General features: G+C 39.2%; 4 protein-coding genes across 10 annotated transcripts; 1 reads left to right on the top strand and 3 right to left on the bottom strand.

The window, feature by feature from the left end:
- Positions 1-36258: 36258 nt before the first annotated feature.
- Positions 36259-37782, bottom strand: LOC103843876 (uncharacterized protein At5g50100, chloroplastic). Its single transcript, XM_009120652.3, has 8 exons — positions 37592-37782; positions 37376-37521; positions 37167-37274; positions 37024-37080; positions 36873-36938; positions 36716-36776; positions 36588-36634; positions 36259-36480 (listed from the first exon to the last, which is right to left on the bottom strand). The coding sequence occupies exons 1-8, from the start codon at positions 37710-37712 to the stop codon at positions 36442-36444; spliced, it is 645 nt and encodes a 214-aa protein (XP_009118900.1). The 5' UTR covers positions 37713-37782; the 3' UTR covers positions 36259-36441.
- A 14303-nt stretch (positions 37783-52085) lies between these two features.
- Positions 52086-53052, bottom strand: LOC103843877. Its single transcript, XM_009120653.3, has 2 exons — positions 52774-53052; positions 52086-52642 (listed from the first exon to the last, which is right to left on the bottom strand). Exons 1-2 carry the CDS (start codon positions 52960-52962, stop codon positions 52265-52267), a joined length of 567 nt encoding a protein of 188 aa, XP_009118901.1. The 5' UTR covers positions 52963-53052; the 3' UTR covers positions 52086-52264.
- A 2211-nt stretch (positions 53053-55263) lies between these two features.
- LOC108870151 lies at positions 55264-65838 on the bottom strand. 7 transcript variants are annotated; one of them, XM_033282222.1, is made up of 7 exons: positions 64152-65347; positions 63959-64082; positions 63800-63881; positions 63600-63711; positions 63356-63519; positions 63167-63287; positions 55264-63036 (listed from the first exon to the last, which is right to left on the bottom strand). In XM_033282222.1, exons 3-7 carry the CDS (start codon positions 63859-63861, stop codon positions 62722-62724), a joined length of 774 nt encoding a protein of 257 aa, XP_033138113.1. In that variant the 5' UTR covers positions 63862-63881; positions 63959-64082; positions 64152-65347; the 3' UTR covers positions 55264-62721. The 7 variants fall into 7 exon arrangements, 4 of the variants coding, with proteins under 4 accessions (XP_033138113.1, XP_033138114.1, XP_033138112.1 ...); XM_033282223.1 differs by having other exon boundaries at positions 63959-64266; positions 64418-65347; XR_001956596.2 differs by having other exon boundaries at positions 62792-63519; positions 64152-64266; positions 64418-64685; positions 65111-65838.
- A 1403-nt stretch (positions 65839-67241) lies between these two features.
- LOC103843878 (nucleobase-ascorbate transporter 5) lies at positions 67242-70572 on the top strand. Its single transcript, XM_009120654.3, has 13 exons — positions 67242-67668; positions 68056-68153; positions 68230-68406; positions 68511-68611; positions 68697-68772; positions 68850-68909; positions 68994-69178; positions 69272-69368; positions 69489-69575; positions 69674-69732; positions 69822-69913; positions 70003-70080; positions 70193-70572. Exons 1-13 carry the CDS (start codon positions 67569-67571, stop codon positions 70570-70572), a joined length of 1590 nt encoding a protein of 529 aa, XP_009118902.1. The 5' UTR covers positions 67242-67568.
- The last annotated feature ends 1228 nt before the right edge of the window (positions 70573-71800 follow it).

Here is a 71800-nt window from a genome sequence, read left to right as displayed (position 1 = left end):
ATCAACATATGCTGAAAATAGATTTATGTTGGTTTATATATATACCATAAATTTTATTTACAATCTAAAAATAGTGCATTAAATTATTATTTTAACATCATATCAAATTATTTAATAAGATTATCATTTGGTTTAGTAATATAATTTCACTTAAGTAATATATTAAAATATACATAGACTTCTATTTTCGTTAAAAATAAATTAACTTAAAATTAATTTATAATCATATTTTATATTATATGAATTTATTAATTACCTAAAAATAGAGAGCCAAAATATTATCTTAAGATTTTGTTTTTCTTAAAAAGAGAAGTATTTACTTATGATTATCTATTAAAAGATATTGAAATTTATTTATTTTTTTATGAATTAATGAATGAATTAATTACCTTCAAACTCTATTCACATATTATTGTTCAGATCTAATATATCAACTTGTTATAGAATATAAGTGTAGACTCAAAATATAAATGTCTGTCTAGTATAAATTCCCCAATTCGGTCTAAAAATAATCTAATTCTAGAACAACTTACTTATTTTATCAACCTACTCTTTTAATGTTTAGTTACTTAAGAGTATACCGATAAAAAAATATATAATATTTTCCCATTCTAATATATGTAAACTATGTATAAACTAAGAAATGTTTGATTTGTCAAATGACAAACCAGAAAAATTATAATAAATAGTTAAAATCTCTCATTCCTACAATTATAATAGCTAGATAGGGCATTAGGGAAAACAAATATTAGACGAATGATCAAATCACTCTTTCTTCGAACAAACTCAAAAGGAAGTGATTTGAACCTTTTCATGATATTTCATTAAAAGCTTTTTAAGAATAAAAATTAAGACTACATTATTTAATCTGAACGAAATAATATATATAGTGCTTTCAATATTAAAAATCACTTCGATTTGACAAAGTGTATTTCTAGGATTGCCAGAATAAAATAACATATTAGAAAACACCTATTTAAAAAAAAAATCGTATACATTAGAGTATTTATGATAGGCCATGGATTTTACCTACTTTTAGCCATGGTTTATAAGTGTTTTAATAACTAATTATTATATTCTAGAGTCTATTTAGTATATTTATAGTATCATGAGTGATTTGAAAGAAAGTGATGATTTTGAAGCATTTTGGAGATATTAGGAGAAAGCATCCGAGCTGACCATCGAAAAAGACCATTGGTCAACATTCAGAGAAAATAATTGATCGATGAATACCTTGTTACATCGATCGACGGCGAAGCGTGCATAAGCCCGTTTGGTTCTAGCCTACTTTGCTATAAGATTACCCCTGACGAGTTTTAACCTAATTATATATAGCTTGCCAAAATGTTAGAGGCATAGTGTGCCTTCTTGTTTTCTTATTTTCATAGCAAAAGTGTTCTTGGATTTTTAGTAGATTGGAGAGAAGATCCAAAGAGATTTGTGATTGGAACTCCATTAATATCTATCTATTTATCTATGCACTTTTTATACATAATTACTGTTAAGAATTGCTTAGCCATGTCTGAGTAGTTCTCTTGTTAGGTTTAGGGTTTAAATAGGTTATGAAGGATTATCCCCAACTATAGATTGCTATGTTGTGATATTCATCATTAGGATTGTCATTAAAGCTTGTCTCTAGTTTAGCTTGCTAGAACTTGATCTAGGAGTTGTAGACTCAGGTCATCACTTGCATCTCATCCTGAATCCATCCTAATTGAGCTAGGATTGCTAGAGTAAGGCGAGAGCTAATCTAGGAAGCCTACTGAGCACAATTCAACGCGTCGATCGATATTCTAATCGAATAATTGATCGACGGTTCAACAAGTGTATCGATCGATATTCCTATAGAATCATCGATCGACACTTATATCTGGCCAATAGACAAACCTAGAAAGCGAACGCCGATTGGTTTGCTTATAAGTGTTGAGCTCTATAATATCATGCATACAACTTATTACGCATCTGTAGGATAATAATCCTGAATACCTGAATAGAAACCCTAAGTCTTGCTATTTCATCTAAAGCACCAAAAACTCAATCAAATCAATCGAGCAACTGCCTTGCTCATAAACCTGCTATTTACATTTAATCATAATCTACCTAGCTTAATCACTCTGATTAGATTTATTAGGTTCCATAGCTCCATGTCTATTCAATCCCTAAGTACTACAACTGAACCTCTTACTTGAGAGAGTAATTCACTCCTTAGAGTAATTTCAGTGAGATCAAATTTGGCAACGTTGTCGAGGAGCTTTGATCCCCTATAGAGTTAGTCTGATTTAGTCTAGGTTATTTCTTAAAACCACTTTCTAACACAAAATTTCTTTTGTCTTTTCAGGTGCATGCCCAGCAGTACCAGAAGCAAAAAGGAAACTCAACTGCTATTCTCATCAGATCCTACAAGTTTAGGACCTTCAATCCGCAAAGAAAGAAGCTCCTCATCGATTGACAACAACACTAGTTCGTCGCTCGATTCTCGCCAACCACCTTCGACCCAGACACAAGTCTCGTCGACCGACACTCGCCCACCACCGTCGACCGAAGACACTCTTCCGTCGACTGATATCTTCCATCCGACGTCGATCGATACTTCAGTTTGAACATCGATCGATATTGTACCGTGAGACATGGTTGCGAATTTGATTCTTGTATGAGATGATAATGGAGACCTGCATGACCAGGAGAGTCATCTGCGTAATGAAGCAGGTCAGAGGATAGATGCTCAGGGGGCTGTAATCCCTGAGCCCAACACTGATACTACAGGTGTTAGGGTATTTTTGTGTACAAGCGATTTGTGCTCAGCTCTACGGAATCATAGGAAGAAAGAGACATGTCATTAAGTGTATTCTCGTGCTTCGATAGTTGATAAACCAGAAGATCCTGCTCTTAGGATACTACCATATGGGTATGGGCCAGTATATGTCGTCGGTGCCTTAGTAGCAGCAGGGGAGATTGGTCGTTAGGCGGGGACCGCCTATCGATAGTGAAGATCGCATGGTCTTCTTGATCTATGATCGATGGTTCTGACTACCAGGGTCGGTCCTTGGGTGCCTCATGATCTGTAGTTGATGGTTCCGGCTACCAGGGTCGGTCCTTGGGTATATACGCACGGGACCATGGAGGTGTTTAGATTTATAGCTGCATCCTTAAGTGGGGATTGCCTACGTACCCTTCAATGAGGGATCAAACCGTTTGTAGTTCATGTACATGGAGGCGCGTAGCCTGGATGGGCATGTATTTATACTCTCTAAGCGATCCCAGGGTCCCCAAAAAAGACTCAATCCTACGAGACCTATGAGGTCCGATCATCTTAAGGTCCAGAGGTTCTAAGGAATCCAGACGCCTAGGATCCCTGAATCCTCCGAAAAACATCTGAAAGGCATAGAAAGGCTCAAGGTTACCAAACGATTGGATCAACGCTTGACTCTCCAGTTCTTCGAAGACGATCCAAGATCCTAAGATCATTAGACGACCTGCATTTTTTCCAAAAGAAGAGACGTGTAAACAGAAGCAGAAGATCTCAAAAGGAGAAAAATGCGAGTCCAAAAAGAAAACACTTCAAAAGATCACAGCAGGGCCATTGTTCAGAAAGATAAGATAAAAAAGGCACGAAGGCCCGATCCAAAAGTTCTAAACCCCCCCCCCCCCCATCAAAGGTAAATACAAAAAGATACCCCTTCACGGTGTTAAAAACATAACTAGCAGAAATATGGATCAGTTGATAGGAGGATCACCGGAAGGAGGTTCCGATACCCCCATTCATCTCATCACTACCAGGAATCTAAGGCTTATACTCAAAGGAAGGAGGTGGAATTCCAAGGAACTCGGCTTCACTGATCTTCACCACCTCATATTGCTCAAAGGAATTTATCGGATCCCAACGGTCGGTCTGATCATCAAGCCACTCCCGCATCAGTATCAAAGACTTCAATGGCATTGTGGGAACCGAAATTTGCACTGTCAATTTTCCGTCAAATATGGAAACTTAGGGAAAACCCTAATTCTCCCGAGGTCCTGGATCTCTGCGGAAACCACTAAAACGAAAAAGATGAACAGATTTGCGTAAGAGCTATTATTGATAAAGAGATTGAATGCTGTTACCAAGAGAATCGCGGAATTTAGACGACAAAACGTTCTAAGGATCAGACTTGCTAGTCTAGCCACCTAAGTCCTAAATTCGCCTAAGCTAACAGCCGTTTTTCTAGGTCTAGAATTCGTCCCTTGCTCTTGTCCCCAATCTTCTGCTTATATATTTCCTCCTTAGGCGGTTTAGTCCTTCCTTTTCCGCCCAGATTCGAGTCTATCGGAAATCTTCCATTTGTCTCGATCTTTCCATTTTTCTTCGGAAAACTTCTATTTATCTTCAAGCTTGAAATTTATCTTCTTTCTGCGAGTAAATAGACAAACCGTCGTCGTATCTTTGGGCTGGACTTCGTTTAAAGTCGCGAGTGGGCTTTCATCGCGTTTTTGACTTTCCGAGCCCGTTTTGCGACTTAATCGTTTTGCGATTTTAAACAAGATTGTTCCTCGATATGATGCTGTTTTTATAAAACATCTCGAGTTAATCGTATATCTTGGCAATATCCGATGTTTCGTCTAACTGTTGCCGTTTTATACGATTTACTGGAGTTCTTACGAGAAAACAAGACTTTAAGGTTTTTATCGTAAAACTTGATTGGTAAGACGGATCGAGATGAAACAAGAGACGTTCCAATCACGGTTCAGAGAACGATTGGGGTCGAAGGACGTATGCTCCGCATTGGGAGTGCGGGGAGCAAGGCTCGGACTGGTCAGCTCGATCTGAGCTGAACGCTCCTGCGACTCAGCCAACTTCTTCCCAAGCTGATCAACAAAGCCATGACGTCCCAGCTACTGCCAACTCTACGGCAGACTCGCAGGATGCTCTCATCTCTGAGTTACTCTCGTTTCAGGAAGAGATGGATTGCTGTGATGCCGAGGAGGAAGCTACGGCACTGACTTGCGCAGCCCCGGCGGATCTGCCCGTTCCTGTGGAGGAGTCCGACGTTGTTCCGGACGAGTTGGTGAGTGCTGCAGCGGAACCTGCGGCGAGTGCCATTGTCGAGCCATCGAGTTCGTCCGCGGTCCCGACTCTTGCTGAGGTTGAACCTCTAGCGGCTCCCACGGATGTCGAACTAGCTGTGGCTCCTGCCGAGGTCGAGCCGGCTGCGGTCTCGAAACCTCCTCCTCCGGTCAAGAGGGTGATCGTCCTAGGGCTTTTGGCGCTTAGCGCGACGTCGGCTGCGCCAGCCAAAGGTCGTAAGAGACCTTGTGCAAACCCTGATGCTCCCAAGAGAAAGAGATGCACGAAGGGTCCGGACGCTGGTCCCTCGTCGAGCAAGGCGCCGAGCTCGGGTCTGATGTCGCACACCGCGCCAAGGTATAGATTCGCGAGTACACCTTAAATTTTTTTTTTTAAATTGGTGTCTGATCATCTATCTTGGTTCTTTCAGTTCGTTTCGTTAATCGATGGAGTGATTAACGAATGCGGGTCTGACGTTGAGCACTTGGCGAAGGAGTTGGCTGAGTCGCAGGAGCGGTCCGCTCAGTTCGAAGGGAACCTGAAGGTGATTGAAGATGCGCATTCCGCGGAGGTGTCTCAGTTTGAGGCTAGGATCAGCGACTTGGAGCGCGATCTTGGGAAGACCGCGAGTTCTTTGCTCAAGGCGAAGGATGCGAAGAAGGCTAAGGCTTTGGAGCTGCGCGGACTTCAGCGCAAGATGAAGAGCATCGAGGGATCGACGGTCCGCGAGACCAAGGAGGATGTCCCTGCCATGGAAAGTGACTTCGATCCGGCTCTTGCGACCGAGTGCGCCCTTCAGCCTGACGTGGACGAGAGCAAGGCTCCAGAGGTCGCCGAGGAAGGTGAAGGTGTGGTTGCGTGCGCCAGCGAGGCGATGGATGAGGACGAGACTCCGTGTGTGGAGGGTGTCTGAGGTTGTTGTCTCGTATGAGACTTTAAAAATTTATATCTTTCTGTGTTGGCCGAGAGTGGCCTTTGTATTTATTCGGGACAGGCCATTACGGCTTCGAATCCCTGTTGCTTCGGCAACTTTTTATTAAACAATCAGTTTTCGTTAACTTTTTGCTTTGAGTTGATATTGAGGGAGGTCCGCGAGTTGTCGCCTCGCATTCCTTCTCCTTTGTAGATCGCCTTATTCGTTTGCTCGTTTTAGGATGTTTAAAAAATTGAGTGAGCGTTTAGATGTAGACAAAGAGACATGCCTTTAGGATCTCGAATCATGCCTTGAGACGTTAGAGACCAGTGTGCTGGGTTTAGGGCAAGACCTAGGTTTACTTTCGGATTGAGGCTATGCGATGACTAGCCCGTGATAGGTTCTCGGCTTATACGACTCGTCTGGTTGGAATCGAGTACCCCGAAGGTGCTGACCAAAATTTGGATTTCTTTATAGCGCTATTACCCTTGTGTCGGGTGTATGAGAGCTATCTATGCGAGATAACTTAAGTTTGTTTAGGACTGTTGTGAGTTTGTTGTGATCAGCAACAAACTTAGGTGGTGGGTGTTACCGTTGTTTGGACCTTCGCGAAGGTTTTATATCTTAAGGAGTTTTGTATGCTTTTTTATAGTCGCGGATGGACTGTTTATCGTTTTTTGGAGAGAAACGGTTTTCCGAACATTGGCGACGTCTCGCTATATTCAGAATTTCGTTTTTTGTTTTTTTTTTTTTGGTGTGTCGTTGTTTAACAAGGGGGGACAGCTGGTCTCGTCTTGCGACAAGATGCCTACGTACCCTTGAGGGGGGATCAAGCCGTCTCGTAGTGCAGTGCTTTGCGGGCGTGTTGCCTAGTGATAGTATTTTTTGAGATGCATCGCGTTCCACGATCAGGGAATTTCGGTGCCCTGCATGTTCGCGATTTCGTATGCTCCCGGCCGGACTACCTTTATGACCTTGTATGGTCCTTCCCAGTTTGCTCCCAATTTCCCGGTGTTTCTTCTGCGGTGTTTTGGAAGACTTTTCGTAAGACTATTTCGCCTTCTCGAAATCTGCGGCCTCGTACGTTTGAGTTATAGTACTTTGCTGCTGCTTGCTGATAATTCTGAATTCGGATGAGGGCCTGATCCCGTCGTTCGTTAATCAGATCGAATTCGTCGAGCAGCATTAGGTTGTTCGACTTTTCTCATTCCGGAAGTAGCCTTCTGCGTACTCCAGGGAATTTGACTTCTGCCGGGATCATGCACTCTGTTCCGTATACGAGGGCGAAGGGGGTTTCACCCGTTGCTCGCCTTGGGGTTGTGCGGTGTGACCACAAAACTCCTTCGAGCTCCTCTGCCCATTTGCCCGTTTTGGCGTCGAGGCGTTTTTTGAGGCCGACGAGGATAGTTTTGTTAATGGTCTCAGCTTGTCCGTTGCCTTGTGGATATCTTGGAGTTGATTTTGTCAATCGTATTTTCCATTTCTCGCAGAAAGCTTCGAATCTAGTCGAGATGAATTGAGACCCGTTATCCGTTACGATTTCATATGGGACTCCGTTCCTGCAAACTATGTTCTTCCATACGAAACTCTCTACTTGGGCGTCTTTGATGCTTGCGTAAGAGTCCGCTTCGACCCACTTGGAGAAAAAGTCGGTTAGGACTAATAGGAAACGTTTTTGTTTCGACGCGTGCATTGGTCCGACTATATCCATCGACAATCGCATGAACGGATATGGTGCCGAGATAGACGAGAGAACTTTGGCTGGTTGATGGATAGTAGGAGCGTGTCGTTGACACTTCTCACATTTTCGTGAAAAATCGTCGCAGTCTTTGACCATCGTTGGCCAGAAATACCTGTGGCGCTTGATTTTTATTGCGAGAGATCTTCCCTCTTCCGCCAGAATGTTTTCCGCAGGATCCGTAATGCACTTCTTGCATCATCCGCTGCGCTTTTTCTCCTTGCACGCAGGTCATAAGTGGTCCAGAGAACCTCCACTTATAGAGTTCTCTGTCAACCAGAACCTACCGTGCGGCCTGAGTTTTTATTTTTCGGGCCGCCCATTTTTCCGATGGGAGTTCTCCGTTGGTTATGTACGCGAGGATTGTTTCCATCCATAGACGGCTGAATCCGTAATCGGACTGATTTGCGGCTGGATGGTTATCGTTTTCGTCGATGTCGTCCTCCGGTTCGTTGATCAGGTTTATGACTACGGCCGGTCCGATACTAGGATGTTCGATGAAATCCACGCGAATAACCCTGCTCAAACCAGGATCCGAGCTGGATGCCAAGGCGGCCAAAGCGTCTGCTTGAGTGTTTTCAGCTCGAGGGATTCTTGTAAGGGCGAATTGATCGAACTTTCGGGCTACATCCTTGACCAAGGTCGGATATGCCTCCATTTTTCGTCCCTTGCTTCATATTCCCCGCTGAACTGGCTAGCCACTAGCTGGGAGTCGCAGTAAGCGTGAAGATTACGTATCTTTAGACCGCGAGCTAGTCGTAATCCTGCTATCAAGGCCTCGTATTCGGCTTCGTTATTCGAAGCGTGGAAAATTAATCGAAACGATTGTTCCAACACTTCTCCGGTTGGGGACGCGAGTCGGATGCCAAACCCGGAGCCCTGTTGGGACAAGGATCCGTCAACGTATAGGGTCCAGGTCGAGTTCGGCTCTTGGTCGGGTGCACCCTCTGTCGGGAGTTCCACTAAGAAATCGGCGAGTACTTGCGATTTCGCGCAAGTCGTTGCGCGATATTCGATGTCGTACTCGCTCAGCTCGATTGCCCATTTTGCTAATCTTCCCGACTGGCTGGGACTGTGCAAGATTGTGCGGAGAGGGAAAGAAGTGGGCACGACAACAGTGTGAGACTGAAAATATGGTCTCAGTTTTCTAGCCGACATGACCACCACCAACGCCAATTTCTCCATCATTGGATATCGTGTTTCCGCGTCCAGTAGCGTTTTACTCACATAAAATATTGGCTTTTGTTTGCCGCGTTCTTCTCGGATGAGGACGCCACTTACAGCGGTCGTCGATACCGCGATGTAGAGGAATAATGGTTCTCCTTCTACAGGTTTCGCGAGTACTGGCAGGGTAGCTAGGTAATGCTTTAGATGTTGGAAAGCTTTCTCGCATTCCTCGGACCATTCGAACTTTTTGTTTCCCTTCAAAGTTTCGTAGAAAGGAAGACATTTGTCCGTTGATCGCGAGATGAAACGGTTAAGTGCCGCGACCCTGCCGGTCAATCTTTGTACTTCGCGTTTCGTCCTAGGGGGTACCATCTCTATCAGCGCCGTGATTTGTTTTGGGTTGGCCTCAATCCCTCGGTAGGTACCAAGATACCCCAAAAACTCTCAGGACGTGACGGCGAACCGACACTTTGCGGGATTTAGCTTCATGTTATGAAGATTGAGTCTCTCGAAACATTCTTGGAGGTGCACCACATGATCTTGTTCTTCGAGCGATTTCACAAGCATATCGTCGATGTATACTTCCATCGTTTTTCCGAGTTGCTCGGAGAACATGCGATTGACGAGTCGTTGATAAGTCGCGCCAGAATTCTTAAGGCCGAAGGGCAATACCTTATAGCAGTAAGTTCCGCGACGGCTATGAATGCGGTTCTCTCTCGATCGTCAGGGTTCATAATGATCTGATTGTACCCGGAAAAAGCGTCCAAGAAGGATAAGAGTTTGTTCCCCGCAGTTGCCTAGACTAAGCGATTGATATGCGGCAGCGGGTAACTATCTTTAGGACACGCTTTATTGAGATCAGTGAAATCGACGCAGACTCGCCACTTTCCGTTCTTTTTCTTAACTACGACAGGATTAGCAAGCCAGTCAGGATATGTAACTTCCGTTATCGATCCGACTTTAAGGAGTCTGTCGACTTCGTTGTTGACCGCTTCGGCGCGTTCCGGCCCCAGTTTCCATCTCTTTTGTTTGACGGGTTTGGATGTTGGGTCAACATTGAGTTCGTGACATGTGATGTTAATGTCAATTCCTGGCATATCTTCCGCAGTCCATGCGAACGTGTTCGAGTTTCTATTCAGATAAGTCAGGAGCTTGGCTTTTAAAGTCTCGCTCAGGTTCGCACCGATTTCGACGCAGCGTTCTGGGAAGGCTTCATCGATGCATACTGAGATGACAGGTTCGCAGGTAGGCTCGCGTTTCCCTTCCATTGGCTCGGCTGCTCGCAACTGCCAGAAGATTTCCGTTTTATCTTGTTATGGGGCGTCGTCGAGGGCAGACGGTTTCTTTTTCTTTTTGGAAGGAGCGTCAGCCGGCAGATTTTTCCGTTTTAAATCCGCGGCATAGCAAACCTGCGAAGTTCTCCGATCTCCCCAGATGGTCTCGATTCCGCATGGAGTCGGAAACTTGAGACACATGTGGTACGTCGACGGTACCGCTTGCATCGAATATAACCACGGTGTCCCTACGATTGCGTTGTAGAACATGGATCGATCGACGACTAGGAATTCGACGATTTTGACTACGCTCCCAGCTCGAACCGTAAGGTTGATTGTGCCGAGAGTCATGGTGACTTCTCCCGAGAATCCTACTAGCGGGCTTGCGTTTTCCGCGATTTTGGATGGATCGATTTCCATTCTCTCGAGAGTGTTTTTGAAGATGATATCAGCCAAGCTTCCGGTATCGACTAATATCCTTGCGACATCCATATTCTGGATTGTCAGCTCGATGACAAGAAGATCGTTGAGAGGTTTGATCAAATCGATCGTTGCTCTTTCCTTTAACGAGATGATGCTGCTGTTTGAGTTAGGCATATCTTTTCTCGTTCGTTCTAGCGGTTATTGTGTAAGCGAATCCGACCCCCCCCCCCCCTCCTTCTAGAGCCAAACTGTGGGAACCGAAATTCGCACTGTCAATTTTCCGTCAAATATGGAAACTTAGGGAAAACCCTAATTCTCCCGAGGTCGTGGATCTCTGCGGATGATACCACTCAAATTACCCTAAGGAGTGTTACTCTCATCAAAAGAGGTTCAGATGTAGTACTTAGGGATCGAATCCACAATGAGCTAGGGAACAATTAAATCTAGTGTTTATTAATTCTAAAGGTTGTAATGTTTTAAATGAAATAGCAATAATAACTAGCGTGTAAATGATAAATGTAACTTAGGTTGGAAATGATATTAGATGCAGGGCCACTATTCAGGTGTTGGAGATTATAATTCCTATAGATGCCTAACTGTTGCATGCATGATATATTAGAGCTCATTCGCTTAACTCAATGATCAGCTGTCGCATGTACCACTGGTTAACAGACTAGATCTTGTGTCTCACCGGTTAGATGCAGACACAAGAGAGTGTCGATCAATAGTCTATTAAGACGTCGACCGATACACCTTTGCCAACATCGATCGATTGTCAGTTAAGGACATCGATCGACGGGTTCTAGCCAGGCCTATGCGCGAGTTTGAAAATGCTCTACTAAGATTCTAAATTGGCGGTTAACCCTCTCTAGCAATCCTAATATGAAAGATAGATGTCAGGATGGGATAACAAGGGTGCTTGAATATGCAATCCTATGATTAAGTTCTAGTTAGCTAGGCTAAAACAAGCAATGAATACAAATCTATCATGAATATCACAATAAGGCAGATCTATAGTTTGGGGCTAATCCCACAAACCTATCTGAACCCTGGATCTAACAGTTGAACTACTCAGACATAGCAAAGCAATTCATATCAATAGATAAATAGAAACTCATAGAATATATGATAATAAAATGAAACAAGGAGTTCTAATCACAAGTGATCTTCTCTCCAAATGAAACTTGTAACAAAACTAGGTCTGCCTCAAAACACTTGCAGTATCTATTCTACTAGGTTAAAAACTCTTCAGGGCATTTTTGTAATTTGGCTTGGCCTTGGTTTTTAAGTGTGTTGAATCCAAAATATCGCGTCTGGTGTCTCGACATCGATCGACGGTACTTGTGTACATCGATCGATATTAATCTTCATCTGTCGAGGCATTTTCTGATATCGATCGTCAGCACTGATGCGCATCGATCGATTATTCTTCCTCTCGTCGACCTCTAAGTGGTCAGCTCGGGTGAAATGTCTTTTAAGCTCCAAAATGCTCCAAACTCATAGCTTTACTCCGAAATGCACCTGAACCTGAAAACATACCTATAAGAGTAGAAAACATAGATATATATATATATATATAGTAAAATACTAATATACCATGGATAAAAATGGGTCAAATCCAAGGTATATCAACTCCCCCAGACTTACCCTTTTTTTGTCCTCAAGCAAAACATACAGGCAATCTCTCTGAAAAAGGTTTGAAAATATTTAGGGATTTAAGATTTTAAAAACATAGAAATCTTTCCTCAACAATTTTGCAACCACACTTAAAAAGTCTTAATCACAAAAGCACACTATGCAATATCCTAGCTTAGCAACCATTTCTAACATAACACAACTCATCTGACATCCCCTCTACTGATTTCATTTCTTAGCATAAATATAAAGTGAATGCTTTACCTTGGGAGTATCGATCACAGGATGCAAGGATTTCAGACAGGTATCTGGAGCTGCAGGTAAAAGTTAGTTCCTAGTTTTTCTCTCTCTAAATTTCTCTCTTGAGTCAAAGTCTGCTTCCATTGCAGGATCAGTGACCAAGATTGGATAGGCTTCCATGAATCAAAACTTAATGGTGGTTGCCACCAAGTTTTATTCACTTCTTTTTGACCTATATCCAAGAGTTCTTTGCGAAAACGAGCCTTGAAGATTGCCGCCTCCAAGTCCCGTTTCGAACTCTTTAATTTGAGTCTTTATGAATCAAGCCTTAATGGTTTTAGCCACCAAGTCCTGTTCAGACTCATCCTAATTAAACAATAGATCATATTTATTATTATTTTTATTTATTTTTATTATATATATATATATATATATATATTTTTTTATATATACACTAACTAATCTAGGGTCAAAATCTAGAGAGAGAAAATGTGATAAATAATCTAAACCAGGCGTTACCTTGCAGACCTGTCTGAAGAATCCGATCCCATGTATACCAAGCCCCAAGACAAGCGGTTATGTCAGGTTTAGTGTTGGAAATCAGCTTTGGCTACTTCATACGGTTCAAGGTAAGTGTGTAGTTGATAGGTTGATCCGCTTTAGCATCTTTAGTGCTATCTGCAATCAGTAAATCTAAAATGGTGCTAAAGATTGGTTAGATATTCATGTTTAAATCAATATAGGATTATAGTCCCTATTTTCAATAGCTAAGCATAATTTATTTGAAATTCCTTTTTACATAAGAATAAAATAAATTATATCAGTAAATCTCCCCCAGACTTAAATTACACTGTCTCAGTGTAACTCAGCCGGAGTTATGATGAATAGTTTATAATGTACGAAATGTAACAAATAGGTAAGATACATCTGACCGGATTAAATATCGATCGATGTGTAAGTGTTACATCGATCGTCGTGTGGTTGCCTATATCGAACGATTTCGACGTCTCGTCGTCGGTCGATATTCAAGTCCTCCTACTTGGGTCTCCTAAATCTGAAAGAAATAAAACGAAAGAAATTAAATGCTAGCTAACAAAACCAAAGTAAAATACCTAATAGTGGGTTGTCTCCCACTCAGCGCTTGGTTATAGTCATTTAGCTTGACTGTGGTAGTGATTGGCTATTGGGTGGAGAAGCAGCTGCTTGTTGGAAAGCAAGAATCTACGTCATCTCTGCGCATTCTGGACCAAGATGCAATGAAACTTCTTGTGGCCTCATCATTTCTTGTCCATTTGTCATCCATCTTCCCCAGTACATTGGAGATGTTCTGTAGCCTTTCTTGAATGTTGTCAATGCTGACCTGGTGCCAGCCTATGTTGTCATAGGCGTATGCTGGAAGATCTGTCAGTTCCTTTTGCATTGACTCTACTATCTTGTGTATCAGCTGCTCGCCGATTGGTATAGACTCGGCGTCGATCGATGCGATTATGTGTTCGTTGGTCGATCTCGGCGAGTTGCTGTCGATCGATTTTGCTTTTGTCATATCGATCGATGCTGATATCTGATGTTGAGCTGCGAGTTGCCTCTGAATGGCTTTGACTTCTTTCTGTAGCCATTCTGCGTGGTTTTCTAGTCCACTGATTTTGTTGTCGAATGGAAAGTAGATGTCATCGCAGCGTTTGTCAAGTCGTTCCTCCATGGTGTCTAGAGCAGTGTAGATCTTGGATGTGATCTTGTCAACTTCTGCTGCTGTGTAAGGAAGTAACTCCACAGGTTTCTTGCCATCGATCCAGGGTCCTCTTAGCCTGTCGATCGATGCTGATTTTGCCTGCAAAAAAACTTTAATTAGTAGTGTTCTCAATATCCTTTTGGGCATCAAGTAATTGACTAGACAATTTGTTTAAATCTATCATGCCTGGTAATATAAAACGGTCATGCATATCCTCGTAAGTCCTCAGCCTCTCATTCATTGCTGAGACTTTGGCGTCGAACGATGTGAAGGTGCACATGTCGATCGATGTGGCTGGATGTTGGTCCTTCTTGCGAATGGTGTCCAGATCTTGCTGTAGTACCTCGATTTTAGTGCTTAGCCAGTCCACGTTGTTGTTGAGAGGGCAGTAAACGTCGTTTATCCTCGTGTCGATGTATGAGACTTCCCATTCATCCCTGTGTTGTGTTGAACATTGTGGTTCTGCAGGGATCTGAGCTGTAAGAAGACTGACGTCGATCGATGTTGCACGTGGTGCGTCGATCGATGCTGAGGTCGTAGCTTCCTTCTCAAGTTGCTGACGTAAACTTTCAATTTATGTCCTCATTTCTGCCATACATCTGAAAAGCTCATTGTGGCCTCTATCCAAAGGCTGATGTGTGTCATCCACCAATGTTTTGAGCTCCTCTCCCAGTTTCTCCTGAGCTCCACAAATACCAAACACCATCTCATCGATTTCATCTTTGGTGTAGAGTTCTGGTGCCAGTCTTGTGAGTGTGAAGGAAGTGGCATGTTCTGGAAGACAGATGTGGCTCTCTTCAAAAAGAGATGCTTTTTCCAGTATTTTCCTGATGTTGTCCTTTGTGACAAGTATCATCTCACCAGCTACGCCTCGTGCGTGTCCACGCTCATCTCTGTAGACTCCATATTCGTCCCTTTGTTCCCAAGTGAACTTTTTGGCTGCATGCATGTCGAAAGTGCGGTTCCCACATTCATACCGTCTGTCGATCGACGTCGGTTCATCCATATCGATCGACGTTCGTGTTACCCTGTCGATCGATGTCTCTATTGTACCGTCGATCGATGCTTGCCCTTTTGGTTGGCGTGATAGATCTGGGTTGATCTCTGTTGTGGCGACTCCTGCGTGGTTGTTAGGATCCCCGGATCCCTTGTAAATGAGTACTCGGGGTCCCCGCCGGAGGGAACCTTAAGCTCTGTCCCTGGACCCTGCTTCCTTCCAAGAAATGGAAAACTTCCGACAAGGAGAAACCTTCCATATTTCCAAATATGGAAGAGTTTAACCTAATGAAACCGACTTCTAGACGACTATATAAGATCTACAACAGCCCTTAGGCAAGGGATCGACTTCTCCAAGGCTTAGAGACTAGAACTAGACGGCTAGAATTAGGGTTCTTACTCAATACCTTGTAATCTTGTTCGTTCTATCTAATAAAAGTCTCTTCAAGCCTATTTCTTCATTATCATCTCTAAATCCTCACGAAATACATACGAACACCCTCATTTTACTAGCTTATCCATCGTTTCGTAGTACTCATAAAGAGCCTACACAAAAATCCCCTAACAGTTTGGCGCTAGAAGGAGGGGAGTAATCTAAGCTACATGACGATGGCGGTGGATGAGCAAGACGATCAATCAGAATTTACCCCAAGAGAAACCGAGCTTCAAGGACAGATCGATGGACTGCAGAGCCAAGTAATCGACTTGCACAAGGCTTGGGAAACAACCGAAAATCCAGAGCTTTCTTCCGAGGTTCAGAGCCTGAAAGAAAAACTTGGTGACCATTCCAAACAGCTGGAGTTAAGCGCCGAGAAACTCAACCAACTACAAACGGAGAATGCTGCACTCCGAGACCAGAACAAAGCTCCCAACACGGCGAGCAACAAGAAGCGTCGCTTCAACACGCGGGTTCGACCTATGGGAAGCCTGAGCACTCCCAACACCGGAGAAGGCACCACTAACGCGACTCTTACATCCGGGGCGGCCGGGGCAACACGATAAGGGATCGAGGATCACCAGATCTACGACCTAGAGGAAAGTGATTCCGAACCTGAACTCGAGAAAGAAGAACCCGAGAAGACAACAGCCGAGTCTTCCATAACCGCCCATCTGGAGCAGATGTTTTCCAAGAGGCTCGACGCCATGCAATCCATGGTGGAACGTCTACTAGGAGTAGCTTCCCCAATCCGGAGGAGCAACCCCGAATCGTACACATATACTCCCTTCACGGAGGAGATCGCCTCAGTCGAGATGCCTCGGAAATTCTCCTTCCCCAGCATCAAGATGTACCATGGTACCGGAGACCCCAATGATCATATCGCACAATATAAACAAAGGATGCTAGTGGTTGAGCTCCCCAAGGATTCCCGTGAAGCTACCACGTGTAAAGGGTTCGGCTCCAATCTAATTGGACCCGCCTTGCAATGGTACATCAATCTCCTTACCAGGTCCATCTCTTCCTTTGCCGGCCTGAGCGACAAGTTCGTAGAACAATTCGCGAGTAGCAGGAGCCTGGAGAAGACTTCAGACGGTCTCTACGAGATCCTCCAGCATCGAGCAGAACCCCTGCGGGAATACATAGCCCGTTTCAATCAAGAGAAGGTAGTGGTCCCCGAATGCAGCATCCCTATCGCGATCTCTGCCTTCAAGAGAGGCTTATTTCCAGACGGAGGGCTATACAAAGAGCTAACCATGTACCCTTGCAAAACCATGGAGGATGTTTTATCCCAAGCGTGGGCACAGGTGAAGTGGGAAGAAGACGTCGCTAGCCGCACCAAGGCTCAACCCAAACAGGATCAAAGGTCCACCCGATCAGACCGGGGAGACCGAGAAGAATCCAAAGATGTTGTTGGGACCCGAACGTCGTTTCTGGAGCCCGGAGGCTGCCCTAGACCCGGAGCTCGCCTTTAGAACCAAGAGGTTGAGTGAGGACGCAAAGGTCGATGGAGAACCCGGAGGTTCCTCTAGACCTTGAGGTCATATTTAGGACCCTGAAATCGTTTAGGGACCCGAAGGCCGATTAAGAACCCGGAAGTTCCTCTAGACCCTGAGGTCATATTTAGGACCCTGAGGTCGTTTAGGGATCCGGAGGTTGGTGGGGAACCCGGAGGTTCCTCTAGACCCTGAGGTCGTTTAGGGATCCGGAGGTCGGTGGGGAACCTGGAGGTTCCTCTAGACCCTGAGGTCGTATTTAGGACCCTGAGGTCGTTTAGGGATCCGGAGGCCGTTGGGGAACCCGGAGGTTCCTCTAGACCCTGAGGTAGTATTTAGGACCCTGAGGTCGTTTAGGGACTCGTAGGTTGGTTGGGAACCCGGAGGTTCTTCTAGACCCTGAGGTCGTATTTAGGATCCTGAAGTCGTTTTGAACCCGGAGGTTTCTTCTTGACTTGGAGGTCGTTTGAGAACCCGGAAGTTCCTTCAAACCTTGAGGTTGTTGTTGGGCCCGAGGGTTATAAAGAACCTGGAGGTTTACCTTTTCCAGGTCCTGAAGAAATTTGTTCAGGACTCGGACACTGCATGGGGACCCCAAAGTTATTAATAACCCAGGGGTATTTGATTTGTATTTTAAGGGATTGTATTCTGCCATCCTAGGTGAGACCACTACCGGTACCTGTTGGGATTTCGCATTCTCTTGCTCAGAAGCTGGTCACTATCGAGTTTCCGTGCTGCATGCTGCTTTCTGCAGAAAGCCACTATCAGACTTAGGGGTGCTGTTTATGGATTCGGAAATCCAAGTGCCAGGCTTACGCTGCTTTCCACGTCTGGAGAAGCAGGAATTTATGTATTGCTCCCTGCACGTGGCCATACTTATGCAATATGCAAACTCCCTGAATTAACCCGGAGGTGTCACAGTATTCTTGCTTATGGGGCCCCGATATGGCTCTAGGCCTATACCGGGGTTATAGGTAGTTTTGACAAGCATATGAGATTTGTAGAGTTCTCTTCTCTGGTTGTATGTGTGTGTGTATAAACTCCAATGGAGAAAGATGAGAGCTTGCTCGAGGTGATTTAGAAAGAGAGATTGATGAGAGTGTTTATGAGAGAATAAGAGACTTAGGAACAGAGATTAAGAGACTGAGAGATTAGGAGAATGAGAGATTATAGATTAGGGTTTCAGATTCAAGAACAAGTTTACCATTCATGAAGTGGAGAGGGGAAATCCCCCTTACTCCCTTAAGGCTCAAAATCGCCATTTACATGCTTATTTATAATCTCAATAGGTTTACACAATCTAAAACCTAAATCTAATGGATAATATTAACTTGAGAGAATGGATGGTGTAGATGAGATGGTCTTCTTGTAATATATGAAGTGTTGGCAGGATAAGGTTGGCGCCCACTTTAATTCAAACCATAGCAAGCTGGCTCCTTGCTTGTGATTGGCTCTCCTTAGGCTCCTCCTAATCGGCCCATGCATCTGTCCAGGTTCATGGTCGTGGCTCCCTTGTCTTTACAGCAAGAGACAGCCTGTTCAAGACCAGAACTAGCCAATCACACACAAGGAAGCTCCCATTGGTTGGTTGCCTCCACAAAGCATCTTCTTGATGCCATATTGATTCCTTATGCATAACGCCTTCCAGACATGCTTTGATAACACCCTCTCTTTGCACAGTTGGTCTAATCAAGCCCTAACTTTGCACCAACTTCAAATGGTCGAGTTGTGCACTTCTGGGATCGACCTACGGATCCGTACGGTCCGTACAACATCCATACCGAATTCGTACTACCTCGCCCTAACATTGCACACTCACCCATTTGCTCCTCAACACTCTTCTAAGTCTCTCCTAGATTTTGTCCTTGCTTAGAACATCCATCAGATCACTTCTGGACGCCTTTACACACTTCATAACTCCTGATAGGCATTCTCTAAAGTTCTTGCCTTGTCTTTGCACAAGATCCATCTCAATTCAACACCTTTAGCTCCTCCATTCCTTTTCTTCAAGTTAACACTGATTTGGATACATGTTCGTTGCCTTCGGACAATCGGTATTTAGTGGTTCTATTGATATTTGAACAAGATTTTACTGCAAGGCTCTTTGTAAAGATTTCTTTAAGAAGATTATTTTTCGTAAAAATGTTCATGCTGATTTTTACGAACTTTCAGACATTGATTCCGTCGTGACCGATTTTGACCCCAACAATGTCTAATACCCATTTGTTTTCACGTGGAAATACCACGTATCAGTGAGGTTGAGCTGGGATTCGAAGGTTTTGTGGAACCTAATCCAGCCCTATATGCCCCTTTAAGTATTGTGGCTTTCCTACTATCTTTATAGTCGGAACTATTTCATTATATAAGCTTTGTCCGGAGACTCTTAGTGTAATAACCCTCACGAGTAGATATAATTTTGGTCGAGAAAATTTTTTAAGATCAGTTTGAAGATTGATCGATCAGAATTTAAATAAAAATCGATACGATGAATTAATCTTGACGGGGCTGTCGTTTGGTCGAAAAACCATCTCTTGATGGTTCTGGTCGAGTGTTAATTATTATTGTCGATTTTTATTCATGCTGGACGAGTTTATTCAGAGCAGGACGAGATTCGAATGATGAAAAATATTTAGTCGAAACAGTCCGAAAAATATCGACAAGACTCTTAAAATTATTTCTGAACAGTCACATGCTTTGCACCTTCTAGCCTACTTGCTTCCTCAGTAATTAAGTCACATAACCTTCACCTACTTGCTTGCCTGCTTTCTCATTAATTCAGTCACATGATTGTCACCAGCTGCTTGCAGCTTTCTTCTTGGAAGGGAAAGGACAGCAGCTTGCTGTTGGAAGTGCTGAAGCTGCTCTCCACATGTTCTTTCTCAGCCTTGCTTTGTGATGAGTGAAACCCTCACCTGAAGCAACTTCTTATGTTATAAAACACCATCTTCTCTCCTCTGGACGTTCATAACCTGCTAGAAAAACCAGAGAAAAATTCAGAGAGAAAGAGAGAAAGAAGAGAGAAAAATTTGTGAGAAAAACTAGTTAAAAAATTCAGAAAAAAATTCAAAGAAGAAAATTGAGCATGGACAAACATTTCTCACCATCCTGTGACTTTATCCAGTGTGTTCTGGTGTGGTCAAGAGCTGAAGGTTTGGTGTCCAAGAGTTTAGAATCACCCATGTTCTTCAGCCTTTGATTTTGATCGGTAAGATGGTTGTGGATCAGTTTCTGTGAGAAGTTTTGTTGGTTTGCCTACACTGGAGATAAATTCTGAATTAATCCAACCATGGATTCTTGTGGTGTTGATCAGATTAATGCGTGGTTAGCTTGAAGAGAGACAACCAGTCAAGTTTAATTAGTTGAGTAAAACCGGTAAGCTTCAGCTTCTTGATTCAGCCATGTTTTGATGAGAACCAATTGCTGTATGTTGGTTAACCTGTCAGGATCAGTTGTCTAAGGTCTTGTTCTCTTCAGTCTTGGTTGGTTTATGATTTAATCAGTCTCATAGAACCAGTAGACGAACTGATAAGAATTATGGGAATTAAACCGAACTGATTTGATCTTGTTTAGAACTGAATTGAACTGAGTATGTTCTGATCTGATCTGAGCCGAGCTGTCTATGGTCTGAAATTATCTTGAACTGATGTCGTCTAAGTATAACCGAGTTAAGCTGTTGGGAACTGATTAGAACCGGAGTTAGCTGAGCATGAACTAAGCTGATATGAACCGAGTTAAATTGTTAAAGCTTGAACCGAGCTGAACATGGTATCAATCTGTCTTGAACCGAACTGATATGAGAGAACTGAACTGAGTTGTTATGAACTGAGTTGAGTTTCTTCTTGAACCAGACTAGTTAACCTTATGTTCCAACTGTTATGTTTTAAATTCAGATGGCCAAGGAGAGTATTCGGATCAGCTGGATCCTTGTGATGGTTCTAAACCGAGAGTGATCCAGAAGTGAAGTGTGATTAGCTTGAGCTTGAGTCTAGTCTTCCTTAGCCAATCTTATGGATTTAAAGGTGAGTCTAGATAGATGATGAATGAATTATGAATGAGTATGCATGATTGCATATTGAATATGGTTGATTAATTGAAAATTAATCATGAATTAATTAAGGGATAATCATTGATTAATTAAGGATTAATCATGGATTAATTAAGAAGTAATTATGGTTGATTGATTAAGTATTATCCCTTGATCTATATTTATATATGAAGTATTTATCTAATTTAAATACTTAAGAATTAATAATAATAATTCTTTGAGGTTATCCCAAGCCTTAGTACTTGTTCTCAAGTACTAATCTATAAGTATTCTATTAATAAGTGTGAATTATGTGAAGTCTTATTGTATACTCACTCTCCCGAAAGTTCCGCATTGCCGTGAATTGGTCCTGCGATATGGATCAAGGTCATGAAGACACGATGATGGGGTCGCACCCTGGAGGCCGTGTAATTGCACGCAGCGTTGGATGTTCTATCTTGGAATATCTGATGGAGATGATGGTTATATTTATTCCCCGTTAGGCTCGGTTAGCCTTGGTGGTTTTCCGGGTTTAGCATATATATATATTAAGAGTATGAGTGATTGGCGGGTATCGTGGAGGTGATGTTTAAGATAGATTCACATGGATGGATTGAGAGGCCTTATAATTATATTAGTTATGGAATATAATTCCACTGCATTCAAATGGTGTCGCTTGCTCGGGATACTATTGATATGTGTTTGGGTGTGGGATTAGACTCACTGAGTAAACTAGTTACTCATGACTCATTTGTGATGCAGGTAACCAATAGGCGGGAGACCTTACTCTAGGACGGGAAGGAACAGCATTAGCCAGTGGTAGTTTTATTATCCTTGCAAAGTCATTTTTATATATCTTATGTATAAGATTTGTTGAACGAAAACCTCGAGGTTAATTTATAACAAATTTTTTAAGATGCTTTTGATTGATATATAAAGAATATTTTTTTTAAAGTACGGGCTCCATATGATATTAGTCCTTGTCTGGACGAACTAACTATCAGGTATTGCTTTGTCGGGTTGAAAAGCCTAGAGTTATATCCGATAGGAGTGTTGGTGTTCCTTGGTTGTTGGTCTAAGGCGATCAGAACTATTCTGAGAACCTCAGATCGACAATCGGGGAACATCGACTGTGTCATTTCCGGTCATCTACGATCGGGGGTGTCCCAAAGGTGGTATCAGAGCATGGTTATACGATGCTAGAATGAGACTTGTTTCAAATGTTTTTCGAGTCAACATGAGTCGCAAGGATCACTAGGATATGCTGGCTGGTTCCTTCATTTTAGAATAGATAGTCATGGGTAGTTACCTAACCTGATCTTTCATTGCAGAAGCACCAAGACAAGCTTGAACGGGTGAACCGTACTTATCGATGCTGCTATCATCATGCTCGAGTTTTCTACCCTCATGGCCGGGTTCACTACCATCCTTTTACGAGTCATTAACGTCATGTCTTCCTGCTTTTATTTTGAGTTCTAGTGGGGGATGCCAATTCTTTAGAGAGATATATGGGACATAGTTGATACATCAAATATATCTCCGGACTTGTGTGTTATGAATATCAAACTTATGCTGAGACGTACAAGCACCAGAGCTGTACAAGCCAAATTGTTCTGTATTTGTTTCAAGCTTATGATTGGACGAAGAGATGGTTAGATTGTATTACAAGATGATGGAAGCACCGGAAGCATTCTGTTTGCAATGAGACATCATGAAGCTTATGATTCAAAGAAGAAGAAGTTCGGACCACAAGATACTGAAGAAGGACTAAACCGTTCGCAGTATACTTTGGCTTGAGGCAGATTTGGGATCCAACATTCAGAGCTGAATATTGATGTGGCCGTTGTTAAGAAATAACAAGAAGGATTTGGCAGCAAGCTATTTGGAGATGAACGCTATGAGTTGTTGGTCGAGAGTCAAGAATTACTGCAGGAGTTGAGATTGGGTTGGACAGATTTCAAGAGTTCAAGAAGTAGTATTTTCTACGCAAGGTATGGGACCGATTGAAGATTCAGTTTACGGAGTTGGTACAGTGAGATGTTTTCGCCAGGAGGTTCAGGTCGAGTTAATCATATACTACAATTTCAGCATCGAGATAAGTGGTCGAGTGAATTTCATTCATCGATTATGGTTTGAAGAATAAGCCAAAGATCATACATAAAATCTTTGTGAACTTAGCCAAGAATTTAGGAGTAGATAAAAGACCATGGAGTTTCAAAGCTTCGAGGAGATGTTAGAGTATGACGTGAATGTTAAAGAAGCTGTTATTTCTGAAGAAGTTAACCAAGTCATGTAGACGGTTTATTTTCCACCGCTGTAGATCAAAGGTCAGTTTCAAGAAGTGAGTTAAGTAAGTCGTTGGGGATGATTTTGGGTGTACATTTCATAAGATCAAGATTGAGGACCTTGAGCCGTTATGGTTGTGACTAGCAAAGACAGAATGGTCGTAATTGTCAAAGTTTGGGAAATCCTGGAACGTTTGCATTATTTGCGCTTTGGTGGTTCTTGTGAAGAGTTAGGATTTTAGGTTACCCTTCGCGTGAAGTTACCCGATCTACGTTACCTATACCTAAGATAACACTTGTTGAACTTGTTCGCTTTTCTTTACCGTTAGTCCACATCCAAGTGTTAGGCTATTTGGGTAGAGCCTACACTTTATTGTCGACTGGACCGTCAAAACCCCTGAAAGGTCCAATCACAGGTTTGCTTCTTATCCCATTGCGTGTTGTGTGCATTTTAAAAATTTATGAATGATTAAATAAAGAAGTGAAGGAGTGATCAAGGTGTCGTATGAGACCATGCCTATGGACGGAATTTTCTGCCCATATTGTGTTTGATGCGGAAACAACAAATAGATGTAGTTCTCGGGTAGTGTCATTGTTTTAGGAAGGATTCACTTTAGTGAATTCAGGTACACTGTTCTTATTCGTGGAAGTACTGGCTGCCATTTAGAGTTATGGTATGCCTTCGTATCCCATCCCCATTCCTTAGTACTTCTATTAGAGCGGTTTGTTTCTATCTATAGTGAGATTGGCTATCTAGTTATCGAGCTCAATTAGGATATTAAGGAAAGAAGTCTTTTGAAGAGGACCAGTTATTGTTGGCCTACAATGGTATACTACTAAGTGTTCGAGCATCACTCAAATCAGTCTGGCGTGTTGAAGAACTTTTAGGAAAAGGTGAAGAAGTGTACTCTAGTAACTTGATCGTTTAAAAAGTAGAAGATGAAAAGGAGCAGAGTAGAAGACAGTCTGATAATCAGGGAAGATGAAGATGTGTTTAAGGCATTGAAAGGATGGTCGACATCTAAAAAAGTAACATGTTCAGTATTCTTGTTGAACATGAATTCACTGCAATAGCCTAGGGATTTCACCAAGTGATTCTTGTTGAGTTCTAGTAGTAGTTAAAAGATTATAAAGAGCGTCTCAGATAGATCAGAAGTGTAAAGAATACTGTAAGTGAAATCATTCTTGGAATGGGTGAGTGTGTTTATTTGAGAGTAGCACCCTTGGTCTGAATCATGTTAGCGTGATTGATCGTGCATGTTCTTGTTTGATTGTTGCACGGTTAATCAAGTTAACATTGACCAGACTGGAGATGTTACTTTCACGTATGGAACATCACCTAACGTTCCAAATTTCATGTTGCTGTTATGGGAGAAAGGCAGACAGAAAATGTTGAGATGTGATAGTCTACAGAGACAAGATTGTTAGAAACAGTATGCAGACCGCAGTTGACAAGAATTGTGCAGAGTAAAGAATTTGGTTATCTTGAAAGTGGCTGCTCAGAAAAGAAAGGATCGGTTTGAGGAATCAAGGGATCGACCATGAGTTGTTTTGATATGGGAAGATTAAGATAAGGTAAGAGCTAATATCCAGAACTCATTTTAGAGACTGTTCAGTAAAGAGTGTACAGTTACGTTTCCAGAATTCGGGGACGAATTCTTTTGAGGGGGGAAGAATGTAATAACCCTCATGAGTAGATATAATTTTGGTCGAGAAAATTCTTTAAGATCAGTTTGAAGATTGATCGATCAGAATTTAAATAAAAATCGACACGGTGAATTAATCTCGACGGGGCTGTCGTTTGGTCGAAAAACCATCTCTTGATGGTTCTGGTCGAGTGTTAATTATTATTGTCGATTTTTATTCATGCTGGGCGAGTTTATTCAGAGCAGGACGAGATTCGAATGATGAAAAATATTTAGTCGAAACAGTCCAAAAAATATTGACAAGACTCTTAAAATTATTTCTGAACAGTCACATGCTTTGCACCTTCTAGCCTACTTACTTCCTCAGTAATTAAGTCACATGACCTTCACCTACTTGCTTGCCTGCTTGCTCATTAATTCAGTCATATGATTGTCACCAGCTGCTTGCAGCTTTCTTCTTGGGAGGGAAAGGACAGCAGCTTGCTGTTGGAAGTGCTGAAGCTGCTCTCCACATGTCCTTTCTCAGCCTTGCTTTGTGCTGAGTGAAACCCTCACCTGAAGCAATTTCTTATGTTATAAAACACCATCTTCTCTCCTCTGGACGTTCATAACCTGCTAGAAAAACCAGAGAAAAATTCAGAGAGAAAGAGAGAAAAAATAGAGAAAAATTTGTGAGAAAAACTAGTTGAAAAATTCAGAAAAAAAATCAGAGAAGAGAATTGAGCATGGACAAACCTTTCTCACCATCCTGTGACTTTATCCAGTGTGTTCTGGTGTGGTTAAAAGCTGAAGGTTTGGTGTCCAAGAGTTTAGAATCACCCATGTTCTTCAGCCTTTGATTTTGATCGGTAAGATGGTTGTGGATCAGTTTCTGTGAGAAGTCTTGTTGGTTTGCCTACACTGGAGATAAATTCTGAATAAATCCAACCATGGATTCTTGTGGTGTTGATCAGATTAATGCGTGGTTAGCTTGAAGAGAGACAACCAGTCAAGTTTAATTAGTTGAGTAAAACCGGTAAGCTTCAGCTTCTTGATTCAGCCATGTTTTGATGAGAACCAATTGTTGTATGTTGGTTAACCTGTCAGGATCAGTTGTCTAAGGTCTTGTTCTCTTCAGTCTTGGTTGGTTTATGATTTAATCAGTCTCATAGAACCAGTAGAGGAACTGATAAGAATTATGGGAATTAAACCGAACTGATTTGATCTTGTTTAGAACTGACTTGAGCTGAGTATGTTCTGATCTGATCTGAGCCGAGCTGTCTATGGTCTGAAATTGTCTTGAACTGATGTCGTCTGTGTATAACCGAGTTAAGCTGTTGGGAACTGATTAGAACCGGAGTTAGCTGAGCATGAACTAAGCTGATATGAACCGATTTAAATTGTTAAAGCTTGAACCGAACTGAACATGGTATCAATCTGTCTTGAACAGAACTGATATGAGAGAACTGAACTGAATTGTTATGAACTGAGTTGAGTTTCTTCTTGAACCAGACTAGTTAACCTTATGTTCCAACTGTTATGTTTTGAATTCAGATGGCCAAGGAGAGTATTCGGATCAGCCGGATCCTTGTGATGGTTCTGAACCGAGAGTGATCCAGAAGTGAAGTGTGATTAGCTTGAGCTCGAGTCTAGTCTTCCTTAGCCAATATCATGGATTCAAAGGTGAGTCTAGATAGATGATGAATGAATTATGAATGAGTATGCATGATTGCATGTTGAATATGGTTGATTATGAATTAATTAAGGGATAATCATTGATTAATTAAGGATTAATCATGGATTAATTAAGAAGTAATTATGGTTGATTGATTAAGTATTATCCCTTGATCTATATTTATATATGAAGTATTTATCTAGTTTAAATACTTAAGAATTAATAATAATAATTCTTTGAGGTTATCCCGAGCCTTAGTACTTGTTCTCAAGTACTAATCTATAAGTATTCTATTAATAAGTGTGAATCATGTGAAGTCTTATTGTATACTCACTCTCCCGAAAGTTCCGCATTGCCGTGAATTGGTCCTGCGATATGGATCAAGGTCATGAAGACATGATGATGGGGTCGCACCCTGGAGGCCGTGTAACTGCATGCAGCGTTGGATGTTCTATCTTGGAATATCTGATGGAGATGATGGTTATATTTATTCCCCGTTAGGCTCGGTTAGCCTTAGTGGTTTTCTGGTTTTAGCATATATATATATTAAGAGTATGAGTGATTGGCGAATATCATGGAGGTGATGTTTAAGATAGATTCACATGGATGGATTGAGAGGCCTTATAATTATATTAGTTATGGAAAATTCCACTGCATTCAAATGGTGTCGCTTGCTCGGGATACTATTGATATGTGTTTGGGTGTGGGATTAGACTCACTGAGTAAACTAGTTACTCATGACTCATTTGTGATGCAGGTAACCAATAGGCGGGAGACCTTACTCTAGGACGGGAAGGAACAGCATTAGCCAGCGGTAGTTTTATTATCCTTGCAAAGTCATTTTGATATATCTTATGTATAAGATTTGTTGACCGAAAACCTCGAGGTTAATTTATAACAAATTTTGTAAGATGCTTTTGCTTGATATATAAAGAATATTTTTTTTAAAGTACGGGTTCCATATGATATTAGTCCTTGTCTGGACGAGCTAACTATCGGGTATTGCTTTGTCGGGTTGAAAAGCCTAGAGTTATATCCGATAGGAGTGTTGGTGTTCTTTGGTTGTTGGTCTAAGGCGATCGGAACTATTCTGAGAACCTCAGATCGACAATCGGGGAACATCGACCGTGTCATTTCCGGTCATCTACGATCGGGGGTGTCACACTTAGCATACATATAAGTAGGAAACCAAAATGCTTAAACAATAGATAATAGAGTAATATAAATCGAGATCCAAGGATCCTAATATAGAATAGTATGTTGCAAGGTGTTCAAAATAGGTAGACTACGTTTTACGTTTGCTTTTTGATAGCTCGTGGACTCTGTCCTGTTGTAGAACCTCGTCCCCTTGTTGGGAGATCCCCGTCTCAGCTTGCTCATCATGGCTCCTAGCCGTGTGCCATCGGTTGGGTTGGTTTCGGGCCGACAGCTCGACGTTTTCTCGGATGATGAGCCTAGGGGTTGTGCTCAATGTAGAGAGGGTTCCTCCTTTCATCGTCTGGGGGATAGTCCATTGGGGATCGAATACTCCAAGTGGTTTCTCTACTTGTTTTCTCCCAGGGCTTATCGGGTTCTCTTCTGACCTATGGGTCCTTGCATTGCTCGTAGGTTGAGCTTGCCCCTAGGATCCTATACTGATAGCTATTTTCTTTGGGACCTTTTGGGGTTTAGAGATCTTCTGCCCCGGCGTCATGGATGATCCTGCTTCGAGGTGCGTGCCCCTCCTTTTGAAAGGCCAAGGTGTCGTCGGGGATTTAGGATTCCTTGGACTGGGTCTGTGATCGTCTCCACCTGGTTGATTGAGGACTTCCAAAGTTTTCTGAGGTCTGATCCCTTCCGAGTGTACACAGAAGATTGGTCTCCCGAGTGGTCCTTTACGGGGAAAATGAGGTATCTCATCCTGCTTCTTGGTACTCCTTATCTGGCCGGAGTTTTTGGGATGCCGAGGTATCTGACAACATATAGAGATGACACATGCGGACCATCGCCCCTTCCGAGCTGGGGAATGACACTTCTCTGGGCCGAACCTGCTGGATCTTATGAGTTTATCACGGATCCTCGACCCTGAACTCTTCCTTGGGGTTATCGTCGCAGGGATCCGGTTCTCCAGATATGATGCTTTGTATCTGGGCCTTTAATCGAAAGGACTCTGGGATTTGACTACCTCTGAACTAGCTCAATTCGAATCCAATTCGGAGAGAATTCCTCAGGCTCCTTTTCTCCTTTCTAACTCGTCGCGTACCTTTCCTGTCTCTGGTCCCAATACCTGCCCCGGTTCTTACTCCCTTGGTCTTTCATAGATTTCTGGGAGGATATGTCGTCTCGATCACTCCGATCTTTCCTGGTTGCTTGTTTCTGCTGAGTCCTAGCACGGCTTTCGGCGTCTTCCTCCCATTTTACTTGGGCCCAGGCTCGGGATAATACATCTTCCATAGTTTTTACTGATACTTGGTCAGTTCATCGTAGAGATCCCCGTCTCGGAGCATGCCTCTTTTGAAGGCTGAGATTGTTGTGGTGACGTTGCATTCAAGAATTGATACCTTTTCCTGATTGAAGCGAACTATGTAATCGCGAAGGGGTTCGACCCGATGCTGGAGGATTTCATAGAGGCTGTCCGAGGTTTTCTCCAGGTTCCGGCTACTTGTGAACAGCTCCACGAACCCATCGCTGAGGGTTGCGAATGAAGATATGGATCCGATGGGTAGATTAATGTACCATTGCAACGCGGTTCCGATCAGGGTTGAGCCGAATCCCTTGCACATGGTGGCCTCGCGGAACTCCCTTGGGAGTGCAACAGCTAGAACCCTTTGTTTGTACTGAGCGACGTGAACGTCTGGGTCACCGGTGCCGTCATACATCTTTATGTTGGGGAAGAACTTTCTCGGCATCTCGATCAGTGCAATATTTTCGGTGAAAGGAGTATCGGTGAAAGAACCGGGATTACTTTTCCGAATAGGAGGTGCCACCCTGAGGAGCCTTTCTACCATAGATTGCATGGCGTTAAGCTACTTGGAGAACATCTGCTCTAGATAGGTGGTCAATGAGGACTGCAATGCCGCGGCTCCTTCGGATGTTTCCTTTTCGGAGTCTGGCTCGGAGTCGCTGGATATTGTTTCATGGACTCGCGTATCTCCAGCTTTTTCTCTTGATGCCTCGGTTTCACCTGAAGGCTGTCGAGCAGTACCTCCTGCGGTGTTGGGGTGTCTCCAGGCTCTGCATGGATCGGACATGTGTGCGGAAGCGGCGCTTCTTGTTGCTTGTCGTGTTGAGGGCTTTATTCTTGTCTCGGAAAACAAGGTTTTCTGATTCGAGCTGAGTAAGCTTCTCAGCACTTTGCTCCAGCTGCTTCGAATGTTCATCTAGATTTTCCTTCATGCTTTGGACTTCGGAGGAAAGCTCAGGGTTCTCGGTAGCTTCCCGCTCCTTGTGCAAGTAGGTTACCTGGCTTTGTAATCCATCGAGTTGCCTTTGTAGCTCGGCTTCTCTTGGAGTAGATTCTGACGGGTTGTCTTGCTCATCCACCGCCATCGTCACGTAGTTTAGATTAGTCCCCTCCTTCTAGCGCCAAACTGTTAGGAGATTTTTGTGTAGGATCTTTTAGAGTACTACGGAACAATGGATAAACTGGGTTTCGTATTTATAGGTATTTCGTAAGGGTTTATGAGAGATCAAAGAAAAAGAGACTTGAAGAGATCTTTATTGAGTAGACAAGCAAGGATTACAAGTATTTTTGGTATGAACCCTAACCCTAGCCGTCTAAGTATAATCTCTAAGCCTAAAAGTGTCAATCCCTTATTCTAGGGTCTGGGTTCCAATTATATATTCAGAAATATGAAAGGTTCTCCTTATCAGCAATTTTCTTTTTCTTGGAGCTGGAGGCGGTTCCTGGAACTGATACCGGGGTACCCGATACTAGGGATCCTGAGCGTTCCTAAAACGGGGACCCGGAGGTCTGGGTCCTGCCTGGGGTCTAGAGGAAAGTAGTACCTGAGTATTTTTACCCAACAAGGCGCGTGCTGAAGACTTGAGGAGCAATATTGCTACATTCGCGCATGAGCTTACAAAATCATTTAGAAGCTCCTGGATCAGATTCAAGTCTTACCAGAGAGACTGCTCACACCATGGATTCAATGAAGTACAACTGCTCTGTACTTTTTTCAGAAGCATCGTGGTGCAATATCAAAGGCTCTTGATGCTTCCTGCGATGGGACAATAGCACCAAGGACACTGATTTTGAGAGAAAAAGATCTGTATCCATCCTTGGGAATGACCAGATGGATGATGTGAAAGCAAAGCTGGAGAGTATTCACAAGCTTCTCAGGAAGCATGCTTTGATTAATAGAGGATGAAGATGCTGTAGACACAGAGGATAGACTGGAGGAGGATGTGAACTTCATCAGTGGAACTGGATTACAGGGTTCTGGAAACCAGAGTGGCAACATAAACTTCTATGGCAATGAACAGAGGAGTAACTTCAACCAGAGTTCGCAGTACCAAAAACCGTACAGCAACAACTACATCAGCAACAACAGGAGTTATGGAACTCATCTTACCAGAAGCCACCACCACATACTCAGGAGAGCAAGATTGAAGCAATGCTTGATAGCGTTCTTGAAGGACATCAGAGCATGACGGTGGACTTCAATGGGAAGATTGATTCTGTCTACAACAACTTGAATACAAAGTTTGAAACTTTTAGCACTCATGTAAAGAAGCTGAAGATGTAGGTAGTTCAGACAGGAGAAGCTGTTAATGCCATCATAGATGATGATTTCTTGCAAGTGGTGAAGCATGAGAAGCTGCAAAAAGGAGATTTCGAAGTAGAGAATTCGATGAGCTTCGGCGGATCACATTGGTGTTGATCAATGCCAGACTTTGAACATCGATTGACGGATTTCAACCAGAACCGATCGACAGCTTCTCCAGAGCATCGATCGACGACACCTACAGAGTTGACCGCGTCATACAATGCAGTTAAGATCATGACTCACGAGGAGTTTGTAGCAAGACACCCACATCCGACCAGCCCTGTTTATGTCAACATCGATCGGCAAACTGATCCCGCCATCGATCGACAACATGAGACCGCCAGTGATCGACAACCTCCAGCGCCCATCGATCGACGTGCACCTCTCACATACCGAATGCAGTTACCAAAGACATACATCGCCCGAATCAATGCACTCAGGACATAACCCAAACCTTCAGCTAACCCACCAAAGACCACCAGTACACATTCAGAAGATGAAGCAGAGCCTATGGAAGTTGATAAGGCTCCTATGGGGAAAACCTTGAGGAAAAGAAAAGAAAAGGTTGCTAAGGATCTGAAGAGGGGAGCTAATGAGAAGGAGATGAAAACTTTTCTAAAGAGAGTCTTTAAAATTCCACTGGAGATACCATTCGAGGATGCCTACTTTACCCATAGATTGTGGATGTTCTTCAAAGAGACCAAGGAGGCTGAAGAGGACACTAGGAGAATGTTCTATGAGACCAGAGAAAAGATGAAGAATATGATTACACTGAAGAAGAAGAGTGATCCTGGGAAGTTTGCAATACCATGTACGGTAAAGGGTATTGAGTTCCCCACATGAATTCTGTGACACAGGAGTATCAGTCAGCATCCCACCTAGGGTTATGGCACACCATCTAGGTTTGAAGGTGGAGCCTTCCAAGGAATCTTTCACTTTTGTGGATTGTTATCAGCAGAGCTCAGGAGGAATTATCAGAGACCTAGAAGTGCAGACTGGTAATGCCCTAGTTCCAGTAGATTTTCATGTCTTGGACATCAAGCTGAACTGGAATTCTTCTATGTTGCTTGGAAGAGCCTTCTTGTCAACAGTAGGAGCAGTGTGCAACATGCAAACTGATATCACTCAAATTACCCTAATAAGTGATTTTGCTCTCTCAAATAAGATGTTCAATTGTAATTTTAGGGATCAAATCCACAGAAAGCTAGGGCACACAATAGATCTAAACAGTTTATGATTAGGCTAGGCAAATAAATAGGAAAGCAGTAAATAAAAAAAAAGGATGAACAACGTAGTTGTTCAGTAGATTGATGGGGTTTGATGAAAAGAGATTTTGCTAGATCTAGGGTTTCTATTCAGGAAATCAGGATTATAATGATATAGATGCATAAGATGTTTGTTGGATGCACAAGAACTCAAACAATAACAATAATCTACTAGCTCTCGCATGTCTAGATTATCTATCACTCGATCTAAGATCTCAACTGTCGCATGTTGATCTGTAGAAAGTGTCGATCGACGATTCGATTAGAATGTCGATCGATACACCTATCAGACCGTCGATCGATACAAATACCGAGTTACCGATCGACAATCCTTCCAGCAAGCTTTACCGAGCATGTTTGAACTATTTTCACTAGGTTCCTAGATCAACTCTCGTCTTTCTCTAGGGATCCTAGCACAATATGAATAATTCAGGAGATAAACCATGCTCTCGCGTGTGCCTATTCATCCTAACATCATGGTTCTAGTTTGCGACTCTAGAACACAAGCAATAAGTGCAATTCAATTGATGGACATCCTAACAACTTAGCAATCTATATTTGGGGCTAATTCCTCATCCTATTTGAACCCTAAACCTAACATGTGGATCTATTCAGACATGAAGTTGTCACAGAAAATCATAGAAAGAATAGATATAAAAAGCAATAGATATTAAAACAAAAGCCAATGGAGTTCCAGGAGGATTCTGAAGGAGTTCATCCTTTCTTCCTAACTAAGAACAATGAATTAAAATAAAGCTTAGATAGCTTAGCCGTCAACAATGGTTTATAAATAACATAAATAGGATTTCTGGTCGTCCCAGGGTATTTTGGTAATTTGTGGTTGCTTCTGAGCTGCAGTCAGTTATAAAATATGCTCATCCCATATTCTGGCATCACTGTCGACCAACACCAATGCTGTTACAACGATCGACAGTCTTTCATCTCCTCGACAGCTTCCGCTCGTGAGACAGACTGACAACTCTTTCATAACACGGGCATAACTTCTGCTACAGGATGCTGATTGACCTCAAACAGGTGACATTGAAAAGCTAGCTCAAAGCTCTATCTTGTGTCAAATTATGAGCTCAATCTAATGGTCGAAAGGTCTCCATCCATAGCTAGATATCTGACGCGTCTGTGCAGCTCTACACTCAAAAGGCTCCAAAAGACACCAAAATCACCACAATCTTCCAAATCGTCCATGGACCTGTAAATACTCTAAATAGACTCTATATAGTATTAAATATATATTAAAACACTTGTAAACCATGGCTACAAGTGGGTAAATTCCATAGTCTATCACAAACCAACCAGTTGTGCCTGACACTCATAGACCCACATGTCCACTATGATCCTATTCCAGTCATGAAGCCACATACGTCCTCCAAAAAGAATTGATGATCCAGGACTCATAGCGGCATGCCACTGTGGAGCTGAGTACGAGACAGAGTATTCCGCGTCGATCAAAACTCACTCCCCCCACATTGATCAACAACACCAATCAGAAATCGATCGACAATCACATCGATGAATCGATCGACAGTAGTCCAGACAATTGGGAGAATGACTACTACAATCCCACCCTGGCAGAACACTCTGCAAGACCTTCAACCAGAGCTACTCTGCACAAAGAAGAATATGATGAGGATTATGAGGAGGAACGAACTACCGAGTATCGAGGTATTTGTGATGAGGAAGGAAACTACTCCATTGGAAGTTGGGCAGATGATCGTTATCACGAGAGTTATGCAGTAGAAACATCAGTACATGAGATAAGAGCAAAAAATTTCTTCATGCAACAACGCAACATTCCAGAGCACCAGCAGAGAGTTGCAAACGAATTCTACAACACATTTGGTGAAGTAGATGATCATTTCAAACCAAAGTATCGACAACATACTCGACCGTCGATCGACATTGGAGACCCAACATCGATCGACAGACGTCCAGAGTTTGGAAAAAGAGCCTATGACCGTGATGGAACTAGGAGATTCCACTGGGAGGAGAATTGATGTTATCATGGAACATCTATCTGATGAAGACAAGGAGATCAAAGACAATCCAGCTGATGAGGATGCCTTAGCTATTCCAGTTGGGCTTATGACTCGTCCCAGAACCAAGAGACTTAATGAGACCATTGGAGGATTGCTTATGAAGGCATGGAAGCAAGAAGAATGTCTTGGTAGAAGCTTGATCAACCAAGACACACTTATCACCATTCAAGCTACTTCTCCATCAAGCTGATCATCATCTAGGCAAGTGACTTGTGTGTACTCGTTTTTCCATTGGTTGGTTTTTGTCCCACTGGGTTTTCTAATCAAGGTTTTTAATAAGGCCACAAGTACACTTTCACATCTCCTAGATGATGTATCTTGGATGCATCTCGGCCTAAGCAACTTGGACCGACTTCATCATCTATCTTATGTTATGTTTTTAGTCTAAGTGTTATTTCTTTATTTCAAAACCGTGTGGAGCCTTTCTCTTTATGTTTCTTTATGTTTTCGAGACCTTGTGCATGTACAAGGATCTCTGTACTTAAGTGTTTTGAAAACCCTCATTCTAATCTAAGTTATCTTTTTTTTTCAAATATGGTCGAGTGTGGCCTTTATGTTTGAGACTTTGTGCGGACCTCTTTGGCCGTTTTGTTTTTATCGGGACTGGCCGTTGGTGGCTTCGAATCCCTACCACTTTGCGGTTTTATATATGATGAGAATTTATCGAACTACTTCTTTCTGAATATGTCTGAAATAAGTATGAGTTATCGTCTCATATTTAGTTCTAGTGAGACGTTCAATCTGTTGGTTCGCTCGAGATGTAAATTCCGTAAAAATCACTTATTTATTTTTACGAAGTTTCGTGAAGGTTAAGATATGGACGAAGAGACATGTTTTAAGATCTCGTATCACTCTTTAGATATCATGTCTTGAGATGTTATAAACCAGTGTGCTGGGTTTAGGACAAGACCTAGGTTTACTTTCGGTTTTAAGGTTTATGCGGTGACTAGCCGGCTATCGATTTTGCTATTGTGATTTCAACCTCATCCATACCGATCTAAAGTCCGCGATAGGTTCTCGGCTTATACGACTTGTATGGTATGAATCGAGCATCTCTCCAAAGGCAATTTTTAAGCCAATTAGAAGTGCTCGACCAAAATTTCGGATATTTCTTATATAGTGCGCTTTTATCCTTGTGACGGATGTTTAAGGATCAGAATGATCAGGGTGCGTGTGTTTAAGACGGCTGATGTATTTGTCGGGGCCAATCGACGAGTAGGATTTAAATATTCGTTAAAATTTTATTGTCATCGTTTGGACAGTTGTTCGTATAGTTTCGATTCTAACTTTGGCGACGTCTCACTGTTATTTCGAAGACTATACAAATGTTTTAAGTTCTGAAAAGTTTGCGAACGTTTTTCGATTTGGAACAAATGCGGCCCTTCGCGAAAATTTAATGTTTGTAGAGATTTTTGCGTACTGAAGCGTAAGAGTTCATAGAATGCATATTGTAGTAAAAGTTTTAAAAAGCTCAAATATTTACTCAAAAGGGGATAAGTAACCGAATTATGTCAATTTTGATTTCGAATATTCTTATTTCCAAAGGAAGATCTGGTCCGATATATACGTAACGTACTTTTTATCTAATACATCGAAACACTCAAGTTTACATAATGCGGGAAAACAGAGCATATGTAACTACAAACTGGTTGTGGTATATGTAATTTGTAAGAAAAATCACGTCTTGCACGCCTTACTGTTACCACATGTCTCCACCTGCCAACAAAAATGATCTCCTCGGTTTCTTTTTTTGAGTAAAAGATTGAGAAAGAAAAGCGATAAAACGAATGCTCTCTACTTTGTGAGGTTCTCTTTCTCCCTACCTTATTTTTCTTTCTCGCTTCAAGAATAGCTTCTATAGGTGGCCGCCCTATTCAACAAAGATATAGAACTTTAAAGCACAAAATAAACTTGAATAAAGTTTAAGCATGATTCACGTCATAACGTATACCTGTGACCTGAAGTCGATACTTAGCCCAGATATCATACACTGCATCAGCTACCTTCCCTATCTGCAAGTAATCATATGTTATCCATGAACGCAGAACAAGACACGATAAAAGGGGCACGATTCTTCAAGAATCCAACTTGCAAGAGAGAGGCTTTACTGGTTCAAATTTAGTGATAGAGTAAACCCATCCAAGCCCAACCAGTTCATATAGTTTCCTAAATGCCTGAAAACGTTCAAACGGCCAATTAATAAAACATTAATATGCTATACGAAATGGGTTTAGTCTAAACAATGATGTTAAGCTTTACCTCCACACCCGTTACCACATTTCCATCGGACTGAATCGCGTGGATTTGCCCCATAACCTGATAAAAATCTCGATCAAATCCGAACCAGAACAATAAAAACAGAGGATGGTACAAACTAGAGAAGGTTAAATAAATCAATTTACAGTTTCGTAATTAAGCCCTTGATTCTCTTGCGGGGAATAATCATTGGAACTGATGTCGACGAACTTTATCGTTCCATATTCCTCATTCCTTTCCTTAAGCATATCAACCTTTTTGACAAGAAAACGGAAACAGAACAATTCAGCATTGAGAGAAGTATTTTCAAGTTTAGTTATGAACATATGAGATAGATGCTTATTTTTAGGTAGACCTCACGCATACAGAGAGGGCAATCCCCATCGTAAAGCATTTTGATTTTCCAATTCTCAGGTTTTGGTTTTGGCTCATCGTTGTTCTTCGATTGTGTACCGCGATCAACACTTTCTCCTTGTATTGCCCTAATTTGATATCTACACCCTACAAAGAGAATCATATATATGCCAATTTAACTTCTTCAGATTTTCGGTGACGAACCCTAATTTGTTACCTTTTGGGATCATTTGAGGTTTGAAAATGGGATAGAAATGGTGCGATGATATCGATCGAAGAGAAGGGTTGTTTCGGTGCTTCCATATTACGAACGCAGCAGCAGCTCCTCGCGTTGCCATTTTGTATTCTCTTCCAATTTTTCTTTCAAATGCAAACGTATGTATTTTGTAATCTTTCTCCTCTGGGTTATGTCTGGGTGGTGGTGATTAGATCAGTTACGCTAATTATCTCTGGTGCTGATAGTTACACGTGGTACAATTTCCATCCATGTTTGTTCAACTGTTGTGGACTACCGAAATCGAAACATCTGGCGTCTGTATGTTTACTGGTTAGTCTGGTGGTACCCTGGTTTATAGGCAGGGAAAGAAACTTACTCAAGTATTAAATTAACTTTTAGTTTTTTTTATACATAATTATTAGATATATCTTTCATCCAAAAAAAAAAAAAATAGAATCATATGGTCTTATATTTCTCTTTACAAATGATGATAACTTTTCCATGTACCGAATGTTTTATACCAATACGGATTCTCATTTTTGAGAAAGAACATTATTGAGGATCCAAAATCCTATATATATAAATTGAGAAATATTACAACTTTTTTTATACCCACGTGTCTAATAATAATTCTTAGAATCATTAAAAAATAGACTGGTCAATCTAATTATATAATAACATTTTTATTAAACTAACCATAAATTTATTATTAAAGTTCTTTATTATTTTCTTAAATAAAAGTTACGCAATTGTCTAATATGGCTAAAATATATATGATAATTAATGATTGTAAATAATAAAAAATTTGAAAAAATGAGTGTATATTCTATCTTATTTGTTTAATTTTAAACTATTAAAATAAATTCAAAAGTCACATTAACAATATAATAAAAAATTTAAAATTTTTTGTATATGTTATATTTTGAATTTTTAAAAACGACTACCAGTTCTTAAAAGTGTTAAAAGTCTCACATTCAAATTTTGTGATCCATGGATTAATATTTTTGTGATGACAAGATACAAACGATTACAAAATCATATAAGTAACACGTCTAAAATATTTTAAAATTAAAATATATATATCGTTTTAAATTAAACTATATACCATATAAAATATATAAATATTTTAATTTCAAAATTTATTTTTAACAATTTTTGGAGAAATTTCATGTTCACCACTTTCATGGTACCACTTTTCATCTTTGCCAACACTAAAGAGACATTTTCAAAAATATCTTCTTCATTAAGTTACAAAAGACTCTTATACCCTTGTTCTATATATATAATAAATCATTATTTAAATAAAAGAAAAAAATATGTTTTTGAATTATACTTTTTCAAATTCGAACAATTTTATAATTTTTTTTTGAATTTTGTTTTTCAAATTTGTTTTATATTTTTTTCAAATTTTTTTTAAAATTAAAAATTATGTTTGAAACTATTTTTTAAATTGTTTTTATATTTTTAAGTATTTATTTATATATTTATTAAAATCTTAAATTTCATATTTCAAAAACTCTACACCATCCCTCAACTATAAACCCTAAGTCTAGATTAGTTAACCCTAGGGGTATAAATGTCTTATACCCTTTATTAAAAGTAAGGGTAAAAGTGATTATTGTAAACATGAAAAGTAGTAATATGAATGTTGCGGCAATTTCCTACAATTTTTTGATAAAAGCTTTGAAAAAATATTGATAACTTAATTTTTAACAAATATATTAAAATATACTATATATGTTAATATCATTTAAATATAGTTATATATTCTATCAAATAAAAAAAATTATTGCTTGGATTAATAAAATTTATTTATATGTTCGCACCAATTTAATAATATATGTAATAATTATAGACTTTTTAATTATTCAATATACATTTCTTATTTAATAATATGTAAAAACATATAATACATAAAATAATTTATATATATAATGTTCATCCCACGCAAGGCGCAGATCTTAACCTAGTTTGATAGATAATTTGATAACTTTAAAAAATCGAAACGATAAACTAGTTCGAAAAATAGACATAGATTTCTTAAAACTGAACAGACACGCAAAAGGAGAGTATCAAAGTTGGTTTTCAGCAAATCTGATTGCTCCTACAACATCAGCGCCATTACATGCCGTATGCATGGAGAACACATATTTGGTTGATGGATCCTGGACATCAACCACTTAATTCAGTGGCTGCAGAACACTACAAGAAACTCAAGCTTAACGAGGAATATTAACGAGGAAAAAAAAACCTCGTAAGTTTACGTCAACTTTACGAGGATTTTACGTGAATAACGGTATCATCGTTATTTCCTCGTAAACTAACGACAAAAACCGTTCGTCGTAAAGTCGATGAAATGTGACGTGTCATTTACGAGGAAATAACGATGATATCATGTTTCACGTACGTTCCTCGTAAAGTGGACGTAAACTTCGCGTCTTATTTACGAGGAAACTATTTACTTGGATTTAGCGAGGAAATTTTGAATCCACCAACTTTGTAAGTGACACACGTTTTTTTTTTGCACCTAATTAATTTTGAATCCACCAACTTTGTAAGTGACACACGGACATTATTGAAGTCGAATTTCCAGGGATACTGAAGCTGAAATGCGTCCTCTTCAAATGTGAATGGTTCTATCCCGTCGTCAACAGAGGTGTTCGGTCTAACAAATTCGGTGTAGTTGATGTCAACGGTGGACGACGGTACAACAAATTCGAGCCTTTCATCTTAGCTTCACAAGCAGACCAAGTTAGCTTCCTTCCATACTCTCGGATGAGAGATTCGGGTATAAATTGGTTAGCAGTGATCAAAGTAACACCTCGAGGACGAATCATCAGTGGAGAAGAACCACCATTGCAAGAAGAACAGATAAATGAAGTCGAGGAACCTGAACAAGAAATTGATGACATCCTTCTCATTGATCCGCATAATCACGAGTACGAAGATCTTACCGATGATGCCACAGACGAAGCTGTTGAAGACGAGTTTAATGAAAATGAAGACATTTCTAGTGATGACGAGAATGTCGATGAATCCGATTGATGTATTTTCGATTTTGTGTAGTTTGTTTTATGAATAAGGTAATGTGAGAGTTTGTTTTATGAATAAGGTAATGTGGGAGTTTGTTTTGTGAATAAGAAAATGTGGGAGTTTGTTTTATGAATAAGTAAAAGTGGGAATTGTGGTTTGGAATATATGAATTAGAAGATAAGGAATTGTGGTTTGGAATGAAAATAAAGATAGGGTTTGGAATATATGAAGTAGAAGATAAGGAATATGGGGTTTGGGGTTTGGGGTTTCGGATTTTAGGGATTTAAACGGAATACTCGTTAATTCCTCGTATGTTGACGTCGAACTTACGACGAATTCCTCGTTTATTCCACGTAGGAGAGATTCGTCGTAAATACCACGTAGGACAAATTCGTCGTAAATACCACGTAGGAGAGATTCGTCGTAAATACCACGTAAAATAAATGATGAACGCGGCCCACTTTAATTCCACATAGGACGGAATCGTCGTAAAAACCACGTAACCAAAATCGTCGTAAACACCTCGTACTGTAAAAACTAGAAAAAAAAGAAAAAGAAGAAATATACTCGATTTTGTGTAGTTTGTTTTATGAATAAGGTAATGTGATAGTTTGTTTTATGAATAAGGTAATGTGGGAGTTTGTTTTGTGAATAAGAAAATGTGGGAGTTTGTTTTATGAATAAGTAAAAGTGAGAATTGTGGTTTGGAATATATGAATTAGAAGATAGGGAATTGTGGTTTGGAATGAAAATAAAGATAGGGTTTGGAATATATGAAGTAGAAGATAAGGAATATGGGGTTTGGGGTTTGGGGTTTCGGATTTTAGGGATTTAAACGGAATACTCGTTAATTCCTCGTATGTTGACGTCGAACTTACGACGAATTCCTCGTTTATTCCACGTAGGAGAGATTCGTCGTAAATACCACGAAGGACAAATTCGTCGTAAATACCACGTAGGAGAGATTCGTCGTAAATACCACGTAAAATAAATGATGAACGCGGCCCACTTTAATTCCACGTAGGACGGAATCGTCGTAAAAACCACGTAACCAAAATCGTCGTAAACACCTCGTACTGTAAAAACTAGAAAAAAAAAGAAAAAGAAGAAATATACTCGATTTTGTGTAGTTTGTTTTATGAATAAGGTAATGTGAGAGTTTGTTTTATGAATAAGGTAATGTGGGAGTTTGTTTTGTGAATAAGAAAATGTGGGAGTTTGTTTTATGAATAAGTAAAAGTGAGAATTATGGTTTGGAATATATGAATTAGAAGATAGGGAATTGTGGTTTGGAATGAAAATAAAGATAGGGTTTGGAATATATGAAGTAGAAGATAAGGAATATGGGGTTTGGGGTTTGGGGTTTCGGATTTTAGGGATTTAAACGGAATACTCGTTAATTCCTCGTATGTTGACGTCGAACTTACGACGAATTCCTCGTTTATTCCACGTAGGAGAGATTCGTCGTAAATACCACGTAGGACAAATTCGTCGTAAATACCACGTAGGAGAGATTCGTCGTAAATACCACGTAAAATAAATGATGAACGCGGCCCACTTTAATTCCACGTAGGACGGAATCGTCGTAAAAACCACGTAACCAAAATCGTCGTAAGCACCTCGTACTGTAAAAACTAGAAAAAAAAAAGAAAAAGAAGAAATATACTCGATTTTGTGTAGTTTGTTTTATGAATAAGGTAATGTGAGAGTTTGTTTTATGAATAAGGTAATGTGGGAGTTTGTTTTGTGAATAAGAAAATGTGGGAGTTTGTTTTATGAATAAGTAAAAGTGAGAATTGTGGTTTGGAATATATGAATTAGAAGATAGGGAATTGTGGTTTGGAATGAAAATAAAGATAGGGTTTGGAGTATATGAAGTAGAAGATAAGGAATATGGGGTTTGGGGTTTGGGGTTTCGGATTTTAGGGATTTAAATGGAATACTCGTTAATTCCTCGTATGTTGACGTCGAACTTACGACGAATTCCTCGTTTATTCCACGTAGGAGTGATTCGTCGTAAATACCACGTAGGACAAATTCGTCGTAAATACCACGTAGGACAAATTCCTCGTTTATTCCACGTAGGAGAGATTCGTCGTAAATACCACGTAGGACAAATTCGTCGTAAATACCACGTAACCAAAATCGTCGTAAACACCTCGTACTGTAAAAACTAGAAAAAAAAAAGAAAAAGAAGAAATATACTGGATTTACATGTGGCAAGACTTCTAGCAATTATATTACTTAAGTCTCACCAACATAAATTCCAATATCATCTTCTCTTCCTTTTTTCTCAAATTTTTATAATTTGAATAGGATTGGATTTGAGAGTATGATGTGAGATAGGGTGTGATTTGGGAGTTTGGGTGTGGGTTGAGAAGGAGAGTTACGGGTATATTTATAGGGAAGCTTTCCTCGGTAATTCCACGTAAGCAAAATCGTCGTAACGTCCTCGTATCTAAAAAACACGGGCTTTTGTAATTCCTCGTAACTTCCTCGTATAATAAATCGCGGGCCTTTGTAATCTCTCGCTGTTTCGTCGTAAAAAAAAACACGGGCCTCTGTAATTCGTCGTAAAATTACGAGGAATTTGCGACGGAATGTAATCTTATATATACACCCCGAGCGCTCACTCTTTCTTTCCTCTCTACTTCCTCTCCACTTCCTCCCTGTTTCGTTGCAATGGTAAGCCTCTCTAATTCCTCTCTAATTTGGTTAGTTTAGGTAGATTAAGTGGTTAGTATAGGGAATTTAGATAAGTTTACGGATCTTATGTTATTTAGTGTTGATTAGGTGGATAATGTTGGAAAATATACTGTTGACGAAAATTTAAAAAATTAAATTTTTTTCTCAGGTTCGAAAAGGTAGACTTACTGCCCATTACAGAGAGATGTTCGGTGAGCCGGGTAATCGTTTAGACCCGTCGTCTTCATCAGCTCCCGGTTCTTCGGGACAAGAAACTGTCCCCGAGACTCAGTACACTCAGAGAGTCTTTGGGTCTCCTTCTTCTAGAGGACCATCGGTTCCTCCTCCCCCGATGACCATGCGACAACGAAATCCTATTCCAGGCGAGTCAACATCCGACACACATGCCGAGGCGGATGTAACGGCGAGGAGTGATGAATTCTATCGGGCGATTCACGACCCTTAGTTCTTTTTAATTTCGGTTCTTGTATTATGAATTCAAAACTTATTTATATATAAAATATTTTGGTTTTGATTTTTTTAGAATTTTAATTTTATTAATAATTTAAATTATTTAAATTATTTTTTTAATTATAATTTTTTATATTTATGTAAAATAACGAAACGAAGTAAATTCGTAGCTAATTTTGCGACTTCTTTACGTGGAAGCTTAACGAGGTTTTTACGAGGAATTGTTTACAAGGAAATGACGTGGAAAGTTCACGTGGTCTTTACGAGGAAAGCTATCAAGGTATTTACGTTTACTTTACGAGTATTTACTTTCGAGTTATTTACGTGGGTTTTACGAGGAACGTCTTTCGTGGTATTTACGAGGAAATTTAGCGACGTCCTTACGTGGAAGCTTTACGTGGTCTTTACGACGAAATATTTCTCTTTGCTTTTACGACGAAATTATTTCCTCACTATGTTACGACGAATTAGCGAGGATATATGCGTTACGACAAACGTATAACGACGAAACGGGTTTCCTCGCTAATTCCTCGTAACACTGCTTTTACGACGAAGTCACGAGGAAAACTGCCCTCGTAAAACTTGTGTTTTCTTGTGGTGGAAGGGTTTGAAAATATATCTTTGGACAAATTCGATTAAAGGGGACAAGGAACCTAAGTAGACCGAAGTCAGCTTTGCATTCAGAATTAGAAACAATGATTTGGGAGAGGGAGAGTATTCGTCATTCAACTTGCTAAAATTTTGAAACAGACTGCAAGAACTTGATCCCCATATGATTTAAGAGTTATGCATGGCCAAATTTCTCAACAGAGCTGAAAAAAATAAAAACTATTCAAAGATGATTTCATGCATTTAAGTTATCATACTTCCTCGAAGACATAATGCAATTTCGGATTCGCTAGATAGAACTGCAATATCTTTTTCATAGGGAACTTTGGTATGTTGGTTGTTCTATTCCAGTCGTGACTGTGCAGACCACCTCTTGTGTGAGAAATAGAGTGGTCGTCTGATGTAAAAAAAGAATGATGATAAATTATACGTAACATATGTAATATTGATAAACAATTTAAATTACAATGTTCCATAACATAGCTCTCCTCATAATACTTGGATCGACAAATGGTTCTACATGTATAATATCTTTGAAAAATTTGATAAACATACTCTCTGATATGCTTAAATTAAATTTGTATAAATTTGTATCCAGACTTTACAGTGGAATCACTTATTGATCCCATTTCGCGAAGATGGAATTCGCAGGCCCTACGGGATTTGGTAGACCCACAGGATGTGAAAATTATAGAAAGTATACCACTGAGCAGAAATCAGATGGTCGATAGAGAAGGATGGCATTTCACAAACAATGGAAGATTTACGGTTAAATCAGGATACCAAGTAGAGCGGATCTACCCGGATAGGGAATGACCACCATTATTGATGGGACCAACAGTTGATGCTCTGAATGCATTTTGTTGGAAAATCCGGTGTCCACCAAAAATAAAACATTTTCTTTGGCAATTGGTATCAGGGTGTGTAGCAGTTAAGAAGAATCTGAAGGCGCGAGGGATGCAAGGTGAGATTTATTGTGCAAGATGTGGAGCGGAGGAGGAGTCGATTAACCATGTGTTTTTCGAATGTCCTCCAGCACTTCAGGTTTGGGCTCTTTCAAAGATACCAACAAATCCAGTCATTTTCCCAACGAGTTCTCTTTTTATGAATATGGATCATCTTTTTTGGAGGGTTGTTCCACAGATGGAGGATCATCAGTTTGCTTGGATACTATGGTATATTTGGAAAGGAAGAAACAATAAGGTTTTTAGTAATTTGGATATGGATCCTAAAGATACTCTAAAACTGGCAGAAACGGAATCTACACTCTGGGCAGAGGCACAAGTTTTGAATGAACAGAAAATGGGAACTCAGATAAAGGTTACGACTCTTCCGTCAATTTCCGGACGATGGTGTTTTATAGATGGATCATGGAAAGAGGGTGATATTTTCTCGGGTCAGGGTTGGCTCAGTACGTTAGAAGGATTTGAGGGACTGATGGGAGCAAGGAATGTACGGGCCACTTTAACACCATTACATGCAGAGATGGAGGCGCTACTATGGGCTATGGAATGTATGAGAAACTTACGACAATTTCAGGTTACGTTTGCAACGGATTGTTCTCAATTGGTGAAGATGGTTTCGGAACTAGAAGAATTGCCAGCTTTTGCAAGTTATTTGGAAGATATCAAGAGTCTGAAAGAGAGTTTCATACGATCAGAGATTATTCATGTACCAAGAACGCAAAATACAAAGGCGGATAACCTAGCACGCAGTGTTAGGACACAAACGTCTTTCGTCGTTCACATGGATCAACATCTCCCAGCGTGGTTTACAGGGTCAATATGAGTCTGTAATGTTGTTGACAAAAAAAAAAAAAAAACCTTCAAGCTACTCTCTCAAGTTAGAAGTTCGTAGTAGTACATGAGGACCGAATCCACATAGACCTAATGTTTCAAACAGTAGACTTTAGTATTCAAATTAAGTTAGGCAAAATAATAGAAAACAATAAAAACAATGAGTAAAAGAGAGATGTATGGGAGAAAACGCTACATCTAGAGATATCAAACAAGAGATTCAAAACATAAATCAATAGATGCCAAGGGTTTGATTAGGTTTAATTCTAGAACTCGAATTCAATAGTAAGTTATCCAACTCTCGCTGCGATAAACTATCATAATTCCAACTCTTATCTAATACCAACTCCCATTGCATATCCGATGAATCAAACAAGCATTAAACTAGATGTGTTATTGTTCAGCTAAAATCCTAGACCAACTCTCGTTCTATTTTGATTATCCTATGATTCTAGATTCAGGTTATCAGTCTCACTCTCGTTCTATTCCAACTACTCTAGACGCTAGTATGATAAACAATCCTGGTGTATAAATCTATAAAGAACCCTAGCAATCAATGATTATCATTTTGACATTAAGCTCTTGAAATCCATAAATCTAACAAAAGATCTACTTAGAAATGAAACTAGAAACAGAAATCATAAACTGAATAGAAATAATATATAAAACCAAAGGAGTTCCATGAAACTCTGAAGGAATTCTTCTCTTCTCTCAAATCTAAACTAAAGCTTAGCCGTCAATGACTTAGAAACATGCAATATAGGTTAAAACACATTGTGGGTTCTTTTGTATATAAGGGAAGCTTTGGAACCAAACTGCAATTTTTGAAACTTCATTAAAAATCATTGGGTACTTTGTGAGGAGGGGCTTCGTTCCACGCCCACGTGGCGTTTCACGACGTTGTTCATAAACTTGAATCCTCGACAGCTTCTGCTTGCGCGTCAGACGAATCAATCTTCAGTAAAACGAGCATAACTTTTGATCTAGGATTCTGATTGACTTCAAACCTGTGGCATTGGAAAGCTAAAGTCAAAGCTCTATTTTGTATTAAAATATAAGCTCGAGATGAAAATGATAAGGTTTCTATCAGTTGCTAAAATTCTGACGCTACTAGGCGGTTCTGCATCTTAAAAAGCTCCAAATCTCCAAAGTTGTCCAAAACATACATAAATCTAAAAATGCCCTAAAATAGACTCAAATGCATAATAAATACTATAAAAAGGACTTATACCTGGCATAATATAGGTAAATTCCATGATATATCAACTCTCTCAAACTTATCTTTTTGATTGTCCTCAAACAGAACATAGAACAAATCTTTGGAAGAGGTTTGAAAACACAAAGACCCACCAGCTCTTTATAACACCACCATCACCTCTACAATGTTGCAACCACATATGAGGAATTTCCATGTATTCAGCCCCAGCCTAGCAACCTTTCCATAGCACAACTCATCAGATACCATTTGATATATCCCTTTACTAACCTCAATTTTAAAATATAAAACTGAAGGCTTTATCTTGGGAACATCGATCAAAATTCATATGGAATCTTACCCCAACATGTTTATGAACACACATACAATATTTTCTAATTCTTTCCTCCCTCTCTTCTCACTTCTCTCAGTCAATATCTCCTTTCTTTGAAGGGTTTTTTTTTTTTATTGACTAAGATTTTTGGATATGCTTCCATGAATCAAGTCCTAATGGTTATAGCCACCAGTTGATGTTCACTTCTTTTGAACCTTTAGATCTACAAATCTCAATTCCAATGATGTACTTTAGTTCATCCAAATCCTTATATCAAAAACAGATTTAGTAAAGTCCTTAATAGATTGATACCAGCTTTGTCCCTTCTTATTATGATAATATCTTCAACATAAACACGAAGAACAATAATATCTGATGCTGAAGTGAGAGTAAAGAGAGTTTTCTTGAGTTCAGACTTCCTAAAACCTCTTCCATTGAGAGTTCTACTCAGATTGTTGTACCATGCTCTAGAAGATTGTTGGAGACTGTAAATAGCCTTCTTCAACCTACAAATATTCCCTCATTTAACCAAATGCGAGGAGGAGAATAAATGTAGACATCATTTTCTAATTCACCTTGAAGAAAGCCAATCTTTACATCTACTTTTCATAAGTCTCATTCAATATTGGTTGCAAGAGAGAGATTATTTCAAATTGTGTGAAGTTTGGGAACTGGTGCTGAAGCTAAGTATATGGCAAACATCTTGAGTTGGATGAGCCATAGCCTAAGCATTTAAATAGAATATTGTGTTTATCCAGCTTGAAGGATCCCTTCTTATTCTTGTGATCCTCCTTAGAGGTTGAGTTCCAAGTTCATTAACCTCTTCCTACTCAACCTCATTAATTTGAGCAGATTCTCCGTGAACTTCGTCTTGCTCAACCTATCTTGAGTAGATTCCTCTTCAGATTCTTCTTGGATCACATCTTGATTATGATTTTCTGAGTCTGCTTGTTCTTGTATGTGTGTCGTTTTAGGTATATTTCCCCCTCATGATCAAGGTGGGATGATCTTTTAGCTTCTTCAACTTCTTGAGATAGTAGTAGTAGATGATTCCCTTATTGGTTCTTGATCTCGGGTTAGAGTAATCCCAAAATTAACCAATATGATCTGAAGATTTGTGGCCTTATCGGAGGGTATTTGAGAGAGATCCTCAAAGTCATCCTAATTATTCTTCTCATAATACATTTTTGATTCCATAAACTTTACCTCTCCTGACAGCAAAATTTTTTCTAGTAATAGGATCATAATACCTATATCATTTTCGAGTTGTTGAGTATCCAATGAACTTTGATTTTGAAATTTTGCTTCAAACTTGTTTCTATGTTCTCCTGGTATAAAAATATAGCAAAGACACCCAAACACACGTAAGTGATCTAGAGATGGTTTGATCTTGTTTAGTACCTTAAAAAGGGAGATGTCATTGAGAATCCTGGTGGGAATCCTATTGATAAGATAGCAAGCAGAGATTACAACATTATTCCAGAATCTCTTTGGAACATTTGTATGAAACATCATAGACCTTGCAGTCTCCATCAGGTATCTTGGTGGGAATCCGATTGATGAGATAGCAAGCAGAGATATTTATCATTTTTAATAAACATCATGAAAAATCAAGTTCAAATCTCTAACATGAGAATGACCGATTCTTGCATGCCCCCAAAGTACAATTATTAAGAACAAAAGTAGAGTTAAAACCACAAGTAAGTTCAGAAAGAGATTTGGTGTCTTCAAGCAAGTACAAACCTTCTTTTGCAACTCCCTTTCCAATCAACTTACTGCTCTCAATATCTTGAAACTTTACATTATGAGTAAAGATGACATTGCAATTCAAATCAGTAGCAACCTTTTTTGCTACCAAGATATTATAAGGGAAACCAAGCATGTAAAACGCTCTAGGTTCTGTAGTAAACTGCTTCAGGTTTCATACTCTTTTAATTGGTATCACCATTTGCATTGATAACATGTCCTACAACATGTTCACATTATTAATTAGTCTAGTGTCACTTATCATGTGATGAAATGGACCATAATCAACAATTAAGAGTTTGTACATTTTTAATGCAGCAAAGGAGTTACCAAGAGTGTTACCAGAATTTTCCTTGAGAGTTTAATGAGAGCATCAAGATGAGACCTCCTGATCATCTCATTTTTCAGTACTCCTCGAGTCATAATTATGAGTTGACAATGCATTACCACAAATATCATTTTAGTAAGAAGATGGACCAGCTTTTTCAAAAGCATCAATTGACATATGAGCTGATCTAGATTCCTATTAATTAAACATGCTTGGATTGAGGTGTGGATGATGAACGGGTTTGGATATCGGGTAAAATGCCCTTCCCTAGATAGTTTTATGTAAAATTATTTTGTAAAATTGTTTTAATTCATTTTACGAAATGTATTCTGTAAAAAATCGAAGTTAGTTTAACATAAGTTTATTTTGGAAAACTGTTTTGATTTGCTTTACGAAAGGTTTTACGTGAAAATTTTCTAAAGTAGTTTTATGAAAGTTTGGGATAAAATATGTGTACCTATTGACGAGGGCGGACTTGGTTTCCGTGACTTTCACGCGTTCAACCTTGCCTTACTAGCAAAAAAGTTGTGGAGATTACTTCAGTATCCTCACTCTCTCTTAGCTCGAGTTCTAAAAGGTAGATATTACAGACACACAAACCCGATGAATGTGCAGAAGGCAAACAACCCATCCTATGGATGGCGAAGCTTATTAGCCTCAAAAGAAGATAGGGAATGGACATACAACGAAAGTATGGGAGGAGCCCTGGCTCCCAACGCAACCAGCGAGAGCACCACTTAGCATTGACAACGTCCGAGATGAAGACTTCCGCGTTCATCATCTCATTGATGCTCAGAATCAGTCTTTGAATCTAGAGATACTAAACGCAGTCATCACCGCGGAGGATATTCCCAGGATTACATCACTCCGGGTGAGCCGTACAGGTCGACATGATAGTTACTCCTGGGATTTTACGAAGTCCGGAGTATACTCGGTGCGATCAGGCTACAAAATAGCCCAAGAGCTCCACTCTGCGGCCAGCCCGAACGTTGTAACGGAACCTAGTACAACAGAACTGAAGAAAGAAATACTTAAACACTTTCTATGGCAAGTTACAACAGGATACCTAGCGAAGGCGAAGCAACTTAAAGAGAGACATTGTGCTAATGAAAGTATATGCGTTCTATGCGGTGATGAAAATGAATCTATCAATCACACAATCTTTGAGTGCCCACCGGCCCTACAATGTTGGGCTCTATCTGATATACCGTCTTCTCCGGGGCTGTTCCCGAGTAACTCTCTATACTCAAACATGGACTTCTTGTTATTTCGTGCTAAAGAAAATTTAGTGAGGTCAAAGGTACTGGCCGCATTCCCATGGATCGCTTGGTATATCTGGAAAGCGCGTAACGAGAAGATCTTCAAAGACAAGGATATCACGCCGTTGGACTCACTGCAACTCGCGGTTAAAGAAGCAGAGAGCTGGACACTAGCGCAGAGAATACCCGAAGACACGGAGGGTGAGAGGGACGAACAACGAAGAGCACGACACAGTACTAGTATACAAGAGCTTCCCGCAGCTAGATGGAGATGTCAAACTGATGCATCTTGGATAAACGAAAGAGACAGTCGGGATGGGCTTCGTACTGCTGGAGGACGACATACCGATTCTATTTGGAACACAGGGACTACGTGTCACCGTATCCCCACTCCACGCCGAAGCCGAAGGGCTACTGTGGGCGATGCAGGAAGTGCTGAGGCATGGAATCAGAGCGGTACGTTTTGAGTCTGATTGTGAACAACTAATCAAGCTGATAAGGGATGACGAAGATTGGCCTTCAATGGCATCTGAATTAGACGAGATCAAAGCTTTATCGGCTGAGTTTATTGAGTTCTCCATAGCATACATTCCAAGATCTGCGAACATCCGTGCAGACTCTCTAACCAAAGGGGGAAGATCACGCGTCTTCGGTTCACCGTTTGTCAACTGCTTTGCACCAAGTTGGCTAGCTCTAGACGCTGGCCAAGAGGCTGCTAACTAGTTTTGTATAAGTTTTATTTCCGATGTCAAAAAAAAAAAAGTTTTACGAAAATTTGTTTCCTAAAACTGTTTTTGTTTTTTATATGAAAGTTTTTTTTTTCAATTCCGTAATTAGTTTTACGGAAGTTTGTTTCCTAAAACTGTTTTGTTTCGTAATCCTTCCAAAAAATGTTCTTTTGATAATTCTTGTTTGAACAGAAATTAACTTATTTATTTTCAGGGAAGAAATATATGAAGTTTGTTATATCGTATGTCCTCATGGCTATACGAAATTATTCTCTCCATTTTTTGTAAATGGTATGATTTTCAGGTGATCTTAGCCGTAGAAATCGTTAGAACAGATTTTTGACCCCAACAATTTCCACATATATTATAGAATTTTCCTAAGATTCAATTATCAGCGACATAATGTTGTTTATATGTCTTTTGAATCTATTCAACTTTTTTACCAAAAGCAAACCACAAACCGAAAACCCCGACTTAGTTCAAACATCATTAAGTACGACGAAGTATGTTCTCGTCGTCGTCATCAACAGCATCGGTGGCACCAGCAGCGAGGTCAAGAAGTTTGTCCATCTGCAATGTCATATCCATGAGCGTCTTGGAAGATTTATCCAAGTTTTTCCCAATCAAATCCTTCACGCGACTAGTGTCATCACCAGAGACCATGACGTCGTAGTTTGCAGTGTCTGGTGTTTCCTTAAGCTCCAATGATGCGCTTTTTAGAGACGCAACAATTGCTACATAGGCGTCATGGCACTGGTTGAACTGCGTCTTCAGTGCTGCCTCGTTCTTGGCTGTGTCGGCCGCAAAACCAGCTGTCTTCTCAGCATGGGCTATTGCTAGGTTGATTACGGCTTCCGCCAATGGTAACTACATGTAATTAAATTTACAGTTTTGAAGTAGTTGTAGTGACGATTTTAAATCAATGTTGGCATGAATCCAAGGAAGCAAAAATTTATCAATCTATTCGAACAAATTGATCTGTGTTTAGATGTTTGTACCAGGCCGGTGGCAGAAACCGTGGGAGGATAGGTGGTTAATGTGTCGACACAAAAGGTTTTGTTTTTGACTCGCTGGCAGTTGGCATCAATATATTCTCTGTTAGTCAAGGCTGATGTTGGGGCAGAGAGAAATTGTGACAAGATTGCCATAATACTAAGGACGAAGAAATAACCTGAGGAAGAAGCCATTTCTGTCGCCGGAGTTATTTTATTTCTCTCGACCTCTAAGTGATGGGAATCAGATTTTGATGTTAGCTTTTGTTTAATATGCTATATCAGTTTAGGGATGGATATATATATAGCAAACGCAGTCTAATTTAACAACGTCCATCTGCTTCAAATTTGGTCAATTTACTAAATCAATTTATCTTTTCCCAAATAAGACAATATCTATAAATAGATCTTAATTATTTCTGTGTCCCATCGAAAAGTTTGCTGAAAATGAGTTGTTCTTGGTGAAGAGCTAATGATTCATGGTTTCTACAAATCGTTTAGTCACAATACTCAGTATTCAGTTTTTGACAAGCCGTTAAGAGAAGAAGTTTACTAAAATAACACAAATTAATTATACATGACCTTTTTGAAAATTATTAGAATGTTTTTCTGTTCGAAATTGCATTTGCCCATAGTTATGATAAAAAAAAACATTACCAAAACATCTTTAGCATTTGATCGTTGGCGGATTTATTTTTTCAAAAAAAAAAAAATTTATCGAGTAATAAGTTTGTTTATAAAATTTGTATAGAAAAATAAATCTAAAATTATAGTGTTGTCAGATTTTCTTAGAAACATCAGATTTGTTTCTACGGCAGAGTTAATTGTCTGATTTAATTGGTCGAATCACCTTAAACGGACCGTCTCAGGCGAGCTGTCATCGACATACTTCTGATTCCGACCAGACTTCTTACTTCGGGATGGTTGCACGAACGATCTGTGAGGACGGTGTTCTGAACCACCGGAGCAAGTTGCATGAAGCGTTAATCTACAAACTGCCAAAGACAAGTCGTCATAGACATCTTCATGAACGTACCGCCATGAACGAACCATCACAATCAAATCGCCACGGGTGGACGTGTCCTCGCGATAACACGTCATGCTCGAGACTTGCGAGCAATCCGAGTGACTGCGAGAGAGCGATCCAAGCCTAGTAACTGCGAGAGAGCGATCCATGACGAGTAACCACAAGAGAGAAATTCATGACGAGTAACCGCAAAAGAACGAGTCGAGTGACCACGAGAGATCGATCCGAGCGACTGCGAGAGAACGATCTGCACCGAGTAACTGCAAGAGAGCTATCCATGATGAGTAACCGCGAGAAAGCGATCTGTGCCGAGTAACTGAAGAGAGCGAGTCGAGTGACTGCGAGAGATCTATCTGAGCGACTGCAAGAGAAGGATCTGCGCCGAGTAACTACGAGAGAGCTACCCATGACGAGTAACCGCAAGAGAGTGATATATGCCAAGTAACTGCAAGAGAGGGAGTCGAGTGACTGCGAGAGATCGATCCAACGACTGCGAGAGAATGATCTGCGCCGAGTAACTGCGAGAGAGCTATCCATGACGAGTAACCACGAGAGAGCGATCCGTGCCAAGTAACCGCAAGAGAGCGAGCCGAGTGACCGCGAGAGATCTATCCGAGCGACTGCGAGAGAACAATCTGCACCGAGTAACTGCGAGAGAGCTATCCATGATGAGTAACCGCAAGAGAGCGATCTGTGCCGAGTAACCGCAATAGAGCGAGCTGAGTGACCGCAAGAGATTGATCCGAGCGATTGCGAGAGAATGATCTGCGCCAAATAACTGCGAGAGAGCTATTCGAGTGAATGCGAGAAAGCGACGAGTAACGAGTAACCACGAGAGATATCTGGATACTCCCAAGTTTGATATGCTTTGAAGATAGTTCTCCTTGGCCCCCCTCCTTCTAGCGCCAACTGTTTGATCCAAAAATGGTGTTTATGCTGGTGTTGTTTGTTGGAATCATACAATAAATAATCTAAGTATAATGATTAGATTCTTGAGGTTTAGGAGAAATCTTCATAGAAGCAAATGAGAAAAAGAACATCCAAAAACTTTATTGATCCGTAATTGTATTACAAGAATGATTTCTAGTGTAAATGGAATCAAAGAATATATAAAATCTTTCTAGGATGTGTTCTAGATAGGGATGTTAATTTGCGGGTTAGGGTCTAACCCTCATTTGTGTAATATAAGCCCAGTCCTGTTTTAACCCAACCCTATTTTAACCCTATTTTTAGTTAAGTGTTAGGGCTGGTACAGGGTTAGTCCATTAATTTTTTATCTTGCAAATCAACAACTTTTTTATATCAATTTTTGTCTTTAATTAAGTATGAAATTAGAAACCCAAAGCTTAAGTTCTTTTTATTTTATAACTGTAAATGTTTATCATGAAATTAAAACCCAAAGTTTACGAATTTTTATTCATAACTAGATTCTTCGTCCGCGCTACGCGCGGAAAATGGGATTAAATATATTTTGTGTAGTATTAAATTTTTTTAATAAATTTATTATTATTTATTGTTATATGATTATCTAGGTTGAGTTTATTTTTATAATTTTTATTGTTTTATTTTTCATTTTAGGAAGATATTTTTATGAAACTATTTGTTTTCACCCTATATAATCAGTTGCGCACATTTGTGGACATACAATAGATTTTTTAGTAATCATATTTTTTTCTTGCTTATTTTATATTGCAAAACAATGGGAATGTTGGAGGTTCACTCACATCAACTTTTATATTAAATCCCTTTTGTTATGTCGTTTAGTTTTGCATGTATCAGTAGTTTATGAAAAGTAGATCAGTTATGGAAACAAAGTTTGGTATAACTCTTGTGCAAAAGCAGAGGAAAGTTACTATCGTTACCAAGAACAGATATACTAAGGTCTTAGGACAGAAAAATAGAAATTGTAGATAAGATGGTGGACATTTTTCCGAAGAGGAAATGTTGATGCGATGAGATTTTTCGAGTTGGGGAGCCTGTAATTATTTTAAAATAAATCAGTGATCAAAACTTAGTAATAGAAATCAATTTATTTAGTTTATAGTATAGGTAGACGCACTTGATATGAGTGAGATATCCATCATCAGGGTAGGAGTTTTTGCTTTGACTTCTTCACTTGATAGCTAAAATACTGAGAAATATATAAATGTGAATTATTAGATAAATAATCACTAAAAACATATTGATTGTGATTCTGATTTTAAAATTTTACTTACTCTCATGGGAACGAAGGCGGTTGAAGATTTCTTTGTAGACTATGTTCTTCACTATTCGTGGGTGTGAATCTTCGCCTTTAATAATTTTTAGTCCTGCTCTGCTTGTTACACGTGAGAGTGCTACATAGAGTTGACCATGTGCGAAGACCGGTTTAGGAAGATATAGGAGAACCTCCTTTAAACTTTGTCCTTGACTCTTGTTGATTGTCATTGCATAACACAATCTAATAGGGAACTGTCGTCGACGTAAAGTGAACGGTAGCTTTGTTTCATCATGCAAGAGAACAATCCTTAGTATCAATACTTCTTTTCCAATGTGTGAGCCAGTGATTATTTCTGCCTTAAGCACTCGTTCGATTATTCCAGTGATTATGTAGGTTAGGATCATACAGGTACCATTACATAATCCTTTTCTTTGATTTATGTTTCGCAGAAGCATAATCGGGGCCCTAACTTTGAGAATGAGCTTATGAGAAGGCAATCCTGGAAATTCCAAGGAATTGAGATACTCAATCGCGTATAATGTATCATTTTGATCAGATTGAGTGTCTGAAATCTCAAAGCTATCGTAACTGTAGTAGTCTCTTGACTTCCCGTCAGTTTTGGAGATTGTGTATGCATTGATCTCATCGACTGTTTCATTTCGAGGTGTGAGTATAGCTCTATCAGTGTAGGAGCTCTGGGAGGCCTTTACCATCCATTCAGTGAACATTGTCTTCTCAATACCAGGCTTGCGGATTACACGGCCGAGGTTATCAGTTTCTTTGACTGTGATATTATGTTCACCTTCTAAGTGAATGATAAGCTTCTCAACTGATGGCTTCCTTTTGTGTATGTGGAATGCAAACGTCCGCCACATATCCTCGCAAGCTGATAAGTACCGCACATCGATGAATTCTTGGATCTCATTCCGTTGCTTGATAAGTTTATCCTTCGGTTCGCTAGAGACCACTGCGTCAGATGTAGTTGCTGTATACCCCTTTTCTATAACTGCGGATGCTCTGTCAACACCCTTGGTTATGTACTTGAACAAATACTTTACTGCACTCGTACGATTACACCACTCAACATTAATATGAGCTTCGTACTTCTTCAGGAGCTTAATGCTATGAGGCACAACAAAGTTGTTGTTTAGAATTGCCCCATCCTTTACCACAGCTGCATCATCGTTCCGACGCCGACGATATAATACATACCCTGACTTATCAATCGAAGTATTGTCATTATACGGTCGAGGATACTTTTTGGTGCACACATTCTTCTCCATACATGGTCACCACATGGTACATGGATCATGTGTTTTATTACTAAGTTGTAAGCTTCTGGGTCTTCTTCTTTGTTTGGGAGCTCGGCTGAAATAATCTCATCTATCTCCTGTGCACTCGGTGTCCTGGAAGAGTTTCCCAACCACAATAATATATGTGCATGTGGGAGCCCTCTTTTTTGAAACTCTATCCTGTGGAGAGCTGCTGTGTATGGCCTGAAAAAAGTTCTGTTTTTGAAATCCTTGAGTAGCTGATCTAACTTCATTTTAAAGACTCGACATTCAATGTCTGGTCTATCATTGGGAGAGTCTCCACCATATTTCTCAAGATGCTCTCTTATCTCCCTCCAATTAGGATTTGCCGTCATTGTGATAAACAAATCTGGATTCCCATATACTCTGCAAATAGCCATCGCATCATAGTATTTTTCGACTAAGTAACGTGGCCCACCGGTGAAACTTGGCGGCAGTATGAACCTTTGGCCAATAATTTTAGCATCAGTGTCACCCTTGCCAACAGCATCAAGTACATTACTGTAGAGCTCGGCTCTAAGGACATCTTGATTATTCCTCGCCCACCTTAACCGATCTTCTTCAATTGTCGTATAGACATCCACAACATATTGATGGAAGAGACGACCGCCTTTAATCAATGTCATCCCTTGGTTAAGCCGTGTCTGTATCTGGGCAGCGTAGAATTGGCGTAGGGTTAGGAATTTCCTTGTTCTTGAAGTGCCTGTCTTAAGATGTAACGGGATGTCGGGGTGAAAACTATACTCACCATATGAAAACAGAAGAAGATATTGGAGGCTTATGTATAGAGGGTGATCATCACGTATCTGCTGCAATGTGTCAGATTGGAATTGGACCACTATATCCCGTTCTCCAATTGTTGATGACATATCCCTACGATAAGGCCTGCGACCTCACTCGTACTCGGAAGATCGTACTCTTTCCCTTTCCCTTTATCTGGGAGCAACCTAATAGTAAACTATTTCCCGTTGATTTCGTAGTAGTCACGTGCCCGTCGAAAAAACTTGGCTAAACAATTATTCTCGTCAATCATCTCGATTAGGCGTATTAAGGTTGTCTCATCAAGATTACCTTCTGTCGAGGTTTGACCCATCGCGTTTAACCGGGTTCTGACTTCGTTGCTGGTATCAAATATATAAAGCTGGAGATACTCTGGGAGACGGCCTTGTTGCGGTATAAGCGAGCCAATTCTATGGTGGGTTTGACCTTGGATCCGAATAGTGTAAAGACCAGGCGCATGCACCACACCATAATCCATTTTCATCCCAACTGATGTGAAAGCTAGTACAGAATTATATACTCGGATAGTATCCCGAAACCACCTAGAACGAAGAAGTCTAACAGGGCTGGAGGTTGGTTGATCGGAGGAAGCTTTATTTGGCCATGGTTACAGCAAATTGTGAATGTTGGTTCTCCTGTTTTGGGGTCCGTCCCAGTGCTCTCGGAAGTCCACATTAATGCACCACATTTTGTGCATGTAACGATTGGGTTCTCTTCGGCATTAGAGGTGGAGCCCTTATCTGATTTTAATTGAGTTTGAAAATTGTTAACACATAGTGTGTTTGATATCTAAGAATTGTTGTTGAGCTTAATATTTCATAAGATTTATAGTACAACCTCTATAACTTGATAATTTAATAATTAATATATATTAATAAATTTCGCTTGTCCAAAGTTTGGGGCGGTACGAAATTGAACACAAAACTATTAAATAATAAAATAATTATTTTTTTAGAAAACTTTATGTCAATATATGGTCAATTTAAAGTATAAATTAATAATTTATATGTATACATTTTATAGTAATAGGAAAGTACTATTATTTTGTTTGGTTGTAGTCATAATGAAATGATCTTTATAATCTGTTAAGATTTAACATTGGTTTATGAGATTTAGTAATAATGTATATACAATATAAATTTTATACACCAAATTATATAATTAAATAAAAAATGTCAAATTTGAAAATAACTATTATCAAATATATACTAAGTTCTTATATTTTTCTTATTTAGAATAAATATATAGTATGTACCTTTTTTTTTTGTCGACTGTGTCGTAAGCCATGTTGACCTGACTGACCATCTAAATATAATATAAACAATGAATATCAGAATTATAAATATATTTATTCTAAATAGATTTGGCTGATTATGATGCTTACACTGTAACAGTGCTGAAGTTCGTTTTGATAGCAAGATAGACCTTCTCATGTTACGTGCATTTTTTTGTTTGACTAATATGTTTTAAAATAATTAGTTTAACAGGATATAAGGTAAGATATAGATACTGGTCTAACGTTTCTTACCATAAGAGTCGCAAATATTACAGCCACCTGTTTGTTTAAATGTGAAACCCACTTAGTTATACGAATAGTTATTCAAAAAAGAAAGTTATCATAATCCATATAAACTTACAGTCATAGAATTTCGGTTTGAATGTTGGTTTATCGTTTATTAGACGAACTGAGAAATACTCAAAATTAGAAAAAAAAATCAAATACAACATTTTAGGTGGAAAAAATGTATATCTTACAATAGATACACACCTTTTGATTTCGTACGTGATCCGATTGGACGTCCTCTTTTTCTTTTTAGTGTTACGCTGGACGAAGCTTCTGTATTTCAAAAAATATCTAAGTACTTATTTGGTCTAACAAAATATATAATAATCAGACAATTAGACTTCATTTAGTTTAATGCTTTAATCCTCAAAATACGTATCTCATAGACCATATTTGTGAAGTGATTTATACACATGTCGTCACTACAATTATTCTCGTTGAAAAAGATGTCATGGCACTTAAAATAGATGACATGGTTTTAGAAAATAATTACATGGCATCATATTAATTGTAAGATGTAAAATTTCCTTATAAAAATTTAAATTGTTTTGCAGAGATTTTAAATATGGTAATAAAAAGAACTCATATACCATCATTAATGTCAATTTTTTATATAAATAGTTATTTACGGTAAACTATTAACTATATTGATAAGTCATATATCACAATTAAAATAATAATATGTATGTATATATGTATCTCACATTAATAAAAATAAACTAAATAAAGTAACATTAATCTAAAAAAATTGATAGTTAAATATTTGTACATTATTTAAATTTATCTGTTCATCTTCATCATTTAAATTAACTAAAAAAAATTTCAGTTTAACTAAAACAATCAAAGTATCAAGTTTATTAGAATTTATATTTAAATAGTTATACCAAATCAAAATAAATAAGATTACAAAAATACGTTTATGATTTTTTTTTATAACTATTGAAGTTAAAATATAAATTAATAATGATGAAATAAAAATCAAAAGTCCCTTTTGAAATATAAAATGTTATTTTAAAAATTACTATTTCGGTAATGAACCAGCAATGATCTAAAATCTTGGAAAGTGTTTTAAGATAATATTTGGTTTGAAAAGTTCTTGCTCCCGTACCTTTTCTGTCTTTTATATTTGATGCTAGATTTAAAATATTATTGCACCCAACACAATACTGTTCATGTATATTAATATTTTGCATTTTTTCTGATAAACTTCAAATATAATGAAATTCACAACTGTGTTTTAAAACAAAATGGAGGAATTAGTAATTTTTAAATTAATATTTGATGTAGAACTATAGAAATTAGGACTGAAAAAATTATTTTTAAATTAGTTTATATATTAATTATATATTAATAAGATGAATAAATTAGTAATTATCATAAATATAAGATGAATAAATTAGTAGTTACCATAAATATAAATTATAAATATTAGTTTAAAAACTACACTTTTGTGATTCTTTACAAACATAGAAAAGAGAACTGTCTTAAGATATCAACCTCTAATATTACAACGATGAGTAGTGTGTATATGAACCAACCGGAAACAGTTTATTTTTTATTGTTTCTTTTCATACGTTTGTTTTCAAAGAGATTGTTACTTCACATAGATCGTTACAATATTAAATATCACAAAGCTATTATAGTTTATTTTTAAAAATTCTTCATACTCCATACTACATATTAATCACGCCCAAAGTAGTGTAATGTATTTAACCTAATTGATTGTTAATTTGATCGTAAGTACAGAGATCAAAACTAATATTGTAAGACATAGAGTTATTAAGGAAAAAAGTCAACGACTCCACCCTTGCACGAGACTATACATCTTCAAAATTGATATCTTCTCAAATACAATTTTAGATCAGTTTCGTAAACATATAAATGAATTTTATAACAGAGTTAATAATTTTTATTTATACCAAAAGTAGTATAAGTGAATAAGAAATCAATGTTTCTTTGGGAAAAACCCCCAATGAAGTCAAAATGCCAAATGTAACAAATTGGTTGTTACAGATGGTCAATATAAAAAGATGGAACTTATACTTATTGATCGAGTAATGGTTCATGCACTCTATTACACGGATTCATCTCATCAAAACGTGTTGTGAGTAATACTACAGAATTGTATTTAAAATGCAGTGATTTGTAAGACCTCCTGAGTGTAATTTTGTTCTTACGCAGATATAGAAGTACGTAGCATAATTAGTCTAGCATCCTTAGTCAATCAGACTAAATATGTAAAATCATTATTTTGAAACAGCTAAATAATTATTTGTCTTACCTCATGTGTCCAGATTGCTTGTCGAAGGTGGTTTCCCCATTTCTCCCAAGATTCAAACCTTAGTATGCGATCAATAAGACATAAACATCTTAGAATATGGAACTTCTTATGGAGAGGGTTAGGTGATTTAAAAAACTTACACTTTTAAGAAGATGGAGAGATCTGGTTGCGTGAACAGTTATGGGTCTCGGAAAAACTTGCAGGTCTTTTTTTTGTGTTTTAGAGAAGGCATATTAGCATTTTTGTAGAGAGAAGAAGAAGGGCTTGATTTTTGTGAATACTTGCCTTTTACTAAAGCAATGATTTTACAAATATGGTAAATAGACATTCTCAAAAATAATCTGATATAAATATATTCAACTCGTGGATACTAAAATCAGCCGTATATCATCCTTTTAATTGCTACTTAATAAAAAAACACAAAAAAACATGGAAATAACTTGGGACATGAAAATACAATCCTCACATCAGTAAGTGAAGCTTATACGGTTACAACTAATAGATTATTACATTCTCGGATGTTTGTCCCCAAGTTCAAGGAAAATTGTAAGTTATCAACATTCCTAATCGTATGTTTCTAACGTGAACTGCCTAAAATGATAGGAAAAAAACATAAAAAAGATCATATTATGATAAGTAGATGCTTAAAGGGATAAGTAAAAACCATATAACGAAAATTGTATCAAAATAACTTAAACATAAAAAGTCAAAAGTCTGAAGATTGAAATTGAAAGAAGGCAAAGTCTTTATAGAAACGTAAAAACAGTAGGAAGATATGCTGAAGCTATATCAGCCACTCCTGAAACGCTTGGCATCATCTGACTCAAGACTATCAGCAGCTTTTCTAGCCCTATCACCCGCAGAATCTCCAAAGCCGTTGGAAGAAGCAGATCCATCACCCACAGTCGTAGGAATATCATCGGACGTTGCTGGAAGTGGAGCTTCTAGTGGGAGTATCTTTGTGACAGTTATGGTCTGAGTCTTGCCTTTCAAGTTATGGTCCGACACTTTCACGATGAACTTCCGTGTCTGCTCTATTGTATCAAGTAAAGCTTGCAGAACCGGAACGCAATGGTCAGCTCCTGCTCCTGCTCCCTCATTAGACTATCAATCATGTAAAAACATACGTGAGTTCAAATAATACAACCTTTACTAAATGCATGAATAGGTGATGTTCCAACTAATTTGCTATAATACAAAATTATATGCTATTCATAGACAGGTCCAACATTACCTCAAAGAAATTAGCAACCAATTCTGCTGCATGTTTCCCAGTCAACTCCTTGCCGGCATTACCAAGGATGACAAAAGCTGCTTGTTCACTCTTATCATAAATAGAAATCTTCGTGAGGTACCTGCAACGAAAGAAGATTAGCTATTAGTAGTGACAAAAAGTAGATGAAACTATGACTACAACACTTACTGAGGTACGCCTGTGACTTCACTCTTCTCACACTTCTTGTTGTTGCACATCAGAGAAGTAGGGCCTTTAACTGCCTTACTATTACATCCACCGCAAGAAACATAATACCAAGAAGAACCCTGAACAACATCATCTATAGTTGCTGTGCATTCAAACCAAGCAACCTTCATTGTGGAAAATAAAACAAAATTCATAAGTACCCAAGCACACAGAAACGAATGATAACAACAAAACAACTCTTGACCTTAGAAGCTTCCTGCTTAATGTAGGAGAATAGCTCCTCAAGAGTCACTGGCTCAGGCTTTGTGACTACCTCAGCAGCAATCATATTAGAAATACCTGTGTTGGAGCTCAACCTGAGAAAAGGCGGAAGCCCAAAAATTGTTACACATGCAGACGCTTGAATATCAAAACTATACTAAAAAGATGAACACAAATGCCTACCATTCAAAGTAATCCTTGCTAGGCTGAACATCGTCATCCATGAACACTCGAGATGATGACATAGAAGTGAGACAAAGAGTTCCTGTTAATCAAAACTGTACGATTAACGATAGCTTATTTACGCATATGAGCATGAAATTTTATTATAAAAATGCTAACCTCCAAGATGCTTAGGGTTCACTGTGGTGGCCAAAAGAACGTGTGGGTCCTTCCATACGATTTAAATTTCTGGCAAAACTCAGATGCAGCATTATCCCATAGATATAGCTTCATCACTGGTCCGCTACATATGTAAACATTACGTGTTAAATATAACACACAACGAAAACAACTAACAAATGAAAAAACTTACTCATGTGTCTGAACATGAACACATAGATGCCGCTTCTCAGCTATGGCAACTTCGTCAAGAACAGTATGGTCAGTGAGAGTCTGCCCATTCACCAGCCTCATGTGGCCAACATAATCTGAGATAGAATAATCAAACAGTCAACAAAAATCAACAGAATAATACTCTAAATAGTTAACAAAACTCAATGGAATAATAATCATTGGAGGTGATAAATTATAAACTAAAAATGCAGGCATAAAAATCAACCATAGTTCAACATGACTTACCGTAAAGATCACCCTTGGAATCACAGTTGGCCATAAACTCCTCGAAGCTGTGGAACCTGAACCTGTCTTCTGGAATCAGAACCGGAGGGTTCTCAAGAATAGATAAATCAGAATTCCAACTGAATGAGACAATGGCGATATGATCAGCAACCGAGAACTGAGCTTTGTTCCTGGATCCGAAAAAATTGCGGAGCTTATAGACGGAACCAGCTACCAGATCAAATGTCCCTACTCGACCGGCTGGAACAAAACCTTGAATAACAGTTCCCTGAAAATAAATTGAAATCTTCGATTAATTTGAATCAAACAATACATCAGATCAAATCTTCGATTAATACAAATCAAAGAATACGTCAGATCACTTTGAAAACTTAAGCATACATATTTAGAGCGACATATATAGAGCAGACATAGGAACCAATCTAATCTACTGAAAAAAAAATAACACTCGGAGAAACCAATAATAACACTCAGAGAAACCCATCTAATTAACAAATATAAATTCAGAAGCAAGACCAAGAATATCACTAGGAGGAACTAATATAATAGACAAATATAAATTCAGAAACACAAATAAAAATTAATAAGATCTACTGAAAGTAAGACTCGGAGAATATATCTAAACGACTAATATTAAATCAAAAACTCGATTCAAGACGAAAATAGAGAGGGAATCCAAACACGTTGACAAACCTCTTCGTCGATAAGGAGCATCTCTTGTCCAAGCAGGGTTTTCGTGTATATATTTCGAGCCTCCCATAAGTGAATCAGACGAAACCTCAACTCGGCTTCGCGTGGGCCGAGTGAAACATCTCTGAAGAACATCACTTGGTTTGCATGCGCGGAGGACAGAGCGGTAACAGTGTTTGGGTTCATCGGATTGGTAGACAAAACAGGGGACTTCCCGTTTGGTTTCGCAGTCACAGAGGAGGCGACGGTCTTCTTGCTGGCTTTGCGATCGCCGGAGACGGATGAGTTGCCGGTGGATTCCATCGGGATGAGTTTTTGAGAGTCTTTTCAACTTGGATGGGAAGATAAGATAGGAAAAGAAATTTATATATAGAAAAACAGTGAAGAAGGTGAAAGGAATCCATTGAATGAGCTTAATCAAGGATTCAGTTAGTGGTGATTTACTGGTGGAGACGAAATCGAAGAGATGAGAAACGGAAGAGATGGAAGTCGCAAAGGTACGGGAAAAAAAAAGGCTACGAAAGACGGAGGCAGCTTGTGGCGAAGAACACAACCACTTTATTTCAGAAACTGGGCTACACTAAAACAGCCCAAACAACAAACAAAAACCACTTAAAGCCCAAACCAATTGACTTAACAAATGACGTGGATAAAATGATGCATTCCTATTGGTAGTATTTCCTGTCCGACGTGGATGCCGTAAGAAGGCTTCTTTTGCTCCTTTTAGTATAGTTTTGATTGTATAATGTTTAGCATAAAAGTAAAAACTCTAAGTTGCACTCTTTCAAGTCTTCAAAACTCCAACACGTGGCTCCAACATTTGCTCTCAACGAACTACACTCTGCAACAACATAATCACTCAATGAAGTCAAAGAACACATTTATGCGTTCTTTATACAACTATCAAAACAGCTTGCAAAATTACTAAGATGCTCATAACAAGAAAATGACACAGTCTATACTCAACAAACCCATCAGTTCAAAAAGCTTTATTTCAACAAACCCACAAACTCTAGAGATCGATTCAACAAACCCAGAACAAAACTAGAAGAACGTACCTCACAGAATACTTACAAGTTCTCAGAACAGAAACAAGCTAGTCACAATCATTCAGGCTCCAAGCTCCAATCTCCAATCTGTGAACTCTAAACTGAAGTCACACATTCAAATGAGACAGTTTTAGACTATTAACAACTAAGAGAACCCAGAAAGAGTGCTTCGAATCGTCACAGAACAAACCCAGAAATAAGCATCAAAACCCTTCGATTTCGATTTCAGAGGAAACCCTTCGAATGCGTGTTCTTCTTCAACGCCTTCGATTTCGATTCAGAGGAAACCCAGAGGAAGCTTATTTCGATTCAGAACAAACCCAAAAGAAGCTCTTTGATTTCGTATTAAGAACTGAGAATCGAAAATGAAATCTCTGTTAGCGATCTAATCTAAACGAGAGAGATGAGAAACAAACATGTCTTCTCTGTTTTCTGTGAAAAAAAATTAACCCTGATAAAACCCAAGTACCAAAGATAAGCGGCCCTATTCTGGCCCGGATAGAAAAATGCGGGTTTAGGGCTAAAATTTTTAATGCGGGCCGGGCTAACCCTTTTCTTATAAGTCCAGTTTAACATCCCTAGTTCTAGATCTAAGTGGAAAAAAGATAGATCCTTTCTAATAAAGAGATAGTTTCTTATTTATAGAAGAAAAATTTTGGATTTCATAACAAAATAGATCTAATTCATTGTTTTAATAGACGTTGAGAGAGGATGTAAATCCACTCCACGTTTGTGTTAAATCACCTAAATCAAACTGCCACGTAAAAGTTCGCTGAGCCCATCAAACTTAAATGTAGACGTGCTTAAATAGACATAAATGAGCGAGTTGTTATATGGGTCCGAGTTATATGGGCCCAGATTTAACAGGCCTAAGTACCAATACTATCATCTTTGCTTTATATCTTCTTTTGGTTTTAGTGACGCTGTTGTATATAAGAGCAGTTGGTGTTGCAGCGTTGCCACATGTGTCATTCATTCATTCATTTTCAAAAATTCTAATGACATTAATTAAGAGTAAGACAGGTAGGAGGTTGTTTTCGTGCTTACATCAGTCGGTGCACAAGTAACGGAGATAAAAGGAAACGAAAACCGGAGACTGAGCAAAGCACACCTGTCTCTCTCTCTTCACTCTTTCTTCCTCAAGCTTCTTCTTCTTTGCTCTCTCTCTCTCTCGTCTTTCTTCTCTTCCTCATCAAGAAACCCTTTTGCAGCAATTACGTAAAATCTCTCTCTCTCTCTCTTCAAACAGTGTCCCTTAGTTAGCTCAAAACGACTTCTTTTTCCTGGATTCCTTTTTTCGGTTTCGCCTTAACCACAAACATCGTGGCTTTTGCTTCTTCTGCGATTTGGTTTCCAGGTTTTGTGAAAGTTTTGTTTAGTGTTTTTTAAATTTTGCTGCAGAGCTTAAGAATATGTCAGCTCCGGCACCAAAAGCGTCTGAGCCACAACCACATCCTCCAAAAGAACAGCTTCCAGATATCTCTTATTGCATCACTAGCCCTCCTCCATGGCGTGAGTTTGGTTTATCTTTGCATCTCCTATATTGTTTCTTCTTCAGAACTTCTCCGTATATCCGTAGTAAACTTTGTGATTGATTGGATTCTTCTGTTTTCTTTTCTGAAAGTGGCTCTGCTTTTTTTTTTTTTACTTTTTGTTGCAAAGTGAGGGATTAGATTCTTTACTTTTTCTTCTTTAAGAATTGTTCTTATTACCTTTAGAATCTTCTATCTGTTTTAAGGATTATTCTTTTGTTAACATAGGAGAATAAAAAAACTTAATAATGATTTGTTTCTGATTTGTTAAATGTTCTTTTTTAGTAGCTCCTGTCTGAAAATGAGGTTCTAAGCTTTTATTGTTTGGTATTAGTGAGATTGAGAGTTTGTTGTTTTATCTTTTTAGCTGAAGCTATTCTGCTTGGGTTTCAACACTACCTTGTAATGCTCGGAACAACCGTTCTGATTCCATCGGCTCTTGTTCCACAAATGGGAGGTAGAAATGTAAGTCTCTTTTTTTCTTAAAACAACAGTTGCGGAGATTATCCTCTTCTTATTGCTCTGTGTATGATTCTTGCAGGAAGAGAAGGCGAAGCTGATTCAGACAATACTCTTTGTAGCTGGAATAAACACGCTGCTCCAAACAGTGTTTGGAACTAGATTGCCTGCTGTTATTGGAGCATCTTATACATTTGTGCCAGTTACAATCTCAATTATGCTTTCCGGGAGATTCAACGACGTTGCTGATCCAGTTGATGTTCGTAGCTTCACACTTGTTCTCTATTCTATTGTGTGTGTTTTTTTCTATTAGCTCGATTATTAGTTTATTCTAATATACCTTTTTTTTTAATGAATTATCAGCGCTTTACGAGGATCATTCGAGCAACACAAGGTGCTCTAATTGTTGCTTCAACTCTTCAGATTATACTTGGCTTCAGTGGCCTTTGGCGTAATGTTGTAAGGTCAGTTTTTGAACTTACATTGGACTCAGAATCTTGTTTCACTGTGTCTGTCAAGGATAAGTTATCGAGGTTCTGTTAAGTCCAGGTTCTTAAGTCCTCTTTCCGCTGCTCCGCTGGTTGGACTAGTTGGTTTTGGCCTGTACGAGTTAGGCTTTCCCGGTGTAAGTCATCTTCTTCTGTAAATAAGTATTTACTAAAAATTATCTGAATAATATTATATTGTTTTATTTCCGGCCAGGTTGCTAAGTGTATCGAGATTGGACTGCCGGGGCTTATCATTCTTATACTTATATCACATGTAATCATAGTTACCGAATCATAACTTGCAGCAAATTCATCTGTTTCCACATTGTTCTTCACTGTCTCGTCATACTTTTTGCAGTACATGCCACATATTATGAAGGGAGGAAAACATGTGTTCGCTCGCTATGCAGTCATATTTACTGTGGCGATAGTTTGGCTTTATGCTTTCTTTCTTACAATTGGTGGTGCCTATAATGGTGACAAAACAGATACTCAAAGAAGCTGCCGAACTGATCGTGCTGGGCTTATTGGTGCTGCTCCATGGTAATAATACCGAACATGGCTTGGATACTGTAGTTCTTTAATGAATGATGCTCAAGTATGGCTTACCAATGTATTTTTTACCTCACCGTGTAGGATAAGAGTTCCATGGCCGTTCCAGTGGGGATCACCATTATTTGATGCCGGTGAATCCTTTGCCATGATGATGGCTTCTTTTGTTGCTCTTGTTGAGGTTTGTTTCACTCCATCGCACAATTCTCATATATTTAACATTGAATTTTTCTTGCTCTTTGTTTTAATCTTGTCTTGTTTTCGTTGGTTTAATTTGTTTATTAACGGGAAAAAAAAACAGTCAACAGGCGCTTTTATTGCCGTCTCAAGATATGCTAGTGCCACCATGCCGCCACCTTCTGTTATCAGCCGCGGTGTTGGTTGGCAGGTAAAGTTCTCACTTCATAAGCTTTCTCAGGGCAAGCAAAGCAAATGGTCACTTATCTGACGTTTTTTGTGTCTCAACTATGTTAACTATTGGTTTAGGGAGTTGCAATTTTGATCTCAGGGTTGTTTGGAACTGGCATAGGCTCTTCAGTTTCTGTGTAAGACCTCATTACCTTTCTCCAATTACCTAAGACAGTCATAAGTTGATTTTAAATTGTGTCTGTGTTTGTTTTCAAATGTGTGGCAGCGAGAATGCTGGTCTTATAGCACTTACAAAAGTCGGTAGCAGAAGAGTTGTCCAAATATCTGCCGGATTTATGATATTCTTCTCAATTCTTGGTAAGCTTGTCTTTTAAAAAATAAAAAATAAATCGATCAATAATTGAACTAGTAACTAATTTGATTTCATATGTATTCATCTAATCCAGGGAAGTTTGGGGCAGTGTTTGCATCAATACCTGCTCCTATTGTTGCGGCCTTGTTCTGTCTCTTCTTCGCGTATGTAGGTAAGTATAGTTTATAAGCAGCAGAAGTAAAGGATATAGTAGGGAGCAAATCCGTGTTACCTTACGGTTGTTGCTATATCTTATGTTTAAACACAAAAACACGGTTGGTCAGGTGCTGGAGGACTAAGTTTGCTGCAGTACTGCAACCTTAATAGCTTCAGGACGTTGTTCATTTTGGGCTTCTCAATCTTCCTAGGCTTATCTATTCCACAGTATTTCAACGAGCACACGGCCATTAAAGGCTATGGTCCAGTTCATACAGGAGCAAGATGGTTCAATGACATGGTCAATGTACCCTTCTCATCCAAGGCCTTTGTGGGAGGATGTGTGGCTTACTTTTTGGACACGACACTGCACAAAAATGATGGTTCGATCAGGAAAGACCGAGGTAAACATTGGTGGGACAGATTCTGGACTTTCAAGGGTGACCCAAGAACCGAAGAGTTCTATGCTCTTCCTTTTAATCTCCACAAATACTTCCCTCCTGCCTGAAAAACTCTCTGTTGGTTTTATGTGCAAATTCGGTGAGGAGACCTGAAAAGAACTATATACTATAACCCACAGTGTTGGCGAACATTACTGTGATGCTTGTTTCTATGTTTAGATGTTTTGTATTAGGATGATGCTGGTTTTGTCAAATCTAGAACATTGAGTTTGGATGCATAATGTTGCTATTAACAATTCGCATATCTTTCCCAAAATTGTCTTTCAGAGGTAATTTCTTTGAGAAATTAGGTTCTATACACACCAAACAAATCAATATTTGCAAAATACCCTAACACTAACTTTGACACTGTTGGTATTTTTATAATACAGTTTTACCCCTGCCCTAACTATCTCATTCCTCTTCTCTCTCTTGTGTCTGCCTATTATTTTCTGCCCAAAACCATCTTTTTTTTTTGACTAAGCCCAAAACCATCTTCTTTTATCTCTTTCTTGCATTTCCGTAAGATCACTATACACAATTTTTCCCTACAAATGTTTTTTCCTTATCTTTTCTATTTTTAACGATCTGATTCAGTCACAGGTATGTACGTATATTTCGATTATTACAGAGTATGAATCTAAAGAGTACTTTCCTTTTCTGAGTTCTTCTATCCAATCTCTCTTTTTTTTTTACTCAATCTCAACCATGATATGAATATTCTTAGTGATTCTGTTACACATACATGTAAGATCTCTTCGATTCACACACTGGTAAAAGCACATGGTTGTATTGATTGGTTGTATAATCAAGGAGGGGTTTCCCAACATTGATGAAACGTGAATTTAACATTTTTCAGTTATAAGTGTTTGTAGTCGATATTCATTAAGTTAACTGGAATTTTTTTGATTAGATGCTACAAATCAAGTATTTACTTGTGAGAATATGCATGTTTGGTTAGTTGTTACTAAACTGGTAGATGTCGATATTTTTCACAAAATATATTATCATTAGTTGATAAATGTTTACTTAGCTGTTACAAAACATGTTCAAAGCCTTTTAAAATAGTTTGTAAATTTTTTAAAATAGGATGTGTTTGCTGATAAATAATTTATTAGCAGATATGAAATACGTTACTAGGTTAACAAGTCATATAACAGTTTGCATTAAAACTTCGAATTAAATTATCTATAATATATTATTATTAGCTGATACATGTTTGGTTGACTGTTACAAAATATGTTATCGTCTTTTATATTGGTTGGTAAAATGGTTAAACTAGCTATCGTTAACTAA

The sequence above is a fragment of the Brassica rapa genome, chromosome A10 (genome assembly GCF_000309985.2).
Source record: "Brassica rapa cultivar Chiifu-401-42 chromosome A10, CAAS_Brap_v3.01, whole genome shotgun sequence".
Lineage (NCBI taxonomy): Eukaryota > Viridiplantae > Streptophyta > Magnoliopsida > Brassicales > Brassicaceae > Brassica > Brassica rapa.
This window is presented reverse-complemented; position numbering and strand designations above follow the sequence as displayed.

Bases quoted from the DNA above. Each gene is read 5' to 3' on its own strand.
- LOC103843876 (XM_009120652.3), bottom strand. From the start codon at position 37,712: ATGGCAACGCGAGGAGCTGCTGCTGCGTTCGTAATATGGAAGCACCGA. The intron at 37,522-37,591 runs GTAACAAATTAG...TTCTCTTTGTAG, and splicing joins ACCTCAAATGATCCCAAAAG to GGTGTAGATATCAAATTAGG. The intron at 36,777-36,872 runs GTAAAGCCTCTC...GATTACTTGCAG, and splicing joins CTATCACTAAATTTGAACCA to ATAGGGAAGGTAGCTGATGC.
- LOC103843877 (XM_009120653.3), bottom strand. From the start codon at position 52,962: ATGGCTTCTTCCTCAGGTTATTTCTTCGTCCTTAGTATTATGGCAATC. The intron at 52,643-52,773 runs GTACAAACATCT...AATTACATGTAG, and splicing joins CGGTTTCTGCCACCGGCCTG to TTACCATTGGCGGAAGCCGT.
- LOC108870151 (XM_033282220.1), bottom strand. From the start codon at position 65,410: ATGGAATCCACCGGCAACTCATCCGTCTCCGGCGATCGCAAAGCCAGC. The intron at 64,686-65,110 runs GTTTGTCAACGT...ATTTATTTTCAG, and splicing joins TGCTCCTTATCGACGAAGAG to GGAACTGTTATTCAAGGTTT. The intron at 64,083-64,151 runs GTAAGTTTTTTC...TTACATATGTAG, and splicing joins GTTCATGTTCAGACACATGA to CGGACCAGTGATGAAGCTAT.
- LOC103843878 (XM_009120654.3), top strand. From the start codon at position 67,569: ATGTCAGCTCCGGCACCAAAAGCGTCTGAGCCACAACCACATCCTCCA. The intron at 69,369-69,488 runs GTTTGTTTCACT...AAAAAAAAACAG, and splicing joins CTTTTGTTGCTCTTGTTGAG to TCAACAGGCGCTTTTATTGC. The intron at 69,576-69,673 runs GTAAAGTTCTCA...CTATTGGTTTAG, and splicing joins GCCGCGGTGTTGGTTGGCAG to GGAGTTGCAATTTTGATCTC.